Here is a 72,089-nt window from a genome sequence, read left to right on the forward strand (position 1 = left end):
GTTATCTATCACTTCCTACAGTATAAGTGGCAGGTTCCTTCTTGTCACGTACACCAGAATAATTAGAGAAACGTTAGGAGACGGGCTTCCAGAGTGCAGCATATATGTCATTTGTATTACAAAGAAAAGTAAAGCATGCATTAAAATTTGCAGTAGTCATCCCCAGCAATTTTCAAAACTGGAAGAGGCGAATGGAAGCCATTGTGCATTTTTGACCATCTACCATAATCAGTCCTTTAATAAAGATGAGAGCTGAAAAAAGCCACTGAATGCCATTAAACCTCCATTATAAAGGGGCTCAGATCAGTGAATATAGCTGCATAATAATGACACCATTAGGCAACCTTGAGACATAAATAAAAACTGAGCCCAGCTTAGCTCAGATATAGAGATATATTTATATTTTATTCGAGCTAAAAGCAGCATTCACTACAGATATTTCTGATGCACTTTAATATAATTGTGCCTGCTGACAGTATCATCAAAGGTGCACATCCTAGCTATTAGCAGACGTTTGAATGCAAACATACCTTTTGGAACCATCCTAAGAGCACAGTATTCTACTGTATGTGATCCTGTTTTAAGTGGTAATAGAAATGCATCTTGTTTAGTATATTTGGATCAGGGTAGCTGAAATGGAGAACATGTTCTAGATCAGTCCGACTCACCCACTCTTATAGGCACATTTATTAACATTTTTTTTAACTAAAATAACGTGAAAATTGTATTTTCATACCCTTTTCACATTATAATTGTATCACTTGAATGTATTCAAGTGCTGTTGGAGCAGTTTTCGTGAAAAACTGCTCCAAACCCTTTAAATCTCTTTTTTTTTTTTTTTAATAATCAGATTGCATTCCCCATATTTATAATGGTAAATGCAATATGGCTGAATTTACAAACCCAAAACATAGTAAAAAAATACCGCATTGAGCCCTGTGACACTTACGCTAGCTCCAGCTGGCGTAATCACAGGGCTCACTGCGAATTCTGTACCCCTGCACAGCTTTCTCTGCCCCTAGGCAGAGTAAGCCATGCGGGGACCCGGCCAGTGTGATCAGTTATGTGTGTCCGATGGACACACAAGCTAACCACAGTTAAAAAGAAATTAAAAAAATCATACCTACCTAGCAGAGGTGTAACGAGGGCAAGGCGAGCAGGGTGCTTGCCCTGGGTGCCATGGCAGGTTCAACAGAGGGGGGCGCCGCCGAAGGGAACTGCAGTTTGAGACACAATACACATAAAGGGAGGAGGGGCCGCCTATTCCTACCGCTAAATCCCCCGGACCGTTGCATAACGGGTGAACTGGGGACCCGCACTTACCAGTGCGCTGCCAGTGACTACCCCCGACCAGCGCCGGCTCAATAAAGTTTATTTTGTTGTTGTTTGGGCTGGCACGCATGATGTCACAAGGTCACGATGCGCCGCTCAATTAGGCCCTACACACTGGGCGATAATAGTCAAAGATATGAACGATCTCGTTCATTAATGAACGAGATACCGTTCATATCTGTGAGTGTGGAGGCACAAGCGATGAACGATGCGCGGCCCCGCGCTCGTTCATCACTGGTGCCCCGTCACTTGTGCATGTAGGCCAATATGGACGATCTTGTCCATATTTGACTGCACTTCTCTGGAGCCAGGTGATGGGAGGAGTGAAGAAACTTCATACCCCCCCGCCGCCGGGTCACACGTCGGCCGTATCCACCATCGGACAGCTCGGGGGCGGATCGCTAAATGTGTAGGGCCCTGAGTGAGGAGCCAGCCACGCGCATAAGGTGGCATGCAAGCAGACAGAACACCAGGCAGTGCAGACCGCCCGCAGGTCCGTCCGCCCACCCACAGGTCAGTCCGTAGGGCCATCCGTCTGCCTGCCCGCCGGCAGGTCCGTCTTGCCAGAACACAAACAGGAGGAGGTCAGTGCAATCCGCCTGATCTGCAGTAGCTGCGAATACGGGAGCCCATTTTAATGTTTCAGGGTGACAACTACTATAATGGAGAAAATTGTTCCCATCAGTGGGCTTAGAGTATAGTGAAGTAGAAATCTGTCCATTATTCAACCTAATCTTTACATCTAAGAAATTGATGGTGGACTCACTAATTGAATAAGTACATTTTACTGGATGTAACTTTGCGTTATGACCTTCAATCATCGCTGCAAAAGATTCACTGCTGCCACGGCAAAAAATTAGAAAGTCATCTATATATCGATAAAACAGTACAATTTTGTTAGCAATTGCTGGATCTGTAAAGAATATGTCCTCTTCTACTTCGAGCATACTGTATACATGTTGGAGTGCGATGGAGCCACGCTGGACCCCATCGCACATCCCCTTCACTGAAGATAAAATTTACCATCATATAGAAAAAGTTTTTCGTAATCCGGGCCTTGAAAAGATGCATTGTCCTGTAGAAATTGCCTCGTCACTGTTAATCCCATATCGTGGGTAATGATGATGTAGAGGCTTTGCACATTTACACTACATAACAATATATGATCCTGGAATGTAGATAATTCCTCAAGTTTTCTTAGTAGTGTACTAGTGTCCAATAAGTACCTAGGGTGACTCTGGATACATGGCTGGAATAGTGCTTCTAAGTATAGAGCGATAGGTTGGAACAAGGATTGTCTGGCTGATATAATTGGCCGACCTGGCGGTTGGACCAATGACTTCTGTATTTTCAGGGTGGTGTATAAGAGGGGCACCAATGGGTACATTAGTAATAGTGCCTCTTTAAGTTTGTCTGAAATGATTCCTCTTGCCACTGCTCCCTCTAGGTAATCGGTAAGTTCCCTTTTATATATATTAGTAGGGTCCTTAGGAAGCAGATATATATATATACACTAGTTACTAGCCCGATAAAATGATGGAACATTATAACAATCATTTCAGTGCTGGTGGCTGTGTGTGCCCAAACGGAGCCACAATTGAACTGCTCCATCTGCAGCTATATAGTGGCCGCTAGCGCGCAAAACACTTGAATGTAGGTATCCAGTATGCATTATTTCAGATTAAATATGACATGTGGTACATTTTAATTACCCTAAAGAGTTTTATAAATTCATACTGTATCTTCATCAGGTATCCACTTAGATGTTTCATATTTGAGGAGCGGATTGCTACCCATTTTATTATGTTCTAATTTAAACTTTACATGTATTTTAAAGATACATTTCAGGGGAAATGATTTATAAGGACTATGGATAATAGAGACAATTATATTTACATTGCTATTTATGTGAGTTTCCAATTTCTTTAATTCCTTTTAATAAGATCATCAACAATATTTTTGATTTATTTTTCTAAGCAGGGCCCGTGTGTGCTATCTTATTACCAGGATGCATTTATACAATCATCTCACTCTGAGCTGGAGTACAGTATTTAGTGGAATAATGTGCCCCCTCCTGTATAATACCATGGCTATCAGCTTTCCCTGCGGAGCGCAAACCACTCAATATTGCGGTGAAACTTAAAGGGGGCCACCAGAGGCGTCTCCGGGTATGGTGACACCTGGTGCGCGCCCCTGATCTCCTGGATCGCGGCAAAAAGGGGGTGTGGCCTTGTACTTAGGGGCGTGGCTTCACAGGGATCCCGGACTCGTCACTCTGGGGGCGTCCCCAGCATCTCCGGAGATGCTGGGCTTCCCACAGAGCCAGTCTCCGTCCGCTGTCGGCTCCTCTTCTGTGACAGGAGACGGGTGCTGTAGGAGACTTTCTCACTGCAGCACCTGGTTCCTGTCAGTGCGGAGGAGCTGACATTTGGTGTCACCCTCCTCCAGGCGTCACACCCGGGTGCGGGCCGCACCCCCCGCACCCGCCTTGTGACGCCACTGGGGGACACTACTGTTTGTCTGTCTGTCTGTCTATCTATCTATCTATCTATCTATCTATCTATATCATATTTAGAGATGTGCTGCGGACACTTTTCGGGTTTTGTGTTTTGATTTTGGATCTGGATCCTCGCTCATGTTTTGCCAAAACCACCCTTTCGGGTTTTGGTTTTGGATCAGGATGATTTTGGGAAAAAAATATGAAACAGCTAAAATCACAGAATTTGGGGGTAATTTTGATCTTACGGTATTATTAACTTCAGTAACATTCATTTCCACTCATTTCCAGTCTATTCTGAACACCTCACACCACACAATATTGTTTTTAGGCCAAAAGGTTGCACAGAGGTAGCTTGTGAACTAAGCTAAGTGACACAAGTGGGCGGCACAAACATCTAGGTGTGGCACTGCAGTGGCAGACAGGATGACAGTTTTAAAAACGAGGGGGTCATTCCGACATGGTCGCACGCAGGCTATTTTTAGCACTGCTGCGACCAGGTAATCGCCGACTACAGGGGAGGGGGTTTGAGCTGTGCAGGGCTGCGATCGGCTGTGCAGAGAGCTGCACAAGCAAAACACTTTGTGCAGTCTCTGCACAGCTCATGACTTACTTAGAAGCTGTAATGAACCTTCCTGGAGCTGACTTCTGGATCCCTCCCTGCAAACGGCCGGACATGCCTGCGTTTTCCTCGACACTCCCAGAAAACGATGAGTTGACACCCCCAGCTGGCCTCTTCCTGTCAATCTTCTTGCGTTTGCCACGGCTAATGTTTTCTTTATTATTCTCGTTGCTGCCTAGCGATGCAACAATGCACCTGTGCATTGCGACCCATGCGCAGGCGCACTTCAGTCCTGATCGCACCGCTGTGAAAAACAGCAGCGTGCGATCATGTCGGAATGACCCCCTAGGCCCCAAAGAGCACATAATGCAAAGAAAAAAAAGAGGTGCAAGATGGAGTTGTCCTTGGGCCCTCCCACCCACCCTTATGTTGTATAAACAGGACACGCACACTTTAACAAACCAATCATTTCAGCCACAGGGTCTACTGAGGCTGAAATGATTGGTTTGTTTGGGCCCCCACCAAAAAAGAAGCAATAAAGCTCTCCTTGCAAAAACTGGCTCTACAGTGGCAAGATGTCGTCCTCATCCTCAGATTCCCCCCTCCCCCCCACTTCAGTGTTTACTGTTTACATCCTCATCCTCACAGAGAAATAATATTCAAACAGAACCACATCCGACATGAAAACAGGACAAACTCCATATACAGCGGAGCCGGCTGCCGGAAAAAGCAGCAGCAGAGCCCTCACAACCGCCGGTGGGGAGCACAATAAAGTTTATTTCTGTTGCGGGGTACACTGGGCTCCACAAGTCTGGACAATGGGGTATAGAGTAGGATCTTGATCCGAGGCACCAACAGACTCAAAGCTTTGACTGTTCCCAGAATGCACAGCGCCGCCTCCTATATCACCCCGCCTCCCAGCACAGGAGCTCAGTTTTGTAAGTTGGTAAGCAGGCACTTAACAGAGGGGCTGCTCCAAGCAGCCCTGAGAAAAGCTTTTTTTGAAGTAAAAAGTGAAGTCTTCAAGGGCAGCAGCGGTGGTAAATGTCTTGTGACGTTCACTGCTGCAGCTCCAGCTCTCCCCAGCGGTGCTGTACACTCCCGAGCCCTGGTTGCCGGGTACCTACAGCGGAGTCTCCGGTTTTCTTCACGTTAGACACACACGGCTGGGGCTCTCCAGGATTGCGTGGCCGCACTTCGGGAGGTGGCAAGTGGGTCCCGCTCGCGGGACCCGGTCTTTGTCGCGATCCGGCGCGGTCAGTGGGAGGCGAGCCGCACGCGCTGGCGGTGGACACTGCGGCAGTACAGGCGATCCCACTAGATCACCAGGGCATGGGCGCAGGTCGGGTTTTCTCTCTAAACCACTTCTTATATCGCCAACAGTACCCGGTGGTTTTGCAAGCAGAGGGGATAAGGCTTAGACCTGAAGCCCCTCCCCCAGCCCCAGGGCACCATTTCTAGCAAGTGTTCCCGCCCTGGAGCTGCATCTCTGTCTTTTCCTCACTCCCAGTAAGTGTCTGCAGCGCCATTATCCCTCAGCTCACTGTTCCTGGGAATGCTTGGGCAAATCCTCCTATGTAAAGCCGCCTGGTTGTCAGCGCTGTGCCTTTACATGACACTTAAGTATTCTACCTGCCTTTTTAGTCAGTGATAGTTAAGAAATAGTGCATTTAGTCAGGGTTTTATGGTACAATTACCCTGTGATGTACATCCAGTTCTTACTGTGTACTGTTATATATACTGTTATATAGCTGTGTAAACTAGTCCAGTGCAGTATTATTGTCTGTAATAACCTCTGCATTGTACAAACTGTGACTATCTGTGTGTGCATCTGATAGCTGAGTGGTGTCCATCTCGTGTCTTTCACTCAACTTGCTATCCCTATATTCTATAACCTGAGGGGGCTTGGTGCGTCAGGTGTTATCTAATATAGGATTTTCACAAAGATATACTGTATTACGTATTTTTCTCTGTGATTTGGTCACCATATCTCTCCTTTATCTCTGCTAGTGCTGACTACACTGCGCATGGGTTTGGGATATTGTGCTGCTGATAATTGTACTGTGTTACCTCATACTGCAAGTTATATCATGTCTGCTTCTGAGGGTAACGGTTCTGGGGTGGAACACACTGCTGGTGTTGCTGAAGCCACAGGCACATATGAGGAGAATATAGCAGCTGTGGGCTCTGGTTCTTGGGGCTTCTTGCCCCCCAATGGGACTGTGGCAACGGAGACACATACTGACCCCCCGTGGTCTGCTTTTTCCACGCTTCTGCATACGCTAGTTCATAAACTAACACCCCCTATGGGACCCCCAATGCCGGTACAACCTTATGTGGTCCCTGCAGCTAACCCGCCGTGGGCGGACGATTTATCTGCTCAATTAAAGAAGTTGAACCAGTCCTTGACTACTAAAAAGTCTGACCAACGCTCGCCTAAGTCCAAGAGCTCCTCTAAGCGAGCGCCTGTCTCCTCACAATCCACTGCTGTCACTGACACCTCCTCTGATGAGGACGGCACTTACACTGACCCCACAGGTTCTGACTCAGATACGGCTGATGGGGAGGGTAGTTCACATGTGGATGCTCCTGACCTTTTGGAGGCTATTAAGTTAATTCTGCAGATTACGGATGATCCCGAGCCATCCGTCCCTCCTAAGAAACCAGATAGGTTCAAGCGTCAGAAGGTGGTTAAACAAGTTTTACCTCACTCTGATCACCTAGTGGATATACGTCAAGAACCCTGGGAAAACCCGGGTATGAAGTCTGTGCCTCAAAAGAAGATGCTGGCTCGCTATCCCCTCGCGCCAGAGCTGTCTAAGAATTGGGAAACACCTCCTCCAGTGGACTCACATGTGGCTAGGATGGTGGTTTCCTCAGCTCTACCTGTCACTACCGTCACCTCTCTGAAAGAGCCTACGGATAAACGTGTGGAGGGTTGTCTAAAAGCGATTTACACCCTCACGGGTGCTGCACAAAGGCCCACTATTGCAGCTACATGGGCTGCTGAGGCCATTGAAGCATGGGCCTTGGAGTTAGAAGCTGAAATCTCCTCTGACCATGCTAGACAATGCTTTTCATATATTGTCACAGCTTCTCGATATATTAAAGAGGCGGCTTCTGATGCCGGTATCCTAGCAGCCAAGGCCTCTACTACGTCAGTCCTGGCTCGCCGGATATTGTGGCTGAAATCCTGGTCTGTGGATCTGGTCTCTAAAAAAACCCTGGAGGTACTCCCTTTCAAGGGAGATATTCTGTTTGGGGAGGACTTAAATAAGATAGTGGCTGACTTGGCTACTGCCAAAACTGCCTGTCTACCTAATACCGCTCCTTCTGTGTCGAAGGCTAAAGGTACGTCCTTTCGCCCCTTTCGTCCTTCAGGTAAAGCAAAAGGTCAGGCGTACCATAAGCAGGCCCGCACTTCCAAACCTGGTAAGCCGAAACCCAAAAGAGCCTGGGCTGCCCGTCAGCCAGCTGCCAAGACCGATAAGCCTGCCACATGACGGGGCGGGCCTCTCCCTGGGGGATCCCAGGGTGGGGGGCCGGGTTCTAGGGTATACCCAGGAATGGTTGAAGACCACTTCAGATGCCTGGGAACGGGAAGTCGTCACTCGAGGTTACGCCATAGCCTTCAAAAACTGACCCCCTCATCGATTTTGCCAGACAGACGTCCCGTCGGACCAGACAAAGGCAAACACTCTGCATTCGGTGGTACAGACCCTCCTGGATACAGGAGTCGTAGTACAGGTGCCTCTTGCTCAGAGGGGCCGGGGGTACTATGCTCCGCTGTTTCTAGTACCGAAACCGAATGGGTCCTCCCGGCCCATTCTCAACCTCAAGGCGCTGAACAGGTTTGTGCAGGTTTCCAAGTTCCGTATGGAATCCCTTCACTCTATAGTTCTGGCCTTGGAACCTGGGGACTACATGGTCTCCCTGGACATACAGGATGCTTACCTGCATATTCCTATAGCAGTGTCACATCAACAATACCTGAGGTTCGCTATTGGCAACCTACATTACCAGTTTTGGGCGTTACCTTTTGGTTTAACAACGGCTCCGCAAGTCTTCACCAAGGTTATGGTGATGATGACGGTGGTACTCCGCCGTCAAGGGGTCAGGATACTGCCGTATCTGGACGACTTGTTAATCCTGGCAAATTCCCCAGATCTTCTCCTGCGTCATCTGGATATGACGGTCCGGTTTCTACAAGCCCACGGGTGGCTCATCAACTGGAAGAAATCCTCCCTGGTCCCTGCTCAGAGCATGGTGCACCTGGGAGTGCTGTTGGACACTCACAACCAGAGGTTGTTCTTGTCTCAGGAGAAAGTCCTGAAGCTTCAGGACAGGATTCGTTGCTTCCTTTCTCGTCCGCAAGTGTCGATACATTCGGCAATGCAGGTGCTGGGCCTCATGGTGTCAGCATTCGACATGGTGGAGTATGCTCAATTCCATTCTCGCCCCCTCCAGAGGCTGATTCTAGCCAAGTGGGACGGCCTGCCTCACCGGATCAGGTCTCAAATGATCTCTTTGACTCCGGAGGTCCATCTGTCGCTGCTCTGGTGGCTCCAGGACCAACAGTTGTGCAGGGGCCGTCCCTTCTGGATATCCAACTGGGTCCTGTTGACGACAGATGCCAATCTAAGAGGTTGGGGGCATGGTGCTGGAGCAGCACTCCTTGCAGGGTTGGTGGACCATGGAGGAATCTCTCCTCTCGATCAACATTCTGGAATTGCGGGCGGTCTTCAATGCGTTGAACCTAGCCCAGCATTTGATTCAGAACCGTCCTGTTCAAGTACAGTCGGACAACGCCACCACAGTGGCTTACATAAACCATCAAGGCAGCACTCGAAGCCGTTTGTCAAAGAAGGAAGCTCACGGATTCTACGTTGGGCAGAACGCCATCTACAGGCAATATCGGCAATATTTATTCCGGGAGTCCTGAATTGGGAAGCGGACTTTCTCAGTCGTCAGGACGTGCATGCCGGCGAGTGGGGCCTCCATCCAGAAGTGATTCAACTCCTCGTGGAAAGGTGGGGTCCTCCAGATGTGGATCTGATAGCGTCTCGACACAATCACAAGGTTCCGGTCTTCGGAGCAAGAACAAGGGATCCTCAAGCAGCATTCGTGGATGCGCTGGCAGTGCTGTGGCGGTTTCGGCTGCCGTACGTGTTCCCTCCGGTGTCACTCCTGCCCAGGGTACTTTGGAAGTTCAAGTAAGAAAAAGGAAATCTGCTTCTCATAGCTCCGGCGTGACCCAGACGGCACTGGTTCTCAGACCTGCAAGGCCTATCGTCAGAGCGTCCAATTCTACTTCCACAACGCCCAGACCTCATCGATCAGGGCCCCTGTGTCTACCAGAACCTAGCCCGGCTGTCTTTGATGGCGTGGCTCTTGAAGCTTCCGTCTTGAAAGCTAATGGTTTTTCTGAAGAGTTCATTAAAACTATGTTGCGGGCCCGGAAACCGGCCTCTGCCCGGATTTACCATAGGGTCGGGCATTCCTACTTTGTTTGGTGCGCATCTAACAATTATGACGCTTCCAAGTTTAGTACAGCCAAGCTTTTGGCTTTTCTTCAGCAGGGCCTGGATTTAGGCCTGCGTCTGGCCTCCCTCAAGGTTCATATTTCTGCCTTGTTGGTGTGGTTTCAGAGAAAAATTGTGACTTTACCTGATGTTCATACTTTCACTCAGGGTGTGTTGCGTATACAACCTCCCTATGTCTCGCCTGTGGCTCCTTGGGACTTGTCGTTGATTTTGGAGACGTTGCAGGAACCTCCATTTGAACCCCTGGGTTCAGCTGACCTTAAGTGGCTTTCCTTTAAGGTGGTGTTCTTGCTGGCTATTGCCTCTGCTAGAAGAGTGTCGGATCTGGGTGCCTTGTCTTGTAGTTCCCCATATCTGATTTTTCACCGTGACCGGGCGGTTCTTAGGACTCGTCCCAGATATTTGCCAACGGTGGTTTTTTCGTTCCACCTTAATCAGGAGATTGTGGTTCAGGCTTTTTTCTCTCCTGATTTGTCTCCCAAAGAGCGGTCTTTGGATGTGGTACGGGCTCTCCGTATCTATGTGAAGAGAACTGCTTCTATTCGAAAATCTGATTCTCTGTTTGTTTTGTTTGGATTTCACAAACGTGGCTGGCCTGCTCACAAGCAGACCCTGGCCAGATGGATTCGAATGGTGATTGCACAGGCTTATGTGAAGGCTAGTCTCTCTGCTCCGGATCACATTAAGGCCCATTCTACTCGGTCTGTTGGACCTTCTTGGGCGGCCCAACGTGGTGCGACCCTTGAACAATTGTGCAAGGCGGCTACGTGGTCCTCGGGGAACACTTTCATAAGGTTCTATGCCTTCAATACTGCCGCTTCCCAGGATGTTTCCTTTGGACGCCGGGTTCTTGTGCCCGCTACAGTGCGTCCCCTCCCATAAGGAACTGCTTTAGGACATTCCCATTGTCCAGACTTGTGGAGCCCGGTGTACCCCGCAGCAGAAAACTTTTTATGGTAAGAACTTACCCTTGTTAAATCTCTTTCTGCGAGGTACACTGGGCTCCACAAGGCGCCCACCCTGTCGCACTTAGCTTCTTTGGGTTGATATGGCATTAGCCGCTGACACTTCTCTTGTCGTGAGAGTGTGGTGTATGTGGCTACTAACCTTTGCCGTCTCTTTTCCTGCTACTGCATTGGGCTGGTTAACTAAAACTGAGCTCCTGTGCTGGGAGGCGGGGTGATATAGGAGGCGGCGCTGTGCATTCTGGGAACAGTCAAAGCTTTGAGTTTGTTGGTGCCTCGGATCAAGATCCTACTCTACACCCCATTGTCCAGACTTGTGGAGCCCAGTGTACCTCGCAGAAAGAGATTTAACAAAGGTAAGTTCTTACCATAAATCTCGTTTTTGTCCAGGTGCAGCGACGTGACATCATGACGTTGACTCATGCCACTGGACAGTGTGAAGAGGAGCCGAGCCGCCCGCATTTTCATCATGCTGCAGGCTGCTGGAAGTAAGTGTGGGGTGAGCTGGAGCTGAAGACAGAGGTTGCAGACACAGACTGGGAGGCTGTTGAGGCACACAGAGGGGGAGCCTGATAATGGACACGGATGGGGGAGCCTGATGATTAACACAAAGGGGGGAGGCTGATGAGGCACACAGAGGAGAAGGCTGATACTGGACACATAGGGGGAGCCTGATGAATGATGGACACAGAGGGGGAGCATGATGATGGACACAGTGGGGGAGCCTGATGATGGACATGGGGAGGAGGCTGATGAGACACACAGAAGGAGTAGCTGAAGTTGGACACAGAGGGGGAGCATGATGATGGACAGAGGGGGAGCCTGATAATGGACACAGATGGGGGAGCCTGATGATGGACACAAAGGGGGAGGCTGATGAGGCACACAGAGGGGAAGGCTGATATTGGACACAGAGGCGGAGCCTGATGATGGACACAGAGGGGGAGCCTGATAATGGACACAGAGGGGGAGCTTGATGATGGACTCAGGGGGGAGGCTGATGAGGCACACAGAAGGAGTAGCTGAAGTTGGAAACAGAGGGGGAGCCTGATGATAGACAAAGAGGGGGAGCGTAATGATGGAAACAGAGGGGGGAGGCTGATGTTGGACACAGAGGGGGGAAGCTGATGTTGGACACAGAGGGGGGAGGCTGATGCTGGACACAGATGGGGGAGGCTGATGAAGGACACAATGGAGGACTCTAATGATGGACACAGAGGGGAAGGCAGAGAAAGAGCAGGGGGGAGATGACGGTGTGGCTGAGAGATGCAGGGGAGAAGATGATGATGTGGCTGAGAGATGCAGGGGAGAGATGATGGTGTGGTTGAGAGACGCAGTGGGAAAAATGATGGTGTGGCTGAGAGACACAGGGGAAAGATGATAGTGTAGCTGAGAGATGCAGGGGGTAGAAGGTGACACAGGTGGCATGAGTCTGGTTGAACCTCTGTTGTATGACGATGACTTTGGTTATATTCCTACACAAACAGGCATCTTCTGGAGCATGTGATTTCCTACATAAATAGTGAATACTGACTGAAGACATTGTCTGACCATGGAGGATACATTTATTCAGACGTTCCCCATTGTGAGAAACCACCTTATACGTAAGATGCATATAAAATTGAAAGAAATGTTCCCAGAGTGACAAGAAATAGGTGGCGTGTCATGTTGACACCCCCCCATTTTCTGTGGTCATGCCCATTGTTGCAAGTGGTCAGACCCATTTTTGGTGCACGCCTTTGGCGTGCACACAGTACCACTAAGATTTTTTTTACTTGCACCACTGCTTTTAAATTCAGCAGTTTACCTTTATTCTCCCTTTCTTTCCCACATATACTGTATCATGGGATGGTAAGGGCAATAGATTAGAGCTGTGGTGCCGGAATGTACAGTATTATCTCTGAGATCTGCGAGGGCTTTAAAATATTGCCAGTTTATCAGATCCATAGAAATGCTTTTATTCTTTGCTGTGTCTATGCACATTGCTGTAACGAATAGAAGTGTTCGGTATGATTTACTGCCGCACGGGATGCCGAAAGTCAGTATACCGACATCGGTAGAAAGCCGTCAGGGGGTGAGCGCAGTGAAGCCCCTTGCGTGCTTGCTTCGCTCACCACGCTGCGGAATATTCTATTCTCCCTCTATGGGTGTCGTGAACACCCATAGAGGGGGAATCACCTATCTCGCCGGTATACTGGCGACGGTATGGTGCCCCCGTCAGGAACTCAGCATCGGTATTGTGACAGCCGGGATCCGGACGAGTGGTATGCTAACCGCATAATGAATAGAGAATATCTGATGATCATTCACACGTTAACAATAATATTGTAATTTTGTGTCATTACGGATAGAGAAATAGTGAGAGCTACAATCTAGAAACATTTATTGAGCATTTATGGATGTACGGTATAAAGTCTAATAAATGTTACGGCTGTGAAGCAGACAGACGGCAGTGAGGATACAAAGCATATCGTAAACTAGGACTAGGAAAATTATTCTGTTCTTTAAAAGTCATCAAGTTACTAGAGCATAAAGGAAACAAGGAGTTCTTCCGAATTATGTGATAACTTAACGTACCTAATTTTCAGCAGGAACATACTATTCATAAATACGGGCCCTGTACTTCTTGTTGGAATGAAGGATGAAGATTGCCAAGACAGAAAATAAAATAAAATGTTCTTCTGAAAACATTTATGTTGTAGATAAGGCAAATGAATACTTACATGTCAGTTCTTATAATCCAATGTATGCCTCATCCAGTCTGACTCACAAATGCCATAAATTATCCCTCTGCGCCCAGTCAGATCCCTACTGTCCTTATCTCTAAACCAATACCAGCTCCAAAACTTCTGTTTTTATTTACTGCACAGTCGCAAACAAAAGGAAAAGGTACTAAAATATATATTTTTTTAAATTCACAGAGCTCTTCTATCTAATTTGCATCTAATTTGCATCTAGCTCTTCTATCCAATTTATCCACCAATCCCGGCAGTCGGAATCCTGACGCTGGAATCCCGACACTACTTTGATTGCCGACACTGGCATCCCGAATCGGATCACAAGCCCAGCTGCCAGGATCCCGACCCATCTGCCGGCCCAGTATGTGTAGGGGTGGTGTTAGGTTTAGGCTGCAGGGGGAGTGTTAGGGTTAGGCTGTAGGGTGGGAGTGGGGTAGATTTAGGCTGTGGGGTGGGGGGTGGCGTGGTTAGGTTTAGGCACAACTGGGGACAGTTAGGATTAGGATGTGGGGGGGCAAGTTAGGTTCAGATATACAATGAAAGAATCCCAGCACAACTAAGGGTTGTGCCCAATCACGCTGCCTAAACCTGCCCAACACAGGTAGAATATACACAAAATACAAAAGAAGACAATTTGATCAAAGGTGACCCAAATTAGAAGAGGAGGTGACCATGTAGTCTTCTTTTTTTTCTTCCTAAAGGTGTCTCTTCCACGGACCATACATGTGACTAAAAAATAGAAAACCAAAATGTGTAGTACTTTCTTAAAACCAAGGTTTTGCACAATTCATATAGCAGAAAGGGGAGGGAATCAAGTAGAATCAAATGACATCTGACATACCAAAACTCAGTTGTCAAGTGTAGTCGCCAAATATATATGGGTTGCCTTTGATCAAATTGTCTTCTTTTGTATTTTGGGGAAGTTAGGTTTAGGCTGCTAGAAGGGAGGGTTCGGGGAGAGAAGGGGAGGGTAAGTATATTTACCTTCTACTGTCTGGACTTTGAACATCGGGATGCCTCGGTTTGTATTCTGACCGCAGGCAGCCTGAATGCCGGCATTTCAATCCCAACTCTATCCACCTAGCACATTCACAGACATGCTCAGGGCCACCACTTGGGGGAAAACGGGGAGCCACATAGGGAGCATAAGGGATCAACAGTACGTGGGTCAGACTGTTTACAGCTTTTAGCTTTGCGGTTCTGACTCTCTGGAACTCGCTGCCTTGCACAGATAATGAGGCCTCCATTTATCATGCCACAATAGCTCTTTCAGCTTAGCCTTTTATCGAGGCAAAAAGCTGGCAGCAATAACGATGACATGTATTAACATCTCGATTGCTGGAGTGGAGAGAGAATATTTCCCCCTGCAGATATCCCTGGCAGAGCCACAGCCTAATGCTGACGTGCTTTATCTTAGCTCCTGGCTGAACTCACTGCACATGCGCGAGATCTCGCAACCATCGCAACATTTCATGCGCAGCCAGGAATCCCACAGAAGCCTCCACAGGTATGTACACATACTGCTAGGTAATCATGCAGTTATGTGAAACAATGATAAGCAAAGTGGCTTTCATACATAGGGCAGGAAGTATTAACATACATCGCCGCCCTCACCGCCTATCGCAGCGATGTTGATCGCATATGTACTAACATATGCGATCAATATCGCAATGCGGTGACGGAGGCCCCCCGCGATACCTGTGAGGTGGTGTGCGGGGGGGGGGGGGGGTCTCCGTCACCTCTCTGGGCTCTTCACCTGCTCCCCTGCCGGGAAGCAGGCAGCAGGCTGTCCCCGGCGCCTCCTCCTCCCCCCTGCAGCTGGAAGGACCTCAGGCTGCGTTGCTAGGGGGAGGAGGAGATTACCTTCCGGGTTCAGGCTTCCTGGAGGAAGGTATGCCGGGGGGAAGGGGGGGAGGCATCTACGGAGGGGGTCAGTGGAGGCTGAGAGTTGCGGCCACCGGCGATAAGAAGCTCATGGGCTTCTATAGGGTATTGCCATCCATACCCTGTGCGGCGAAAACGCGTCGTCGGGTGTTTGTACATATGAAAATGCGATAAAACCCCTGAAAACGAGTGTTTTATCGCATTTTCCCTCTAGCACATCCCGCCAATACTGAGGATCATTTGTCAGTGTCATATAGTGCTGGTTATAGCATACTGTATGTGTCGCTTATCACCTTGTCTTACATCTTCCCCTATATACTTTCTAAAACAGACTCAAGACTTTCCTGTTTGCTCCCACTTTTCATTAATGCTCCTTAACCACTGGCCAGGAATGGTCACATCAGATGTGACCACACCAGTCTGGGCATTCTCATCTGATGCGACCAGTCAGAAACGACCACTTAGTAGTGGGACCTGCCATCCCTCCTGCACTTGCCACGGCTCTGCCCTTAATCAGGGTATTCCGGTCACTGCTGCATACAGTAATCGGGCAGCCTTGCAGCAATCCTCCCGGTGGAAACCCTCCCTCCTGCCCTCTCTCTGTCCCGATCACTATGTGCAGTGATTGGGCATCAGTGGCCGCGATCTCTGCACTCACTCTCCTCCCCCTCCCTCTGTCCCGATAACTCCTCCTTCTGTCCGGGTGCTCTGTCTGCTGTATCTGAAAGGGGTGCTCTGCTTTATCTGAAAGAGGTGCTCTGTCTGCTGAATCTGAAAAGGGGTGATCTGTCCGTCCATCCAGGGGCTTCGTCCCAGTGTAAAATTAAAATAATACAAGCTAAAAACAAAAAAACTAAAAACATAATTATTTTAAAAAAGGGGCTTTTTTTCTTGTGCTGTACCCCAGTGTACTATACAATTTTTATTTTATTTTCATAAGTACTATGACACTGCCGGTCTGACTGCAATATATTATTTCCTACTCATACAGTATACAGTTGTGCTCATAAGTTTACATACCCTAGCAGAATTTGTTATTTTCTGGCCATTTGTCAGAGAATATGAATGATAACTCACAAACTTTTCTTTCACTCATGGTTAGGGGTTGGGTGAAGCCATTTATTGTCAAACAACTGTGTTTACTCTTTTTAAATCATAATGACAACAGAAACTACCCAAATGACCCTGATCAAAATTTTACATATCCTGGAGATTTTGGCCTGATAACATGCACACAAGTTGACACAAATGGGTTTGAATGGCTACTAAAGGTAACCATCCTCACCTATGATCTGTTTGCTTGTAATCAGTGTCTGTGTATAAAAGCTCAGTTACTTTCTGGACTCCTGAAAGACCCTTGCATCTTTCATCCAGTGCTGCACTGACGTGTCTGGATTCTGAGTCATGGGGAAAGCAAAAGAATTGTCAAAGGATCTTCGGGAAAAGGTAATTGAACTGTATAAAACAGGAAAGGGATATAAAGAGATATCCAAGCAATTGAGAATGCCAATCAGCAGTGTTCAAACTCTAATTAAGAAGTGGGAAATGAGGGATTCTGTGGAAACCAAATCACGGTCAGGTAGACCAACAAAAATTTCAGCCACAACTGCCAGGAAAATTGTTCGGGATGCAAAGAAAAATCCACAAATAACTTCAGCTGAAATACAAGACTCTCTGAAAAAAAGTGGTGTGGTTGTTTCAAGATGCACAATAAGGAGGCATTTGAAGAAAAATGGGCTGCATGGTCGAGTTGCCAGAAGAAAGCCATTACTATGCAAATGCCACAAAGCATCCCGCTTACAATACTCCAAACAGCACAGAGACAAGCCTCAAACCTTCTGGAACAAAGTAATTTGGAGTGATGAGACCAAAATGTAACTTTTTGGCCACAACCATAAACGTTACATTTGGAGAGGAGTCAACAAGCCCTATGATGAAAGGTACACCATTCCTACTGTGATACATGGAGGTGGATCGCTGATGTTTTGGGGATGTGTGAGCTACAAAGGCACTGGAAACTTTGTCAAAATTGATGGCAAGATGAATGCAGCATGTTATCAGAAAATACTGGAGGAAAATTTGCACTCATCAGCCCGGAAGCTGCTCATGGGACGTACTTGGACGATCCAACATGACAATGATCCAAAACACAAGGCCAAGTCGACCTGTCATTGGCTACAGCAGAATAAAGTGAAGGTTCTGGAGTGGCCATCTCAGTCTCCTGACCTCAATATCATTGAGCCACTCTGGGGAGATCTCAAACGTGCAGTTCATGCAAGACAGCCCAAGAATTTACAGGAACTGGAGGCTTTATGCCAAGAAGAAAGGGCAGCTTTACCATCTGAGAAAATAAAGAGCCTCATCCACAACTACCACAAAAGACTTCAAGCTGTCATTGATGTTAAGGGGGCAATGCACGGTATTAAGAACTGGGGTATGTAAACTTTTGATCAGGGTCATTTGGGTAGTTTCTGTTGTCATTATGATTTAATAAGAGTAAACACAGTTGTTTGACAATAAATGGCTTCACCCAACCACTAACCATGAGTGAAAGAAAAGTTTGTGAGTTATCATTCATATTCTCTGACAAATGGCCAGAAAATCACAAATTCTGCTAGGGTATGTAAACTTATGAGCACAACTGTACGTATTGTGCGACACTGTTGGTGAAGGTCAACCGCAGTGTTCGACCATTATTTCTGATGCACATACTTATTGTGTGACGCTGTGGGGGAAGGTGGTACCACAGTAATATATTCTATTTCCTACTCATACATGTATTGTGCAGCACTGTTGGTGAAGGTCAACCACAGTGTTCGATCACTATTTCGCACTCATACATGTACGGTGTGGTTCTGTCGGTGAACGTGGTACCACAGTAATATATTTTATTTCCTACTCATACACGTATTGTGCAACACTGTTGGTGAAATTAAATCGCAGTGTTTGATTACTACTTCTGACTCATACTTGGACACTGAAGGGGGTACATTTTTTGTTGAAATCGTGGTGTGTGATGTACCCCACTTCATTCTTGTTTGTGGATAGATATGTGGGATGAACAGTTTAGAGGGGAGCAGGAAGCACATACTAGTGGTGCAGGTGCTGCCACCAGTCATGATGATACAAGTCCGTCAGCGTCATCTACTAAAGCAGATGCCAAGGACCATAGAGGGCTTAAGTCAGGGCATGTAAAATAATTTAATTTTACAGTGGTATAGAAAAAAAATCAAAAGGAAAGTGTTAGCTGCAGAGGCAGCAAGACTGTGCATTCTGAATCAGAACAATCAGACATTCTTGAGGAACATTTAGGGGTGTCCACGTCAGCTATGTGTGAGTCTGACATTTCTCACACTGTCCTCATAGAGAAGCCTCTTTCACCTCCTTCAGCTATTTCTAAACCATCTGCACATGTGGGGAGCAGTACAAGTAAAGACGGTGATGAATCTGATGAGGAGGACATAATGGAAATTGAGGATTCGTGTGTGGAAGTGGAACAGGATGAGGGGAATATGTGTGTACTACTACTGTGTGACACTGAGGATGTTGATGATGTTGATGATGATGTTTGTGTAAGTCAGCCATCGGTAACTGCAGTTGTTGACTGTGATAAAAAGAAAGCCATTGCAATGCCTGGGAATAAGACCAAAAAAGCCACCTGTTGGGTGTTGGATTATTTTTACCCCAATCCCTGACAATGTGAGGCCAAAGTTAGTAGAGGTAGGAATCTAGGCACCTCCTCCATGTTACGTAATTTGCAGCCAGTTCATGAAATTTATTGTACAAGATTATAATGTAATTAACACATCATCATCAACATCCTAAGCAGTGATGAGCGGGTTCGGTTCCTCGAGATCCGAACCCCCCCGAACTTCACCCATTTTACACGGTTCCGAGGCAGCCTCCGATCCTCCCGCCTTGCTCGGTTAACCCGAGCGCGCCCGAACGTCATCATCCCGCTGTCGGATTCTCGCGAGATTCATATTCTATATAAGGAGCCGCGCGTCGCCGCCATTTTCACTCGTACATTGGAGATGATAGCGAGAGGACGTGCAGCGTTCTCTCAGTTTCAGTGTTCAGTGTGCTGCAAATATCTGTACTCAGTGTGCTGCAAATATCTGCTCAGTGTGCTTGCAAATATCTGTGCTCAGTGTGCTGAAAATATCTACGTTCTCTGCCTGAAAAACGCTCCATATCTGTGCTGCATTGTAGAGTAGTATATAGTAGGAGGACAGTGCAGAATTTTGCTGACCACCAGTATTATATAGCAGTACGGTACAGTAGTCCACTGCTCTACCTACAGTACCTCTGTGTCGTCAAGTATACTATCCATCCATACCTGTGCTGCATTTTAGTTGTGCGCAGTATAGTAGGAGGACAGTGCAGAATTTTGCTGACCACCAGTATATATATATAGCAGTACGGTACAGTAGTCCACTGCTCTATCTACCTCTGTGTCGTCAAGTATACTATCCATCCATACCTGTGCTGCATTTTAGTTGTGCGCAGTATAGTAGGAGGACAGTGCAGAATTTTGCTGTGACCACCAGTATATATATGGCAGTACGGTACAGTAGTCCACTGCTCTACCTACCTCTGTGTCGTCAAGTATACTATCCATCCATACCTGTGCTGCATTTTAGTTGTGCGCAGTATAGTAGGAGGACAGTGCAGAATTTTGCTGACCACCAGTATATATATATATAGCAGTACGGTACAGTAGTCCACTACTCTACCTACCTCTGTGTCGTCAAGTATACTATCCATCCATACCTGTGCTGCATTTTAGTTGTGCGCAGTATAGTAGAAGGACAGTGCAGAATTTTGCTGACCACCAGTATATAGAGAGCTGACACTTGTGAGAGATAAAATTAAATTTATGGAGGAGGCTTGTCGGGCAGTGCTGGTATCTGATGATACGTGTGATTGAATTACAAAATTGAATGGGCAGGTTGAAAAATATAAAAAGGACTTGCTAAAATTCAAGACCGATAAATACGAAGTGGTGAGCCGTGACTATGAGGAGAATAGGGTGTACGCCTGGGTCAACTCTACTAAAGCCGAGATCAGGCAGAGACGACAAAGATATAGGAGAGGACCCAGAAGAAACCCTATGGATACGGAGACTACTAATGGAGCTGGTTCTTCCACTAGTGAAGCAGAGGTGGCTGGACCAAGTCAAGCTAAAGGTACCGGGCGTCCCCCTTTAGGGGTTCGTACAAGAGCCCAAAAAAAGCCCAAAAAAGGGCAAGAACCAGAAGGGGTAAGCAATGCCAAAGGGAAAACCGGGCCTCAATCAAAGAAGAAATGAACATTTACAATTTGTCCTCCAGGATATTAAAACCGATGGAGATTACGGTGCTGCAAAAGGGATTGAATTTTGTCCCAACAAAGCCTTATTCTACTTTCAATTCTATTGTTGATATTAATAAATTTAGCAGACAATTGCGTCTTCGGGAGTTTTTTGATGCTAAAAAACAGCTGGTGGTACAAAGGGAAAGTTGTCCAGTACGAGCTAAAAGTACATTTGACCCTGTATCTAACAATTCCTCAATTAAGGCGTATACTAATGCACTAATTTCCAACGCTAAAGGCACACCATGGTAATTTATCTAAAGCTGAGTGGGATGCTCTAAAGGATCTTGAGACCTACTTAGATATAGTAGTGTGCCCCGCAGATAAAGGGGGTGCACTGGTCATACAAGATCTGAGTGATTATAAGAATGAGGCGTTTAGGCAGCTTCTGGATACGTCAGTTTACTGTAAGTTGGAAGGTGATCCTACACTGCAGTACATGCGAGAACTTTCTGATTTATTGGAAGAAGCACGGTCTGATGGTTACATCACAGAGTATGTCGTTACAGCACTACAGAAGAAATATCTGAAAGTACCCATTTTTTATACGATACCAAAGTTGCATAAGAACAGTAAAAATCCGCCTGGCAGACCACTTGTGTCTGCCAGAGACTCATTGTTTTATGAAGTATCTAAGTACCTTGATCACTATATTCAACCAGTGGTACAAGCGCAAGACACCTTTCTGAAGCACAATAACACCTTTTTGTCCAAATTAAGAGCATTGGGACAAATTCCCTCCCCCTGTTGGTTATGTACGGCTGATATAATCAGCTTATATACAAATATTCCACTAGATAGGGGAGTGGAAGCTGTAAAGAAATTGTTGGAGAATAGACCTTTATATGAAGGTCCAAATTTGTCTTTCTTTTTGAAATTGTTGCACTTAGCCTTAAGTAGTAACTATTTCCTATTTGATGATGTCTTCTTTCTGCAGACACTGGGCTGCGCAATGGGCAGTTGCGTAGCTCCAGTGTTTGCGAACGCATTTATGTTTGAGGTTGAGAGATTTATGTTTTTCGGGAGGTATTTTCTGATAACATACATTTCTTTACGCGCTACATCGATGATATTTTCATGTTATGGTTGGGTACAAGAGAACAGTTCATTAAGATGATGGATGTGGTCAATACATTAGATCCAAATATTAAATTTATGTATGACATTCAAGCGATCGGCATCCATTATCTCGATGTAGAGGTTTCTCTGGTTAACAACAATTTGAGAACTTCACTATATTCAAAACCAACTGACTGTAATACGATGTTAGAGGCTAGTAGTTTTCATCCAGCCACACTCAAAAAAGGCTTGCCTTACTCGCAATTCCTGAGAGTACGCAGGATTTGCAGTGAGACTGATGATGAGAATAGACATCTCCAGAAAATGAGAAAGAGATTCCTACAGCGTGGATACGATAGTGGGGAACTAAATAGGGCTATGTTGAAGGCGAGGTCAGCTCCAAAGATTCCGGTACCACAAGATCATAAGTCTAATACCACTGATTCTATGGTCTGGATAAGCGATTACACTGACACTAATCTAGAATTAACAAAGGAAGCAAAACGTTTATGGCCTGTTGTTCAGCAAGACGGGCATTTACCCTCAGTGAAAAACAAGAGGCTGATGCCTTGTTATAGCAGAGGTAGAAATTTAAGGGATAGATTGGTGTGTACGGATGTATCAAGACTCATTTATTTTATTAGATGTCCCTGTGGCAGTTACTATGTTGGGAAATCTATTAGAGCATCTAAAGAGAGGATGGCCCAACATAGAAGTGCCATACATCAAGCATTAGAGGGCAAAACAATCGACCAGCCCATTGCCAGGCATTTCAAACAATGTAGACACACTTTGGCACAGCTGCGTTATAAGATCATAGATCGTGTACCAGACAACAAGAGAGGAGGTGATCGAGATAGGTTACTATTGCAAAAAGAGTTGAGATGGATTTTTGAGTTGAATACAGTACAGCACTTTGGGCTTAATGAGTATCTTACATTTAGTAGTTTTTTATAAGTACGTTTCCATTATGTGCATATATAAGTTTATTGCTTAACTCTAACTGTTAACCGCTCTCTATTCTAAGAATGGACCTTTTTGTTGTGATATGTATTTTAACGGCAATGCCGTCTGTTGTTTATACTCAGTAACCTTGGTGATGGGGAGCACTGAGGGGAAGCTGGCACTGGTTGTCAGAGCGACGGCGGGGCCACTGCTGATGACGTCAGTTCAAGCCGGGAAATGGCGGGGAAGCACGCGGGGCACTGGTGGTGTTTAGAGCACATATAAGGTAAGCTTGTTTGTAATGTACATGTTTCTGATGACGATTTTGCACTAAAATCGAAACGTAGAAAGTTTCACTTGGTCTTTGACTATTTATTTGACTGGGAGTGCCGCCGATTCTATGCTGTATTTATCTATTCTACACGGAGGGCACCCGACCTGCTGAACTGTGTATATGGAAGCAATGAGTGCCGAACACGATTTACTGTATATATATATATATATATATATATATATATATATATGTATGTATATAGCAGTACGGTACAGTAGGCCATTGCTATTGATATATTACTGGCATATAATTCCACACATTAAAAAATGGAGAACAAAAATGTGGAGGATAATATAGGGAAAGATCAAGATCCACTTCCACCTCGTGCTGAAGCTGCTGCCACTAGTCATGGCCGAGACGATGAAATGCCATCAACGTCTTCTGCCAAGGTGGATGCCCAATGTCATTGTAGAGAGCATGTAAAATCCAAAAAACAAAAGTTCAGTAAAATGACCCAAAAATCAAAATTAAAAGCATTGATGAGAAGCGTAAACTTGCCAATATGTCATTTACGACACGGCGTGGCAAGGAACGGCTGAGGCCCTGGCCTATGTTCATGGCTAGTGGTTCAGCTTCACATGAGGATGGAAGCACTCATCCTCTCGCTAGAAAAATGAAAAGACTTAAGCTGGCAAAAGCACAACAAAGAACTGTGCATTCTTCTAAATCACAAATCCCCAAGGAGAGTCCAATTGTGTCGGTTGCGATGCCTGACTTTCCCAACACTAGACGGGAAGAGGTGGCGCCTTCCACCATTTGCACGCCCCCGGCAAGTGCTGGAAGGAGCACCCGCAGTCCAGTTCCTGATAGTCAAATTGAAGATGCCACTGTTGAAGTGCACCAGGATGAGGAATATGGGTGTTGCTAGCGCTGAGGAGGAAATTGACAAGGAGGATTCTGATGGTGAGGTGGTTTGTTTAAGTCAGGCACCCGGGGAGACACCTGTTGTCCGTGGGATGAATATGGCCATTGACATGCCTGGTCAAATTACAAAAAAAAAATCACCTCGTAGGTGTGGAATTATTTTAACAGAAATGCGGACAACATTTGTCAAGCCGTGTGTTGCCTTTGTCAAGCTGTAATAAGTAGGGGTAAGGACGTTAACCACCTAGGAACATCCTCCCTTATACGTCACCTGGGGCGCATTCATCAGAAGTCATTGACAAGTTCAAAAACTTTGGGTGACAGCGGAAGCAGTCCACTGACAACTAAATCCCTTCCTCTTGTAACCAAGCTCCTGCAAACCACACCACCAACTCCCTCAGTGTCAATTTCCTCCTTAGACAGGAAAGCCAATAGTCCTGCAGGCCATGTCACTGGCAATTCTGACGAGTCCTCTCCTGCCTGGGATTCCTCCGATGCATCCTTGAGTGTAACGCCTACTGCTGCTGTTGTTACTGCTGGCGCTGCTGTTGTTGCTGCTGGGAGTCGATCGTCATCCCAGAGGGGAAGTCGGAAGATCACTTGTACTACTTCCAGTAAGCAACTGACTGTCCAACAGTCCTTTGCGAGGAAGATGAAATATCACAGCAGTCATCCTGCTGCAAAGCAGATAACTCAGGCCTTGGCAGCCTGGGTGGTGTTAAATGTGTGTCCGGTATCCACCGTTAATTCACAGGGAATTAGACAATTTATTGAGTTAGTGTGTCCCCGGTACCAAATACCATCTAGGTTCCACTTCTCTAGGCAGGCGATACCGAGAATGTACACAGACCTCAGAAAAAGAGTCACCAGTGTCCTAAAAAATGCAGTTGTACCCAATGTCCACTTAACCACGGACATGTGGACAAGTGGAGCAGGGCAGACTCAGGACTATATGACTGTGACAGCCCACTGGGTAGATGAATTGCCTCCCGCAGCAAGAACAGCAGCGGCGGCACCAGTAGCAGCATCTCCCAAACGCCAACTCATTCCTATGCAGGCTACGCTTTGTATCACCGCTTTCCATAAGAGTCACACAGCTGACAACCTCTTACGGAAACTGAGGAACATCATCGCAGATTGGCTTACCCCAATTGGACTCTCCTGGGTATTTGTGACATCGGACAACGCCACCAATATTGTGCGTGCATTACATGTGGGCAAATTCCAGCACGTCCCATGTTTTGCACATACATTGAATTTGGTGGTGCAGAATTATTTAAAAAACGACAGGGGCGTGCAAGAGATGCTGTCGGTGGCCCGAAGAATTGCGGGCCACTTTCGGCATTCAGCCACCGCGTGCCGAAGACTGGAGCACCAGCAAACACTCCTGAACCTGCCCTGCCATCATCTGGAGCAAGAGGTTGTAACGAGGTGGAATTCAACCCTCTATATGCTTCAGAGGATGGAGGAGCAGCAAAAGGCCATTCAAGCCTATACAGCTAGCTACGATATAGGCAAAGGAGGGGGAATGCACCTGACTCAAGCGCAGTGGAGAATGATTTCAACGTTGTGCAAGGTTCTGCAACCCTATGAACTTGCCACACATGAAGTCATTTCAGACACTGCTAGCCTAAGTCAGGTCATTCCCCTCATCATGCTTTTGCAGAAGAAGCTGGAGAGATTGAAGGAGGAGCTAAAACAGAGCGATTCCGCTAGGCATGTGGGACTTGTGGATGGAGCCCTTAATTCGCTTAACCAGGATTCACGGGTGGTCAATCTGTTGGAATCAGAGCACTACATTTTGGCCACCGTGCTCGATCCTAGGTTTAAAGCCTACGTTGTATCTCTCTTTCCGGCAGACACAAGTCTGCAGAGGTGCCAAGACCTGCTGGTGAGACACTTGTCAATTCAAGCGGAACGTGACCCGTCAACAGCTCCTCCTTCACATTCTCCCGCAACTGGGGCTGCGAGGAAAAGGCTAAGAATTCCAAGCCCACCCGCTGGCGGTGATGCAGGGCAGTCTGGAGCGATTGCTGACATCTGGTCCAGACTGAAGGACCTGCCAATGATTACTGACATGTCTACTGTCACTGCATATGATTCTGTCACCATTGAAAGAATGGTGGAGGATTATATGAGTGACCGCATCCAAGTAGGCACTTCAGACAGTCCGTACGTATACTGGCAGGAAAAAGAGGCAATTTGGAGGCCCTTGCAGAAACAGGCTTTATTTTACCTAAGTTGCCCCCCCCTCCATTGTGTTCTCCGAAAGAGTGTTTAGTGCAGCCGCTCACCTTGTCAGCCATCGGCGTACGAGGTTACTTCCAGAAAATGTGGAGAAGATGATATTCATCAAAATGAATTATAATCAATTCCTCCATGGAGACATTCACCAGCAATTGCCTCCAGAAAGTACACAGGGACCTGAGATGGTGGATTCCAGTGGGGACGAATTAATAATCTGTGAGGAGGTGGATGTACACAGTGAAAGGGGTGAGGAATCGGACGATGAGGAGGAGGTGGACATCTTGCCTCTGTAGAGCCAGTTTGTGCTAGGAGAGATTGATTGCTTCTTTTTTGGTGGGGGCCCAAACCAACCAGTCATTTCAGTCACAGTCATGTGGCAGACCCTGTCGCTGAAAGGATGGGTTTGTTAAAGTGTGCATGTCCTGTTTATACAACATAAGGGTGGGTGGTAGGGCCCAAGGACAATTCCATCTTGCACCTCTTTTTTCTTTCATTTTTCTTTGCATCATGTGCTGTTTGGGGACTATTTTTTGAAGTGCCAACCTGTCTGACACTGCAGTGCACTCCTAGATGGGCCAGGTGTTTGTGTCGGCCACTTGGGTCGCTTAGCTTAGTCACACAGCTACCTCATTGCACCTCTTTTTTTCTTTGCATCATGTGCTGTTTGGGGACTATTTTTTAAATCTGCCATCCTGTCTGACACTGCAGTGCCACTCCTAGATGGGCCAGGTGTTTGTGTCGGCCACTTTGGTCGCTTAGCTTAGCCATCCAGCGACCTCGGTGCAAATTTTAGGACTAAAAATAATATTGTGCAGTGTGAGGTGTTCAGAATAGACTGAAAATGAGTGGAAATTATGGTTATTGAGGTTAATAATACTATGGGATCAAAATGGCCCCCAAATTCTATGATTTAAGCTGTTTTTGAGGCTTTTTTTGTAAAAAAAAACACCCGGATCCAAAACACACCCGAATCCGACAAAAAATTTCCAGGGAGGTTTTGCCAAAACGCATCCGAATCCAAAACACGGCCGCGGAACCGAATCCAAAACCGAAACACAAAACCCGAAAAATTTCCGGTGCACATCACTAATCCTCAGTCATTACTTATTAGTCGTTCTAAAAAATTATTTATTTATTTTTGGCCCAAACAAACCAATCATTTCAGCCACAAGTGACAGTCCCTGTTGCTGAAATGATTAGTTTGTTAAACTGTGCATGTCCTGTTTAATACACACAACATAAGGGTGGGTGGGAGGGCCCAAGGACAATTCCATCTTGCACCTCTTTTCTTTGCATTATGCGCTGTTTGGAGCGTTGCTTACTGTCTTCTTCTGTAGACTTGTTATGCACACCAGTGCCTGCAGGAAAGTACTGGTGTCAGAACTGTTATGCACTCCAGTGCCTGCAGGAATGTACTGGTGTTTGAACTGTTATGCAAAACAAATGGACTCACAGACAGACTGGGGAATATGACATATTGTACACAGAAGGTGATAGGGTAACAAAATACACACAAAGTGAACAGAGAAGCCCAGAGGCTAAGGAACTGGGTATCTCCCTTGTATTAGAAATGCTCAGATGGGAAAAGCAAGATGTTGTGTTTTAATACGTAGAGAACCCGAAATGCTGTTGCTAAGGGCAACAGCAAAACCCTAAAAGGTTACCAACGGGTGTGGCAGTAAACTCCTTGGTCAGAGATGGAATGATAGACACAAGGAGAGTCTCCACAATCCTAATTCTCACTTGCAGTGCACAGGTTCAGCTTACTGCCACTAAACTGACCCCTGACACCTAGCACAGTGAGACAGGATTAGACAGGCAAGTCTTAGAATACAGCCGCAAACTTGCTAAGTTCACAGAGTAGTAACAGAACCCCAGCAAGCTAAACGACTGACTCCAGTCTTACTGCTAGGTCTGGATTGGCAGAGTGTAATACCAAATCCCCAGGCCTATTTGCAGTAAGCAACAAACAAATACAAAGCTACACAGTACTGGCTAACTTTCAGGAACTGACTAACCAACAAAGATTCAGCAGCATCTACTTACCCTGAGAAGAGGCCTTATAAAGCAGGTGCTGTCCACGCCCCACTCAGACCTCACAGACTGTGAGCACAAAAACCAGCACCGGATCCCCTGCCGTGCACAGAGCCTATAACCACTGCACAGCAAAAGACCCGAACCGGAGTATCAGCTGCGCTCAGGTTACTCCGCTAGCACTTGTCTCCCGGTTGCCATGACGACGTGGCAGCACAGGGCAGGAGACCCTAACAGTACCCCCCCTCTGACGAGGGGTCAAAGAACCCCTACCACCGGGTTTATCGGGGAACTGCGAGAAGAAAGAGCGTATCAGTCTGGGGGCATGAAGATCACAACTGCGCACCCACGACCGCTCCTCCGGGCCATACCCCTTCCAGTGCACCAAAAATGACAGCCGACCCCGAACCACCTTGGAGTCAAGAATCCTTTCAACAACAAACTCCCTCTGGCCACGTATCAGAAGAGGGGAAGGTCTTCCACTGGAAGAAGGATTACTAATCGCCCGTTTTAAAAGGGAACAATGAAATGTTTTATTGATACCCAAAGAACGGGGCAGATCTAACTGAAATGCCACCAGATTGATAACCCTGGTAATCTTATAAGGGCCGATGAACCGGGGGCCTAACTTATGAGATGGCTGTCTCAACTTCAAATTCTTGGTAGACAACCAGACGAAGTCTCCTAATTTGAAGCTGCAGGGTCTTTTCCGCTTATCAAAAACAATTTTGGTCACTAATGACACAGACACAAGGGCTTTCTTCACTTTCCGCCAAATACCTCTAAGGACCGAAACCACAGAGGAACCACCAGGCGTGGAGTCCAGGGGGTCAAAAGAATTGGCCTTAGGATGATGCCCATACACACAAAGGAAGGGAGAGATCCCTGTAGCAGAGTGAGCCGCGTTGTTATAGGCAAACTCCGCCATGGACAGATGAGCAACCCAGTCAGTCTGACACTTGGAGACATAACACCTGAGGAACTGCTCCAAGGACTGGTTCACCCTTTCAGTCTGCCCATTAGACTGCGGATGGTAGCCTGACGACAAGCTGACAGAAATCTGGAGATCGGAACAAAATGCCCTCCAGAATTTGGCCACAAACTGGGATCCGCGGTCAGAGACCACATCAAGTGGCAACCCGTGGAGACGCACAACATGCAGCATAAATAATTCAGACAGGCGTCTGGCCGATGGCAGCCCAACCAGTGGAACGAAGTGCGCCATCTTCGAAAACCTGTCAACGACAACCCAGATGGCTGTCATCCCCGAGGATTTGGGTAAGTCCACCACAAAATCCATTGAAATGTGGGTCCATGGCTTAGATGGGATAGAGAGTGGATGTAATGGGCCAACAGGAACCCCTCTAGGAGTCTTATTTCGGGCACAGATGTCACATGCCCGAACCCACTGATCCACATCCTTAGCCACCGAGGGCCACCACACCGCCCTAGATAGCAACTCCCGAGTTCTGGCAATACCCGGGTGACCTGCCGACTTCTTGGCATGGAATTCCAGGAACACTCGCTGTCTTAACCTAGGAGGCACAAACAAAAGACCTACCGGAAGGTCTGGAGGAGCCTGCTCCTGTGCTCTAAGGACTAATGATAAGAGGTCCTGGGTAATGCCCACTTTAATACATGATGGGGAAACAATGGGCAACGGCTCCTCGGTGGTCTCCTGGATTGGAGCAAAACTCCGCGAGAGCGCATCAGCCTTGATGTTTTTTGACCCAGGGCGATATGTTATCAAAAAATTAAAGCGAGCAAAAAACAAAGCCCATCGTGCCTGCCTGGCATTGAGACGCTTCGCTGACTCTAAATATGCCAGATTCTTATGGTCAGTGAGAATTGAGACCACAAACTTAGCCCCCTCAAGCCAGTGTCTCCACTCCTCGAGTGCATCCTTAATAGCCAACAATTCCCGGTTACCCACGTCATAATTCATCTCGGCAGGCGAAAATTTACGGGAAAAGTAAGCACAGGGATGAAGGCGATTATCAGACACTCCCATCTGAGAAAGCACTGCCCCAATACCCATCTCAGAGGCATCCACCTCCACCACAAAAGGACGCTCTGGATCTGGGTGTCGCAGCACCTTGGCCGAAACAAATGCCCTTTTGAGACGGGCAAAAGCCGCTTTAGCCTCACAAGACCAGTGAGCAACATCCGCCCCTTTCTTAGTGAGTGCCACCAAGGGCGCCACTATAGACGAAAATCTAGCGATAAATCGTCTATAAAAATTTGCAAAGCCCAGGAAACGCTGAAGCGCCTTCAAACTAGTGGGCTGCACCCAATCCAGGACTGCCTGTACCTTGGAACCCTCCATTTGGAAACCTTCTGAGGAGATAATATATCCTAGAAATGCGATTTGCTGAACTTCAAATTCGCACTTCTCCAGCTTCGCCCCAAGCCGGTGGTCTCTGAGTTTCTGGAGGACTAAGCGTACATGCTTCCGATGTTCCTCCAGGGAATGGGAGAAGATTAGGATGTCATCTAAGTATACAACTAAGAATCTATCCAAATATTCCCTGAGCACATCATTCATGAAATCCTGGAAGACTGCCGGGGCATTACAGAGCCCAAAAGGCATCACCAAATATTCATAATGCCCTGAGTGGGTATTAAAGGCAGTCTTCCATTCATCCCCCTCTCTTATTCGGATTAGATTGTACGCACCGCGTAGGTCAATCTTAGAAAAAATGGTGGCAGTACGAAGCTGGTCAAACAAGACCGAAATGAGAGGCAGTGGGTATGAGTTTTTAATCGTGATACGGTTCAATTCCCTGAAGTCGATGCAGGGTCGCAACGAACCGTCCTTTTTACCCACGAAGAAGAACCACGACCCAACTGGAGACTGTGAAGGTCTGATAAATCCCTTAGCCAAGTTCTCCTGAATGTACTCTGCCATAGCCTGAGTCTCAGGACGTGACAGGGAGTACAACCTGCTCTTGGGAAGCTTAGCATTTGGCAACAAATCAATGGCACAGTCATAGGGGCGATGGGGAGGTAGTACCTCTGCAACTTTTTTGGAGAACACGTCCGCAAAATCTGCATAACACCCTGGCAATCCTGGCAAACTTAGCTGCGAGAGCCTGACTGGAAGGCTCAAGCAACTCCTGAAACAATCAGTACCCCAACTAAGAATCTCCCCAGAGACCCAGTCAAATTGAGGATTGTGGGCCCTTAACCAGGGTAACCCCAACACCAATGGGGCAAAAGTACAGACAGTCACATAAAAGGACAATTTTTCAGAGTGTGTGGCTACAATAAACAAAGAAATCTGGCTAGTGCAAGAGGTAATTTTACCTTGGGATAATGGTTCCCCGTTTAACCCACAAATCACAATTTCCGATGCCAAGGGTACTAAGGGAACAGAGTGTTTCAGGGCGAATTGGCGGTCCATAAAAACCCCGTCGGCCCCACTGTCCACAAAGGCCTCAGTCTTGACAGTTTGACCGAGGATCTTCAAGGTCACCGGAATGATAAAAGTCTTCTTGGGAAATTCTGACTTCTGGCCTGACAGGATATTTCCCATCACCCTCAGGCCCTGAAGTTTTCCGGCTTTTCTGGGCATGATACTACCACATGACCTTTATTCCCACAGTACAAACACAACCCCTGCTGTCTCCTCCGTGTCTTCTCACGCGAGGAGAGGCGGGTAGCCCCAATCTGCATAGGCTCCTCGGAAAATTCCTCAGAGTCTGAGGTTCCCTTGGGAAGGAAGGAAATCTCAGTCTCCCTTTCAAGCCTACGCTCTCTCAGCCGTCTATCCACCCGGATGGATAACTGCATGAGCTGATCCAAGCTATCAGGCAAGGGATATTGTACCAGTTGGTCCTTTATCTGGTTAGAAAGACCTCTTCGGTACTGGTGTCTCAGGGCTGGGTCATTCCACTGGGTATCATGGGCCAACCTCCGAAACTCCGTACAGTAAACCTCAACTGGCCTTCGCCCTTGCTTAAGGATCGAAATCTGAGCCTCGGCTGAGGCCGTCTTGTCAGGGTCATCATACAACATGCCCAGTGCCGTAAAAAAAGCATCAACACTTTTAAGCGACGGACAGTCAGGCTGCAACCCATATGCCCAGACCTGTGGGTCTCCTTGTAACAAGGAAATCACTATGCCCACCCGCTGAATCTCCGACCCAGAAGACTGAGGCCTAAGCCGGAAGTATAGCTTGCAGCTCTCCTTGAAACAAAAGAACTGCGAGCGATCTCCAGAAAAACGATCCGGGAGATTTACTTTCGGCTCCTTAACCCCTGCAGGTGCTGCTGCTGCGGGAGCTCCGCCAGCAGCCTGGGAGGTGTGCATTTTAATGGACAAATCATTAAATTGTCGAGTCAGGACCTGCACCTGATCGACCACCTGTTGCAACGTATTTTGAGGGGTATGCTCCATATTCCCACAAAATTTCAACAGGAGTATTAGGCTGCTGAATATGTTATGCACACCAGTGCCTGCAGGAAAGTACTGGTGTCAGAACTGTTATGCACTCCAGTGCCTGCAGGAATGTACTGGTGTTTGAACTGTTATGCAAAACAAATGGACTCACAGACAGACTGGGGAATATGACATAACGTACACAGAAGGTGATAGGGTAACAAAATACACACAAAGTGAACAGAGAAGCCCAGAGGCTAAGGAACTGGGTATCTCCCTTGTATTAGAAATGCTCAGATGGGAAAAGCAAGATGTTGTGTTTTAATACGTAGAGAACCCGAAATGCTGTTGCTAAGGGCAACAGCAAAACCCTAAAAGGTTACCAACGGGTGTGGCAGTAAACTCCTTGGTCAGAGATGGAATGATAGACACAAGGAGAGTCTCCACAATCCTAATTCTCACTTGCAGTGCACAGGTTCAGCTTACTGCCACTAAACTGACCCCTGACACCTAGCACAGTGAGACAGGATTAGACAGGCAAGTCTTAGAATACAGCCGCAAACTTGCTAAGTTCACAGAGTAGTAACAGAACCCCAGCAAGCTAAACGACTGACTCCAGTCTTACTGCTAGGTCTGGATTGGCAGAGTGTAATACCAAATCCCCAGGCCTATTTGCAGTAAGCAACAAACAAATACAAAGCTACACAGTACTGGCTAACTTTCAGGAACTGACTAACCAACAAAGATTCAGCAGCATCTGCTTACCCTGAGAAGATGCCTTATAAAGCAGGTGCTGTCCACGCCCCACTCAGACCTCACAGACTGTGAGCACAAAAACCAGCACCGGATCCCCTGCCGTGCACAGAGCCTATAACCACTGCACAGCAAAAGACCCGAACCGGAGTATCAGCTGCGCTCAGGTTACTCCGCTAGCACTTGTCTCCCGGTTGCCATGACGACGTGGCAGCACAGGGCAGGAGACCCTAACAAGACTACAAACATTTTCATAGTTTATTAAACTACCACCCTGTCTGCCACTGCAGTGCCATTCTGTTTCCTAGATGAGCCACGTTGGAAATGTAAGTACCACATGTTTGTGCCACCCACTGCTGTCGCTTAGCTTAGTCATCCAGCTACTGTGGTGCAACCTTTTGGCCTAAACTGGATTAAAACAATATTGTGAGCTATGAGGTGATCAAAATTGACTGGAAATTAGTGAAAATTAATGTTATTGAGGTTAATAATACTGTAGGAACAAAAACAGGCCCAAATTCTCTGAATTTAGATGTTTTATGATTTAAAAATAAAAATACAGATCCAAAACAAATACAGATCCAGAACTCGCAAGGGAGGTTTTGGCAAAACAAATACTGGGGGTAATTCAGAGTCAGACATGATCGCTAGGGTGCGTTTTTTTCATCCCTGTGATCAGGTAGTCGCCGCCTACAGGGGGAGGGGGAAATCACTGTGCAGGTGTGTGATCACATGTGCAGCAGAGCTGTTTGTGCAGTCTCTGCACAGCCCAGGACTTAGCCGCTGCGATGATCGGGGCCGGAGCTGACGTCACGAATCCTCCCACAAAACGCCGGGTCCCTCCTGCCTTTTTCCGGACATACCCTAGAAACGGTCAGTTGCCACCCACAAACGACCTCTTCCTGTCAATCTTCTTGCGATCGCTGGTGCGATCAGATTTTTCGCACCACCCCGTCGCTGTCCGGCGCTCCCCGTCGCGCCTGCGCATTGCAGTGTATACGCATGCGCAGTTCAGACCTGATTACCAGCTGTGCGAAAACGCACAGCAGCGATCAGGTCTGAATTAGCCCCACAGATCCAAAACACGAAGGAGATACAGGGCCTAATTCAGACCTGATCGTAGTTGTGCGAAAAAACGAAACATCTACGATCAAAGTCTTTGAGATGTGGGGAGAGGCTCAGCACAGTGCAAATCCGCCCCGCATGCCGGGTCCTGCCCCCCCATCCCCTTGCAGCTTTCGCACCTGCCTAGTAGCTCCCTGCCTATGTAGCCTAGCTGCAAAGGCAGATGGCAACCCACCATGTTTTTGGCCACAGCAACTGCATGTGATGAAACGCAGCCACCGCAGCCCACACTGCAAATGGTCCGGACACGCCTGCCTCGAAAATTCTGCCGCAATGCCGCCAACATGCCACGCGACCGCTTCTGCCTGTCAATCAGGCAGAGGCGATCACACAAATGAGATGCCTTCACATGTGCACACCTCATCGGGCTTCAGCCTGCGACCACTGTTGAATTAGGCCCACAGATCCAAAACAAGAACCCAAAACCCAAGACTTGGGCCGGTGTACATCTCTAGTTGTATACTCTCATTTAAGATAATTTTTATTCATAGTGCACTAAGTGCAGCAACACAGTGGGCAGGTTGTACTAACGGGAAAATGCAGTAAAAACTCACTATTCAGGGTTGTACCGCATTTTCCATATGTACTAAATTCCCGCTGCCAGGTTTACGATGTAGTGGGTAACGGCAGCTATAGATTGTGTTATCCTATAGAAGCCTTTGGGCTTCTTTCTGCATCAGTGCTGTCAAAGGGATCCGATCAGATCCCTCCCAGCATACCCTGCAGCCGCTGTGTCAGCCCCGTGTTCCCCCTCCCACTGCTATCTCACTGCCCCCTTCCCATCCTGCCCAGTGCATCCCCATTCACAAAGTGTCCCTCCCATCCAGCTCAGTGGTGTTCCCCCACATCTCACTGACCCCCTATCTCAGTGTCTACCACCCTGCCAGCCTAGTGTCTCCCCCTACACTACTCCAACCAGCCCACTGCCCTCATCTAGCTGCCCCTTAGTAAGAACCCTCCAACCAGTCCAGTCACACTGATGCCCCCCCCCCCCCTTAATTCAGCCCAGGTACACCCTTCTCCAGCCTAGTGTCCCCCACCATCTCACTGCCCCCTTCCCATCCTGCCCAGTGCCTATAATATCGCCCACTGCCTCTCCCCGTCACCCTCTCCCTGTCACCCACTACTTATCACCATCTACCTGGCATCACTCACTGCCCCTCCCTGTCATTCACTGCCTGTCATCCTCTCCCTGGCATCACTCACTGCCTCTCCCTGTCACCCTCTCTCTGTCACCCACTGCCTCTCCCTATCATTCTCTGCCTGTCATCCTCTACCTGGCATCACCCACTGTCTCTCCCTGTCACCCTCACTCTGTCACCCACTGCCCCTCCCTGTCATTCTCTGCCTGTCATCCTCTACCTGGCATCACCCACTGCCTCTCCTGGTCACTCTCTCCCTGTCACCCACTGCCTTTCCCTGTCATTCACTCCGTTACCCACTACCTCTCTCCGGCATCCTCTCCCTGTCACTGCCTCTCCCATCACCTTCTTCATGTCACCCATTGCCTCTCCCTGGCATCATCCCATGCCTCTCCCTGTTGTCACGATCCGGGTAGCTAGACGCCGGTTCCTACCTGTTAGGTGCCTCCTAAAATTGTCTCAGTGAGCCAGGGGCAGGCTATAGCTATGTTATTGTTATTGCCTGCAGCACTGGTTTTAGCGTCCTTCTCAGTATATGCACTTACGGTGGTGCGGCGTTCTCAGCCCCGTTGCGGCCGTCACTGCCGCGTCTGTGGTCTTCTGCTGGATGTGCATAATCTGTGTGCCCCGGCCGCCGCTTCCATCCTCGTGGCCGCTGTGCACGTCTGGGCGCGTGGAGTTTCTGCTGTTGCGTCCTCCGCCACCATTGTTGTTAACACATGGTTTCCGAGTGCTTCTTTCCCTTTCAATCTCCGTCAATGGGCGGAGCCATTTTGGACTTGGATCACATGTCACCATTCTCACCTATCCATAGTGCTGCTGGAGCCAGGGCATAACTGTCAGCCAATCCCTGCTATCCAGCAGGTATAAATATCCTGTCCCAGCACCCAGAAGGTTGTCAGTGCTTCAATGGTCTTTCCAGCGTTTCCAGTGTGCAGTTCACTGTGGACTCTCCTGTGGATGTTTCCTGCAGCATAGCCTGACTCCCTTGTGATTTCCCTCTGCGGTGCAGTTCCAGCTCTCCCATGCTAATGCTCTGTGGTGCAACCTGCTTCCCTTGTTCTCGCACCCAGCGCTAGCAGAGTGTATTACTCTGGCTTTCCAGCAGCCACTCTCCAGCAGTCCTCTATTTACCTTCCTGCAGTTCTCACCATTTCCGTGGAGTATAAATCCTGTGATCCCCAACATTATTCACAGCTTACCTGCGAACCCCAGCTTCATTCACAGCTTTACATGCGAACCCCAGCCTCACTCTCAGCCTCACCTGTGAACCCCAGTTTCACTCTCAGCTTTACCTATGAACCCCAGTTTCATTTAAAGCTTCACCTGCGATCCCTAGCATTACTTTATACCTCACCTGGGTTCCCAAGCATTATACAGCACTTCCACTCATACTCCGGATTACTGGTGGTAACCAGTTGTGTTCTTAACATTCACTTGTGACATTTATTGTTTGGTTGCACATTATTTGACTCTTATGATTTAATAAAAACCCTCAAAGACATCTTCTGTTGTTGTGGTCACGCCTTCGGGCATCTGGTACTACTGCCTAGCGCCTGTCTAGGAGTCCTCTCTCACCTCCTACATTCTGGTACCCGTTAGCCCCTACAACTGAGGCTTCCAGTTACCGACACTAGCCCTCAGTTGTGACACCTGTCACCCTCTGCCTCTTCCTTCAAATTTTCCCTGACACCCATTGCCTCTCTTTGGCATCATCCACTGCCTCTCCCTGTCACCCTCTGCCTCTTCCTTCACATTTTCCCTGACACCCATTGCCTCTCTCTGGCATCATCCACTGCCTCTTCGTCACCCTTTCCTGTCACTCTCTGCCTCTCCCTCTCCCACTGTCTCTCCACGTCACCCACAATGAGAGTGTAGCTCATGGATATCGCATCCACTTTCCCAGGAGCGCACATGCAAAAAAAAAGCCCCGCTTCCCCTATCATGTTGCCCCCCCCCCCCCCCCCCAGTCATTTTGATCTATATCCACCCCTGCTGTCACTATTTTATTTATTAGGTTTGTTGAATCTTGCCCAAGCTACAGTATAAGCAGCTATGAAGTCTGGACTGCTAGCTGCTTACTGAACTGTGAATGAATCCGAAAGAAGCCATGCAATTCCTACTACTCACATTGGTACACCCTTGATCAGGGCCATGGAATATATTTATTGTGGCCCCATAGCACAATCACACACACCCGCACCGCACCACCCCAATCTACTCATAGTGGGCAGACACTGATCTTCAGAGCCCCATTGGCTGCTGTTTATTATTAATAAGAATAATAATTTTATTTACTGTATATAGTGCTATTTATCCAATAGGACTCAAGATGCTTAACAGATACATAGCATAATATAGTACAGAAACAATGAAGTACAGAAACGCTTTTCATAAAATACAGAGATCATGTAGATACTAAAGGGACACTATAGAAATGCTTGAGTAAACAGGAAGTCTTGAGTCTGTTTTTCAAAGATGCTATAATTGGGGCCTCTCACACTGTGCGGGGAAGGGAGTTCCATAGAGTCGGCGCCGCATTAGCAGTATCCTGCTGCACTGCAGGCACACCTGCTCTCCCGGTCGGCTTGGTCGCTTCTCACTGATGCTGGGAGGAGCGACAGCCTCAGCAATGCCACACCTCCTTCCCGCATCAGTTAGGAGAGACGGAGCAGGCCTGCAGTGCAGCAGTTCACTGCTAACAAAATAAAAAGCAGCCCACAGGGCTCAGGAGGTGAGCGCCCGTTGTGGCAGCACAACTAGGAGCATAGAGAGGGCTGGGTCCAGAGGTGGCCTGGGTCCCATTGCACCTGCACCTAACGTAGCTATGCCCTTGCCCCTGCTAATGTCTGACTGGAGCCCATCCTGGCAATCAGTGAGAGGTAATATGCTTACATTATGATCACATTAGTGTTATACCTCCCTTGCTGCACTAGTGCGCATGTGCCGACATCCATCTGCTCTTGCGCAAGCTGGAGCCACAAGAAAGGCATCCCTCGGCTTCTATAGGCTACGGCCATCTGAAGATGGGGATTCCTGTGCTTGGTAATTCCGGCACCACAGCAGCCCCCATAGAAATCTATGCCAACATGTGGCAAAGTGGAGACTTGATCCCAGGGAGGAAAACAATTGGATTAATCATGAATGTGTAAAGATCTGAAATTATAGATTGTATTCAGTCTTCATTGTTTGCTCATCCATCATTGTCTTCCGTTTAGAAATTGATTGGGAAAAGAATGCTTTGTAGCCAATCGGACGGTGTTTACAAACAGGTCACATTTCATGGTTTGATTTATAAAGTCTGCTATGCAGTGTCTGTAGGCAAAAGGAACAACTATTAATATTATTCTGAACTCTTGCTTGATGAACTTTCATTTCAGACTATGAACTTGAAGAATTATTATCCAATAAGGCAGCTTCCAGTGTGTGCCAATATTTAGTGTATTTTTGGAAACGTTATTATTAGGCTCATAATGTAGCAATTTGCAATTAATCCTCTTACCAAAATGCCCAAATTCTGCAGAGTTGCATTGCAGGTCATCTGTGCCATCAGTTGGCTTCTGTTCCAAATAAAACTTTTCCAGTAACAAATGCCAATACATTTGAAACTAAAAGACAGTTAATATTTCCTGCACTTGTCATTTTAGTTAGTGAACAGCATGGCTGATTCATTGTGTGACTGCCAAGAGCCAAGATACTTAATCAAACCTCAATTATCTATATATTTAATCAGCTAAGCAATTCTTTTGTGCGACCAACTACTTCCGCAATGACAACACCGATTTTGATGGCTCAGGTGTCATTCAATAGGGTGTGTAATGTAGATGTGCAGTAAGGTCGCAGAATTTTGATAAGTGGTCAGGTTGTTGAGGCATAACACGTCAAAGTAAAAATAAAATTCCCATAGGAAAAGCATTGAATGGGGGCACAAGCTGTTTTCCTTTGGGTTGTAAATTGTTACAAAGCCCTTGCCAATTTTTTTCTGCCCTAAATTCAGTTGATATAATGAAATCTTTTGCATACCTCCAAACTTTAAACGCTCCTGAAGAGGGACATATTAGGGGGTGTGGCCTCATGGCTCGGGGGTGTGGTCTGGATGGAAGATCTGTGATCGTGATCCCTGTCCCCAATTTCATCAATGAGGGGGCATGCCCAGTGCTCTGTGAGCTGCTGGCCGTGACCCCTGTCCCTCTATCCCATGGAATGTACGAATACAGTAAATTTCAGGATACAGTAAACTTTAAATGGGTGTGGTATTGACGGTCTAGAAGCCTAAGGTCTACAGTCATTAGGTCGACCCCCTATGGTCGACAGACACTAGGTCGCCACGGACAAAAGGTCGACATATGAAAGGTCGACTTTGGAAAAGGTCAAAAAGTACAAAAGGTTGACAGGGTCCAAAGGTCAACATGACAATGGTCGACACAAAATTTTTCAGCATTTTTGGGGTTAGCATGGATAGTTTTGGCATCTGGGAGCACCAATTGTTGAAACTCGCCCCCTTGTGGGCTTGCTTCACTCACCACGTTTCGGGCACGGTGTCTAGCTTCGTTCTCCACAAGGTTACTAAAGGTTATGGGGTTGCCCTAATGACTGTCGACCTAATGTATGTCGACCAATAGTCCGTATTCCACTTTAAATGAACATATTGTAGAACACACAAAAATTATTTTATTTTTGATAGTGTCAAATAAATAGGTGAAAAACAAATTATTGGGTATGTACTCATTATGCCGACATCCAGAATGTCAGCCAGATCTGAATGTCAACATGGACATGCCACCTGGTCATAGTATTGACACTGTGAATGTCGACAGTCAATTTTAGTGTTAGGGCCATGGCTAGGTTGCAGTAAAGGCTAAAATTAGGGTAGCTCTACAATATTCTGAAAATTAAAGTTGACATGCTGGCTATCGACATGGCCAATGTCATCATTCTGGTTATGTCATTATTACTGTATGTCGACATTCTGAATCTCTACATTTTGTGCCATACCCCATTCATGTGCCTGCATCAGTTACTAAGAGACTGTGGGGGTTATTCAGAGTTGTTAGCAAACCAAAAAAGTTAGCAATTGGGCAAAACAAAAACTGCACTGCAGGTGAAGCAGATGTAACATGTACAGAGAGAGAGTTAGGTTTGGGTGGGTTGTATTGTTTCTGTGCAGGGTAAATACTGGCTGCTTTATTTTTACACTGCAATTTAGATTTCAGTTTGAACACACCCCACCCAAATCTAACACTCTCTGCACATGTTACATCTGCCCCTTCTGCAGTGCAGCATGGTTTTTCCCATTAAGGTGCCCATACACCTAAAGATTTATCATTTGCTCCCATCCATGTCATTTGCCCCCATCCATTACCAGATTTTCGTTCCAACCAGCCAGATCGGAAGATAAATCTTTAGGTGTATGGGCACTCTTTAGGGAGGGTACTCAATTGTTTGAAAAGTGTGTCTGTTTTTTCCTATCTAATAGACAGGAAAAAACAGACACCCAACCGACTTTTCAAATAATTGAATTCCACCCTTAGTGTGCTTTTTTGGTTCTTGGTAAGAACTCTGAAAATCCTAGTGTATTTGCAAACAAGTTTTTTATGAAGCACGAAACGGACGACATGCTTTGCAAATTGGATCCACACAGTACCGTGCACTTTGATTTGCAGTGCAGTGCGGGAATGAGATTTGTTTTATGAAAATGGAAGTGGAACATAGAGGGGACACTTTTTAAGGAACAGTTACAGTAATTACCATGCAGAGTGGTACAGTAACATTAACACATCCCGAAAAGAATAGCTTTCTGCCTTAGCTATGAGCCTCATCCTATACAGTAGTTTTAAGTTTTAATAGCACCCATTTTGTGCCTAACTATAGGGTTGATGTACATTCAGGGGCGTATCTACGCCTTGGCCAGGATGGCACTCGCCAGGGGCGCCGGCAGGGGAGGGGCGCCACCCGGTGGTGCCACCCGCAGCCAGGGTGTAGAATCAATTACTAGAGGCAGTACCTGTGTAGCTCAGCAGATAGCAGCCACTGGAATTTGAGTCGGTGTCTGGCGCCGCGGCCGCACTACAGTGAAGAAACTCGATTTAAACTACAGTTCCCAGCAGCCCTTCCTGCCGGGACATCCTGGCAGCAATGACGGCTGGGAACTGTAGTTTATTTAGAGTTTCCATTCCTCACTGTAGTGCGGTCGCTGTGCTGGACTCCGGCTCAAGTTCCAGTGGCTGCTATCTGCTGAGCTACACAGGTACTGCCTATGGGCATGGGCGAATTAAGGCAGGGGCGGCAGTCCCGGGGCCCCACACTGTCCGTTGTCTATTGGAGAACTCTCCCTCCAGCGGCTCAGCTGTTCAGTAACAGCTGCCGCGAGGAGCTCCTCCAATCACAGGTAGTCTCGTGGGACAGTGAAGGGGGATCCCATGAGCCAGTGACGTGCTGTACCTGCTGGCCGCTCAAGTGAAGTCCTTGCTACAGCAGGAGATCCGTGAGTGACGCCGATTGACCACCCCAGTGTGTCTATTACGGGGGAAGGATGTCTCTTGCGGGCAGCCGCCGAGGGGAGTTAATGACTCTTGCGGGCGGATAGGGGTGTACCTTTCGGGTAGCCGACGGGGAAGTTAGTGTTTTGTGTGGGTGGGCAGCCGCAGAGGGATAAAGTTAGTCTCTCTCGCGGGCGCAGGGGCGGGTGGCCAGCTGCGGGGGGGGGATTAATGTCTCTTGCAGGCAGACAGTGGTGTCCCTACTGTATGGTTAGGGGTAATGTGTACAAGTGGTAACACTGTGCAGTGTAATGTGAATTGGAACTACATTGTTTTTCCCTCCCCTACCCCCACGCCCCTTTATCTTTCGCACGTGCCTGTAGTGCTTGCTATCCCTGCTACAAGTATGGGGGGGGGGGGGGGGGGAGGAGGCTACCAACTCTTTCTTGTACAGGGCACCAAAATGTATAGTTTATACAGCACTGAATGAACGCTACGGTGTGGTGTGGTGTAATGTGAGTTAGGGGTACTACTGTGCGATGTAATGTGAGTGAGGGGTACTACTGTGTGGTGCAATTTGAATTGGGGGTACTAGTGTGTGGCCACGCACATTTTTAGGCCTTCCGAACATCAAGTCTTAGGGTGGTGGGCACCAGTATCTTACTTTGCCAGGGGCGCTCTGACCCCTAGATACACCCCTGTGTACATTATCAAGCAATGAAAAGAGCGGAGAGGTGGACCAATGGAGAATTTGCTTATAGAAACCAATCAGCATTTACCTACCATTTTAGAGTGTATTTCCTCAAAGCTTATTGGTTGCTATGGGCAACTTCTCCACTAGTCTCTGTCTCCACTCTTTTCACTGGTTTATATATCAATGTCTACATCACTTCCGATTGAGATTAAGAAGTAAACTTCAAAAACTTAGTTTGCTCAGAACTTTTGTAATTTGGTCCACTTACTCCTCTATTCAGTTGGCATTCATCATATGCGCAGGTAATATTGGTGGTGCTATGCAGTCGTCAAACATCCATCGTCATGTCATCAGAACAATAGAACGTATCTAAAGATAATGGAATGAGATTGATATATTACCGCCTTCCTCATCAATGCCTTACAATTCACAGTGAACCATAATGAATTCATGTTTGATGCGTTGTGTTATAAACAATAGACTAAGACAGTGATGGGGACAGTCGTGCTGGGGACAGCAGTGACACCTACATATTCCAATCTATTTTGGTTAAAATATGAAGAATATGTGATTTATTTCCGTAAAGCTACAATCCCACCCTCACAATTTTAACCCCATTGCTGCTTTTGTCACCCCTGTGCTGAGGCCATTTTTAGACGTTTGTGCTCAACAAATTCTAACATCAACATCTTTTTATGGAGTATAGACATAATACCTTGTTGTTTTTTTTTTAAAAAAAGGTTTGTTAAATATTTTTATCCCAAATATATATTATATCATTGCTAGGGAAGTGAATACCGGGCCATTTTTTCAATCCCGGGTATCGGGATTGAAAAATGGCGCTTTTAACTCTGTGGCCGCTCCCTCGCCCCACCCTGCACACATAACTCACTATATACCAGGGGCAGGCGGGTGGGGAACATCCTCCGCTCTCTCCTGGCGGCTCTCAGAGGCGTGTAACGCTGATCCCGGGAGCTTCCAATCCCGGGATTGAATCCCGGACGCTTTTGGCCCTAAATCCCGGGATCCCGCCGATCCCGATCCCGGGATTGGCCACCATAATAATTGCACATTGCTCATTGTATCATTGCTCATTCTTCAAGACAATTAAAATCAAAATGGCAGAAAAAAATGTTTTTTTGTTTTTTTTATTGAGATTTCAATAAAGTGAACCAAAGGAAAAATTTTTGTTACCTAAACACCACAAATAATTTAAATTTTTTGCTTCTGCATTAATTCACTATTGCAAAGTTGCAACCAGTACGATTCTACGTGCACTTGTGCAAGTAAAAATAATATTTTTTTTTGCCAATTTTTGCCATGTCAATTTATATGCTAATTGTGTGTAGGGGTAATATCCCAGGCCAACTAGGCTACCACTTTTTTTTAACTAAAAAACCCTACCACAAAAAGGGTACACCTTTTTCATTGTCTTGGAAAATGTGGCTCAAATTTCAAAATCCACAGCCACCATACTTCGTAATATACAACCGTGTTCCAAAGCTGATTATAACGGTATGGTATTTATATTACGAAAAAATAATAAAAAGATTTTACAATGACATCATTCAAGGTTAGTCATTAATTACTACATCTCATTTTGGATGAAGATGTATCGTTAAGATAGAAGATCTGCTATAAGATTCATTAATTGTGTAACTAAAATAAAAGGTAAGTAAGTATAACCATATGGCTGTACTTTTATTGCCGGTGCTTGTGTTTCTTGGCGAGATCATCTAATGGACTGACAAATAAACTAATCAAAACTTGCACTGTGTACTGTACGTCTTCATACCCCATCTGGATGTGATCAAATCATCCAAAGGCCAGCAGGACTGCTATCATTTTCTCCTTGTTCATTTGTAGGCTCTATATTATACAGACAGACACTTTATGAGGTTGGTTCAAATAGCCGCGAGCTGACTTGACCCAGAAGTACAGTAAGCACATTGCATATGTTCGTCTTTCTGCATCCCAGAGAACGGAGGATTTTCTTTGCAAACTCATAGGGGTGCGTGCAAGTATCGGCGATTCTGGGGCAAGATTAGTGCGTCGCGGTGGAAACCTGATGTGCCGATGCCAGCGATTCAGAGCTGTTGCAATGGCACGTAGCGGGGCTTGCGGCTAATTGAATCAATGTGTGTACACCAGACACTAAGATCATGCAGTGGCGGCTCCAGAGTTGGGGCGGCAGCGTAGTCCAAAATTGAAATCGGGGATCCACACCAACTGCCACCCCAAACAGGGCTGTCTTAACAGCAGTGTAGGCCCTTGGGCAAAGCAATGCACTGGGGCCCCTACCCATCCTGCAGCTTTGATGTCCCGCGGGCGGTAGGGGGTGTTCTTTCTTCTGCTCAGCATGTAGGACCTGGAGCAGTAATTTCTGCTTATTACTCCTTGACTGCACCGATGGTGGGCGATGAGGTAGGAGGGAGAACACTAAACTGTGGAAGGGGACATTGGGCTGAATGAAGGGGCCCCGCTACTTGACTTACAGAGGGGTAGGGCAGGGTTTAATACACAGGGGAGGGGTGGATAGTGGAGTGGGCTTAAAGTTAATATTCATTATTTTCTGGTGGGAAGGATGCTTAGTTGACTGCAGATATCTCCAGTTTCTGAAAATAGATTTCTTAGCTTTCAATTAGGTAAAACACTAGAGAGTACCACCTTTCAGGAAGTACTGGGGACACCTTTCATGAGGTACTGGGGACTTGGGGATCAGAGTTCAGGAGCCAGAGCAATCCACCAATGAAAATATAAAACTGCATATTAGGCGTGTGGAGCTGCAGCAGGGACCAGCTGCTGGAAGGCTGATATCTCTGGTTCTGGGCATAGTATAGTTCTGACCTGATTGCAGCGCAGTGAATAATCCTAGCGTGAGATCAGGTCTGAATGACCCCATTAGAGAGAGGGGTATCCACAGCATGAAGCATTAAGAATGGGACAAAAAAATAATAATGCCCAAAGGATGTATATTGCCCCCATTAGCTTCTGCTAACAATATTTGTTACTTTTAATTCATGCTACAATATAAAACCAACATTTTCCCCAAATTTTCAGGTGTTAACGTTAGACTCTTGTCGCTTAATATGAGTTTGTAAGCAGAAACATTTTGTTCCACATCACAGGAACTCAAAGGTGCAAACTTAAACTTTGCCACTTGTTTCACGGTTCTGGGAATTGCTTCCCTCGTAACACATCAATCAGTGTCAGAATGTCCCCAAGATCTGGATGTTTTGATAACAATATCCATCACATTTTCTCTGCTGACTCACCCACTTTATCACTTCCATGGATGTGTTGGAGGCGCTGGTCCAAGACAGTTTACTCATCAAGGAGTTCCACACGGAGAAGCAATGATAGTCTTGCAAGACTTACTTGTATCAGTCCTTAATATGTCTCTATCACAGAGGTTCCCAACCTCCATCCTCAAGGATAGCTATGCCGGGCTTGCCAGTGATGACAGCGCTGGGCTGTTAGGGTGCTGTGGGTACCGAGCCTGGGAACCACTGGTCTATGGGGTTCAGTATGATTTACCGATGGACACAATACCGACAGTCATAATCCCGACAGCCGTTGACCTACAGTCAAAATACCGACATGGTCAAAATACTAACAAAATGCTGTGATAGTCAGAATACCAACATTTGAAATCCCGACATGTCAAAATACAGACATGAGTTTTTCTTTTCTTTTTTGTGTAAATGTTGACATAGGTCGACATGGACACTGTCTAAGTGTACCGCGTCCCCCTGCATGGTTCGCTGCGCTCGGCACACTATTATATTCCTCCTCCAGGTCCACTGGGATGGTAAAGTATGAACAAGTCTGTTTTGAGGCAAAAATACTGCAACAATGCATGTCGACATTTTGACATGTCGACATTTCAAATGCCGGTATTCTGGCTATGTCGGCATTTTGAACATGTCGGCATAATGAATGTCGGTATTTTGGCTGTCGGTCAATGGCTGTCGGGATTATGACCGTCGGTATTGTGTCCGTCGGCAAAATCAACTGCTACCAGGTGTCAGTGGCAAACGCAGGATTTGCATGGGGGGGGGTTCCAGAACTGGCTGGAGCCAATCACGGGGGTGGGGACTGAGATGACCCAGTATATGCTGGGTCCGTAAAACTAGTGTGTGTGTGTGTGTGTGTGTGTGTGTGTGTGTGTGTATATATATATATATATATATATAATACATATCTACACATATATATACCGTGTATATGAATGATGAAAATGTTTTACTGGAATCATTGAAACGTCGATATGAATTAGACAGTGTCCTGTCTTACTTTCTTTGGAGCCGTGAGTGCCGCCTACCACATACATTGTTATATATATATATATATACACATACAGTATATATATATATATATATATATATACACACACATATACATAAACACATATACATAGCATATTAAACATACATATATATACATATATATATATATATATACACATACAGTACACGTATATATACATATGTATATATATCATATGTATGTGTTTATATGTATGTATATACATGTGTATATATGTATGCACATGGATATATATGTACTATAATTAAAATAAAGTAAACTTTTACTGCACTTGCAAATGCCACCAGGAAGACAGCAGGCTGCAGAGGACGCTAGACAGCCATTAATAATACTCATGCAGCTAAAAAAACACACAAAAAAAACACACTTTTTTTGTTTTTTTAGTGGAGGGGGGTTTCTGGGTGCTCGGAAACCCCTCCTGGGTGCGCCACTGGGTGTATGACCTTCCAAAATAAAAACCATCTTGAACTTTCTAGGTTTGGCTGTTAGGCTCTATAAGACCTCTATAATATAGCAGATGAAAGCTTCCTTCTAATGTCTGAATGAAAGCAGCAAAACATTATTTCTCCTTTTTTTGAGTAACATTTTTTTATTCACCGTGACAGCACAAAAATACATGCTACTGAATTCATACAGGACCAGGGGCATGAGTAGGAGGGCATGAAAATAGAGGGTTTGGTTCAATAGATCTACAGTAAAAAGAGAGGCAGTCAATAGGCTGGCCGCAAAAGATTGACATGGTCAAAAGGTTGGGGGGGGGACCAATTTGTGCCACACTGCGTTGAGTCAGACCGCTTTATCACACGGTACTAAATACAAGTAACTATGGTGTACTAGTGTGCATTTATTTTGCACACAACAAACAATGTAAAGAGCAAAGAATTGTTTTTTATTTTTGGGGGGACGCCAGACATAGCCCTGATTGGCCCTGACAGACCCTTATAATAATAATAATAATAATAATACTTTATTGTCATCAATAGTTCAATGAACAATCAACGAAACTAAAAAGCAAGCATATACAGAGACCATAAGAACAGAACGAAGAGAGCACTCCTAAACCCAAGACATTCCCAATTGTCAGTTTATCTCGGTCCTATCTGGTTTAACATGTTTATTGCTTTTGGGAAAAAACTACCCCTTAACCGGTTTGTCCGACAAAGAATAGAACGGTAACGCCTATTAGATGGCAACACAGAAAACATCCCCCCATTTGGATGAGATAGATCACTGGCCACTGACTGACAGCACCGTGATGGACGTCCACTTCTGACACAGCCCTGATTGACCCTGACAGACCCTGATGGCCAGTGATAGCAGAGACTCTGACAGCCTTCCCTGTAAAGGACAGACTGACAGCACCTCACAGCAGAGCTCCTCGCAATGTGGAAGCGTGCAGGAAAATGGCACCGACCCGCGTCACGTCAAGCCTTTATAGACTCGAAGTCTTGCAAGAAATCGGACACGGGATGATGACGTTCGGCCACTTGCGCGCTCCCAAGCTTGTCGTGGCGTTCGCGGGCTGGGCTTGCGAAATTTCGAGCCGGGCATGTCCGGAGCTGTTCTGATTCCTCGGAATCAGAACCACTCATCTCTAGTATATACATAAAAGAGGAAAAAAAAGGTTCCTGAGGTTGGAAGCAAATAATTTGTCACTTGTAGATAAGGGAAAAGCGGGCTATTTAACTATGAATATTTGCTTTTAGCTGGGTGAGCGTGTAAGGCTTCAGTGATCTGACATCTACGAACTGATATAAAAATTTCAACCGATGTGAGACCAAGAATTAATAATACTCGAAGAACGACCACTTGTGAAAGCTGGATTTCTGAAATACCTCACAATGGGCGGGATGTACTAATGTACATCGCCGCCCATCGCCACCATGCGCCACGATGCTGATCGCATATGTACTAACATATGCAATCAGCATTGCAGAGGACAGCTCTTCCGATAAGAGCTGTCCTCCGCGATGCGCAGCGTCAGCCTGACTTTCAGGATTCGGCCCCAGGAGTCAGTCTGCGCATGCGCGGGGTGACAGGGGCGGCCGCAGGGCATGCTGGGAGGGATCCTATCGGATCCCTCACACAGCGCCGCGGAGAGATGCCCATAGGCTTCTATGGACTATCGCCAGCTAAAACTGGCGAACCCCGCCGCGGCGCTGTCTTGCCGGCCGGGGGTTAGTACATCAGGAAAATGCAGTAAACAGTGAGTTTACCGCTTTTTCCGCTTAGTACATCCCGTCCAATGTGAAGTATTATGTCAGATAGCGCAGGTCTATGTCATTATACAACTGACAGGCCACAACTACCAGCAACCACGGCAACTGCACAAGAGCTTAGGAGCATATAGTGATCCATATCTCCCAACTTTCCTACAGATGTGCTTCTACGAATCACATCAGAAAAGGGTGTGTCACCTTGCTGAAAGAGGTGTGGCCTCACACAAAATGCCATACACATGAACCATGCACCCCATTTTTGGCACAAGGGGGCATGCCAGGCACTCCAGGAGCTGATGAGCATGCCCCCAGCCCCTCTCTCTGGTGAATAGAGTACCCCACCCATGGAACACTACAGCCTGCATGTGGGATGGCTGGACAGTGCCCAAAAATCGGAATGGTTAGGAGGAATGTTGAGCAGATACTGCAGTGGCAAACCCAGAATTTCTGAAGAGGGTTTCCAAAAACTTGATTTTAGAACAGGCGTGACCAGTACAGGTCCAGTCCTAAGTACATCGGAATGACATGATTCAGGCCCACTGTTTTCCTATGTAACACAACAAATACAGCAAATGCACCTTTTTTCTTTACTGGGGAAAATGGGGATTTGCAGGGCAAGATGGTGACGTCTGCAGTGCTACCAGGAGTTACTTGCCGAGTCTGGATCCACATAAAAAAAGACAAATTAAGTTTTGTGGGGTAAGTTTATTAAACCCTTTCACTGGCAATGGTGTAGTTTCTATGTTATGGCCTATCCCACACTTGGGGGCAAATTCAGTTAGCCACAGTGCTTACCGCAGCCCCTCAAAACCACGTAGAGATAGATTTTCCTGGGATAGATCCAGGGTCTGGAAAAAAAGAGTACTTGTGCCAATAATAAAGTCCAAGTTCAGCGGCCATGCAGAATGCTGGCCGTATTCGGCTGTTTCTTAAAGGGGCAATCCTGTACAATGCATAGTTTAGCCTTGTACAGGATTGCCCCTTTAAAAAACCTCCAAGTTTTGGCTGGCATGGCCACTGAACTCGGACTTCATTACATCCCTGTCCATATTTTTCACATAAATGAGCCTTATTGTCTCCCCTTCCCTTTGCCTTCCAGCAGTCCCATTTGTTCATGTTCTAAACGAGTAATTTATCGTCAGGAATTTTTCTGCGAGTTGCCACCAATGGCTCCCATCTGTACAGCTGTAATCTGGATCTCTGCACTATAAATAAACAACTTAGAAACAGATGGAGATAAAACAATTCTAGATAAAGAACTATAGAGTACCTGAAGGCATATTTAAAAGTATTTGTTAAATGACTGTGGTATGTCTGCACACCGGTATTGCAGACAGGTTATGGCAAATTACTTTTGAAAACATGGATACCGAATGTTTAGTGCAGTTTTGTGGCTTTCAGGAACAAGTCGCTTTCTTGTTTTGTAGAATCATTTCTTAAACCGGTCACCGATGCCCTTCAGCAGCCTCAAATGAAGGAGTTGTATTATTTAGTTACAATTTACTATCATCCTATAAAACATCTCCTTGAAGAGCACTGTTGAAAGCACATTGATAATGGCCCTCATTCCGAGTTGTTCGCTCGGTATTTTTCATCGCATCGCAGTGAAAATCCGCTTAGTACGCATGCGCAATGTTCGCACTGCGACTGCGCCAAGTAACTTTACTATGAAGAAAGTATTTTTACTCACGGCTTTTTCTTCGCTCCGGCGATCGTAATGTGATTGACAGGAAATGGGTGTTACTGGGCGGAAACACGGCGTTTCAGGGGCGTGTGGCTGAAAACGCTACCGTTTCCGGAAAAAACGCAGGAGTGGCCGGAGAAACGGTGGGAGTGCCTGGGCGAACGCTGGGTGTGTTTGTGACGTCAACCAGGAACGACAAGCACTGAAATGATCGCACAGGCAGAGTAAGTCTGGAGCTACTCTGAAACTGCTAAGTAGTTAGTAATCGCATTATTGCGAATATATCGGTCGCAATTTTAAGAAGCTAAGATTCACTCCCAGTAGGCGGCGGCTTAGCGTGTGTAACTCTGCTAAATTCGCCTTGCGACCGATCAACTCGGAATGAGGGCCAATATCCGCAGTGCGACTGCACCAAGTAATTTTGCTATGCAGTTAGGTATTTTACTCATAGCATTACGAGGTTTTTTCTTCGTTCTGGTGATCGTAATGTGATTGACAGGAAGTAGGTGTTTCTGGGCGGAAACTGACCGTTTTATGGGTGTGTGTGAAAAAACGCTGCCGTTTCTGGGAAAAATGCGGGAGTGGCTGGAGAAACGGGGGAGTGTCTGGGCGAACGCTGAGTGTGTTTGTGGATTCATTGGCTGGCACTGTCTATTTGAAAAGATTTGTGATGTAATGTATAACATTTTCAGCATTTTGGCGGCGTGTTTGCGAGTTCTCGCTGCCATATTTCTAGGTACTTACTGCCAGGACAGCTCTTGTGAAAGATGGGATGCAGTCACTATGCCGGTATTCACAGTGTTGACAATTACATTTTCGTCATCACAATGTCAATGTCAAGTTATGATATTGTTGAAACATTGACATAGAACATGTCAACATCTGCAGAATGCTGACGTGTTCAACAAGTCAATGGGGCATATTTATTAACATTATTTTCATACCCTTTTCACATTATTTTAGTATCACTCAATGTATTGAAGGGTATTTGGAGCAGTCTTCGTGAAGCACTGCTCCAAACCCTTTAATTGTCATTCTTTTAAGTAACCTGCATCGCATTTCCCATACGTATAACGGGAAATGCGATGTGGCCTAATTTACTAAAAAAAAAAATTTGAAAAAACACAGACACACAAGCTGATCACCTTTAAAATAGAATTAAAAAGTTTTGAAAAAAAATTAATACCAGGAGCCGGGGATCGGTGCTCCGGTGAGTGCTGCCAGGCACTGGGTCCTCCATGTTCTGTGCTGTGACCCCTTTGCAGTAAAGTGATGCTGCAAAGCGGCAGCTCACTTTACAGCACTGGAGGTCACAGCACAGGAGCTGGATCCGTCGCCCAGCAGCCTCCTGGAAGCAGCGGACAGCGGCTCCTGGGACTGGTGAGTAAATCCTCGGGGCGAGGGTTGTTTGCGTCGGGGGGTAGTCTCGATGGGGGGTAGGGGATCCCGGCGGCAACTGTAGCGATGGATGGCAGTGCATGCGCAGCAGGACAGCAGGGTGCCACTGAGAGGAAAGGGGCCCTTATGGAGACTGCACACAGACCCCCTTCTCTCTTACCCTCTTAATAAGGTACAGTATTTGATGTGACTGCAGCCAGGAGTGCGTCACCTGGCTAGGACACATCACGTATGTCTGGCTGGCCCGTTGCTTCTCCATCTTTAATGGACTTCCTCTTGCTGCTGCTGCCCCTTGGTAGTGGTGCAGTGGTCTCTGACTGTGACATCACTCCCGAAATTGTGCCCCAGAATGCCTTGTATTATGGGATGCATACGCCGGAACTAAAGTTCTAGGAGGGGAACATAGTTGCGATGTCTGCAATAAGCTAATCACGGAGGGAGCTGATATTATGTATGGGGGTGTGCTGTGAGTCAGGGGGTGTGGACTCGTGGCACCCCCCCATTTCCATGTAGACGCTTGCTGGGGGCGGGGGGGGGGGGGGCGTCGCGAGTCCGGGGGCATGGACTCGCGGCACGCCCCCATTTCCATGGAGAACGGTGGGGGGGGGGGCGGACAAAGCAGAGAGCCAGAGGCTGCGCTGCCTTCCCAGCTCTATGTGGGACCGGACCTGCCCATCGGCCCTTCTGGCATTTGCCAGAAGTGCCAGATGGGCAGTCCGGTCCTGCCTGTGTGTGAATTCTGTGATAAGCGGCTAAATGTAATTGCCTCCGAGTTCCGGAGGTGCAGGAATTTTGTGCGAGTCTGCCTGTTTTTTTAAAGCAGCAATCATTTACAGGACAAAACAACCTGGTTTTGCCTTGTAATCGATTGCTTTTTTTTGTAAAAAACAGGTAGACTTGCACAAAATTCCCGCACCTCCGGAACTCGGAGGCTATTACATTTAGCCGCTGGTGTTACAAAAAAAACAAAACACTTGCATATTACTCTTTCAGTGATGGCCCTGGCGATGAGTAAATTTACTGACTGGATCTCCTTGAAAAAGACCTCAGTTTAGAGGTGGAAACGCGTTGGAAGCGGGGACATTGAAATTTGGCCGCCAGCGTGACAGTGATGAGGTGAAAGCCAGACAAGCTGATTCAGCGTTGGTATAAGATCTGTGGGAGCCCGGGACTCACATTACACATGCTGTTACTGAACTGCTTTGCCAGTTCTTTGCTTCTGGTAATTTCATTTAATCACAGTCATTACGTCTACCATCTGTTACATGTTACATGTGTGTGGAGCTTTTATGTGATTTTTTTATGTGCTATTGGTTTTAGATGCAGATTAAAAAATTGTACTTCACTTTATGCAATTCTGTTTTACTTTTGGGTGGATACGAGTTTTTACTGCTGATATATATTGGAGGATTACTTGTATGGGACATCAATCTATCAGTAGCGCCAGATAAGTTTACCCTTCTCTTTGTTTTGAAATTTACTGACCAGTGTGTGTGAAATAAATTAAATTACCACCTGTCGGTAATAATAATACCATATATACCCGAGTATAAGCCGACCCGAATATAAGCCGAGGCACCTAATTTTACCACAAAAAAACTGGGAAAACTTAGTATAAGCCTAGGGTGGGAAATGCAGCAGCTACTGGTAAATGTGATGACATGACTATGTTTGCATAGAGAATCCTGTGTTAGGGCTTATACTATACACGCTGTGTTACTGCATGCGCTGTGTTACTGCATGCGCTGCGTTACTGCATGCGCTGCGTTACTGCATGCGCTGCGTTACTGCATGCGCTGTGTTACCGCATATGTATGGGAAGTGCTAACGCAACACATGCAGTAACACAGAGGCTGCCGGCATGCAGGAGAAAAGAAGAGCGGTGATATCAGCAGTCATCGGACCACCCACGGAGCCTGCAGGCGCCCGCAGATGAGCGGGAGAGACCGGAGAACAGGTAAGTGGGACTCTCACTTGAGTATAAGCCGAGGGGTGGCTTTTTCAGCATAAAAAATGTGCTAAAAAAGTCAGCTTATACACGAGTATATACGGTAATTTAAAAAAAATAGATGTTAGTAAAAAATCTGTATTGCTCCTGGCATAAGAAAAGTCTAAACAGAAATGTTACACCAAAAGATTTTGAATTTAGTGTTCTGAACGCTTCTTTTATATTTCCCCAAGCCCCTCCTGTAGATGTAGCTACATTGTGATATACTGTAGCATAATAACGGATCAGTAAATATGTAAGGCGGCTATCGGCACATTTTACAATATTGTCAGCATAAATATCTTCATGGGTTAGCAGCACTGGTGATTATGGTAAAGAGTTAGAGATGATTTGTTCTACAGAGATTACAGAGCTGCATAAACTGATAATAAACATGCCGGAACATTATTGAGCATGGATAAAAATAAGCTGTTTTCATAGAGTGCGTTTTTCTGTTATACCGGGAGATTTTATAGTTTCTTTAAAACTACAGAAACATTAATTGTTACGCAGCAATAATAGTGGATCTCAGTCAAAATGCTAAAAATTGCCTTAGAAGAAAGTTTCCACATTTTGTTGACTTGTTTCTAATGTAGTAGGGTGCGAGAAGCCGGAGGCAGAGCTGTAACTAAACATTTTGGTGCCCTGTGCCAGAAGAGCATTGATGCCCCCATCGCATTTGTTAAATAGGGATAGCACGCAGCTAAAAATAAGAATTTACTTACCGATAATTCTATTTCTCGTAGTCCGTAGTGGATGCTGGGGACTCCGTCAGGACCATGGGGATTAGCGGCTCCGCAGGAGACAGGGCACAAAAGTAAAAGCTTTAGGATCAGATGGTGTGCACTGGCTCCTCCCCCTATGACCCTCCTCCAAGCCTCAGTTAGGATACTGTGCCCGGACGAGCGTACACAATAAGGAAGGATTTTGAATCCCGGGTAAGACTCATACCAGCCACACCAATCACACTGTACAACCTGTGATCTGAACCCAGTTAACAGCATGATAACAGCGGAGCCTCTGAAAAGATGGCTCACAACAATAATAACCCGATTTTTGTAACAATAACTATGTACAAGTATTGCAGACAATCCGCACTTGGGATGGGCGCCCAGCATCCACTACGGACTACGAGAAATAGAATTATCGGTAAGTAAATTCTTATTTTCTCTGACGTCCTAAGTGGATGCTGGGGACTCCGTCAGGACCATGGGGATTATACCAAAGCTCCCAAACGGGCGGGAGAGTGCGGATGACTCTGCAGCACCGAATGAGAGAACTCCAGGTCCTCCTCAGTCAGGGTGTGCCCCTGACCAAGTATCAGCTCGGCAAAGTTGTAAAGCCGAGACCCCTCGGCAGCCGCCCAAGATGAGCCCACCTTCCTTGTGGAATGGGCATTTACATATTTTGGCTGTGGCAGGCCTGCCACAGAATGTGCAAGCTGAATTGTACTACACATCCAACTAGCAATCGTCTGCTTAGAAGCAAGAGCACCCAGTTTGTTGGGTGCATACAGGATAACAGCAAGTCAGTCTTCCTGACTCCAGCCGTCCTGGAAACTATATTTTCAGGGCCCTGACAACATCTAGCAACTTGGAGTCCTCCAAGTCCCTAGTATCCGCAGGTACCACAATAAGCTGGTTCGGGTGAAACACTGACACCACCTTAGGGAGAAACTGGGGATGAGTCCGCAGCTCTGCCCTGTCCGAATGGACAATCAGATATGGGCTTTTTTGAGACAAACGCCGCCAATTCTGACACTCGCCTGGCCGAGGCCAGGGCCAACCGCATGGTCACTTTCCCTGTGAGATATTTCAAATCCACAGATTTGAGCGGTTTAAACCAATGTGATTTTAGGAATCCCAGAACTACGTTGAGATCCCACAGTGCCACTGGAGGCACAAAATGGGGTTGTATATGCAGTACTCCCTTGACAAACTTCTGGACTTCAGGAACTGAAGCCAATTCTTTCTGGAAGAAAATCGACAGGGCCGAAATTTGAACCTTAATGGACCCCAATTTGAGGCCCATAGACACTCCTGTTTGCAGGAAATGCAGGAAACGACCGAGTTGAAATTTCTTCATGGGGCCTTCCTGGCCTCACACCACGCAACATATTTTCGCCACATGTGGTGATAATGTTGTGCGGTCACCTCCTTCCTGGCTTTGACCAGGGTAGGAATGACCTCTTCCGGAATGCCTTTTTCCCTTAGGATCCGGCGTTCAACCGCCATGCCGTCAAACGCAGCCGCGGTAAGTCTTGGAACAGACATGGTACTTGCTGAAGCAAGTCCCTTCTTAGCGGCAGAGGCCATGAGTCCTCTGTGAGCATCTCTTGAAGTTCCGGGTACCAAGTCCTTCTTGGCTAATCCGGAGCCACGAGTATAGTTCTTACTCCTCTACGTCTTATAATTCTCAATACCTTGGGTATGAGAAGCAGAGGAGGGAAGACATACATCGACTGGTACACCCACGGTGTTACCAGAACGTCCACAGCTATTGCCTGAGGGTCTTTTGACCTGGCGCAATACTTGTCCAGTTTTTTGTTCAGGCGGGACGCCATCATGTCCACCTTTGGTCTTTTCCAACGGTTCACAATCATGTGGAAGACTTCCCAATGAAGTCCCCACTCTCCCGGGTGGAGGTTGTGCCTGCTGAGGAAGTCTGCTTCCCAGTTGTCCACTCCCGGAATGAACACTGCTGACAGTGCTATCACATGATTTTCCGCCCAGCGAAAAATCCTTGCAGTCTCTGCCATTGCCCTCCTGCTTCTTGTGCCGCCCTGTCTGTTTACGTGGGCGACTGCCGTGATGTTGTCCCACTGGATCAATACCGGCTGACCTTGAAGCAGAGGTCTTGCTAAGCTTAGAGCATTGTAAATTGCCCTTAGCTCCAGTATATTTATGTGGAGAAAAATCTCCAGACTTGATCCCACTCCCTGGAAATTTTTTCCCTGTGTGACTGCTCCCCAGCCTCTCAGGCTGGCCTCCGTGGTCACCAGCCTCCAATCCTGAATGCCGAATCTGCGGCCCTCTAGAAGATGAGCACTCTGTAACCACCACAGGAGAGACACCCTTGTCCTTGGAGATAGGGTTATCCGCTGATGCATCTGAAAATGCGATCCGGACCATTTGTCCAGCAGATCCCACTGAAAAGTTCTTGCGTGGAATCTGCCGAATGGAATCGCTTCGTAATAAGCCACCATTTTTCCCAGGACTCTTGTGCAATGATGCACTGACACTTTTCCTGGTTTTAGGAGGTTCCTGACTAGCTCGGATAACTCCCTGGCTTTCTCCTCCGGGAGAAACACCTTTTTCTGGACTGTGTCCAGAACCATCCCTAGGAACAGTAGACGTGTCGTCGGAAACGGCTGCGATTTTGGATATTTAGAATCCACCCGTGCTGTCGTAGAACTACTTGAGATAGTGCTACTCCGACTTCCAACTGTTCTCTGGACCTTGCCCTTATCAGGAGATCGTCCAAGTAAGGGATAATTAAGACGCCTTTTCTTTGAAGAAGAATCATCATTTCGGCCATTACTTTGGTAAAGACCCGGGGTGCCGTGGACAATCCAAACGGCAGCGTCTGAAACTGATAGTGACAGTTCCGTACCACGAACCTGAGGTACCCTTGGTGAGAAGGGCAATTTGGGACATGGAGGTAAGCATCCTTGATGTCCAGGGACACCATATAGTCCCCTTCTTCCTGGTTCGCTATCACTGCTCTGAGTGACTCCATCTTGATTTGAACCTTTGTATGTAAGTGTTCAAAGATTTCCCATTTAGAATAGGTCTCACCGAGCCGTCTGGCTTCAGTACCACAATATAGTGTGGAATAATACCCCTTTCCTTGTTGTAGGAGGGGTACTTTGATTATCACCTGCTGGGAATACAGCTTGTGAATTGTTTCCAATACTGCCTCCCTGTCGGAGGAAGACGTTGGTAAAGCAGACATCAGGAGCCTGCGAGGGGGAGACGTCTCGAATTTCCAGTCTGTACCCCTGGGATACTACTTGTAGGATCCAGGGGTCCACTAGCGAGTGAGCCCACTACGCGCTGAAACTCTTGAGACGACCCCCCACCGCACTTGAGTCCGCTTGTACGGCCCCAGCGTCATGCTGAGGACTTGGCAGAAGCTGTGGAGGGCTTCTGTTCCTGGGAATGGGCTGCCTGCTGCAGTCTTCTTCCCTTTCCTCTATCCCTGGGCAGATATGACTGGCCTTTTGCCCGCTTGCCCTTATGGGGACGAAAGGACTGAGGCTGAAAAGACGGTGTCTTTTTCTGCTGAGATGTGATTTGGGGTAAAAAAGGTGGATTTTCCAGCTGTTGCCGAGGCCACCAGGTCCGATGGACCGACCCCAAATAACTCCTCCCCTTTATACGGCAATACTTCCATGTGCCGTTTGGAATCTGCATCACCTGACCACTGTCGTGTCCATAAACATCTTCTGGCAGATATGGACATCGCACTTACTCTTGATGCCAGAGTGCAAATATCCCTCTGTGCATCTCGCATATATAGAAATGCATCTTTAGTCAATAAAATACTGTCCCTGTCAAGGGTATCAATATTTTCAGTCAGGGAATCCGACCAAGCCACCCCAGCGCTGCACATCCAGGCTGAGGCGATCGCTGGTCGCAGTATAACACCAGTATGTGTGTATATACCTTTTTAGGATATTTTCCAGCCTCTCAGCTGGCTCCTTGAGGGCGGCCCTATCTGGAGACGGTACCGCCACTTGTTTTGATAAGCGTGTGAGCGCCTTATCCACCCTAAAGGGTGTTTCCCAACGCGCCCTAACTTCTGGCGGGAAAGGGTATACCGCCAATAATTTTCTATCGGGGGAAACCCACGCATCATCACACACTTCATTTAATTTATCTGATTCAGGAAAAACTACAGGTAGTTTTTTCACACCCCACATAATACCCTTCTTGTGGTACTTGTAGTATCAGAAATATGTAACACCTCCTTCATTGCCCTTAACATGTAACGTGTGGCCCTAAAGGAAAATACGTTTGTTTCTTCACCGTCGACACTGGAGTCAGTGTCCGTGTCTGTGTCGACCGACTGAGGTAAATGAGCGTTTTACAGCCCCTGACGATGTTTGAGACGCCTGGACAGGTACTAATTTGTTTGCCGGTCGTCTCATGTCGTCAACCGACCTTGCAGCGTGTTGACATTATCACGTAATTCCTTAAATAAGCCATCCATTCCGGTGTCGACTCCCTAGAGAGTGACATCACCATTTCAGGCAATTGCTCCGCCTCCTCACCAACATCGTCCTCATACATGTCGACACACACGTACCGACACACAGCACACACACAGGGAATGCTCTGATAGAGGACAGGACCCCACTAGCCCTTTGGGGAGACAGAGGGAGAGTTTGCCAGCACACACCAAAAACGCTATAATTATACAGGGACAACCTTTATATAAGTGTTTTTCCCTTATAGCATTTTAATATATATATACATATCGCCAAATAAGTGCCCCCCTCTCTGTTTTAACCCTGTTTCTGTAGTGCAGTGCAGGGGAGAGCCTGGGAGCCTTCCCACCAGCATTTCTGTGAGGGAAAATGGCGCTGTGTGCTGAGGAGAATAGGCCCCGCCCCCTTTTCGGCGGGCTTCTTCTTCCGTTTTTCTGAGACCTGGCAGGGGTTAAATACATCCATATAGCCCCCAGGGGCTATATGTGATGTATTTTTAGCCAGAATAAGGTACTATCATTGCTGCCCAGGGCGCCCCCCCCCCAGCGCCCTGCACCCTCAGTGACCGCTGCTATGAAGTGTGCTGACAACAATGGCGCACAGCTGCAGTGCTGTGCGCTACCTTATGAAGACTGAAGAGTCTTCTGCCGCCGTTTCTGGACCTTCACTTTTCAGCATCTGCAAGGGGGGTCGGCGGCGCGGCTCCGGGACGAACCCCAGGGTGAGACCTGTGTTCCGACTCCCTCTGGAGCTAATGGTGTCCAGTAGCCTAAGAAGCCAATCCATCCTGCACGCAGGTGAGTTCACTTCTCTCCCCTAAGTCCCTCGTAGCAGTGAGCCTGTTGCCAGCAGGACTCACTGAAAATAAAAAACCTAACAAACTTTTACTCTAAGCAGCTCTTTACGAGAGCCACCTAGATTGCACCCTTCTCGGCCGGGCACAAAAATCTAACTGAGGCTTGGAGGAGGGTCATAGGGGGAGGAGCCAGTGCACACCACCTGATCCTAAAGCTTTTACTTTTGTGCCCTGTCTCCTGCGGAGCCGCTAATCCCCATGGTCCTGACGGAGTCCCCAGCATCCACTTAGGACGTCAGAGAAAATGGGGAGATATTTTGCAGGGAAGGGACTAGGTCACACAATAGTAGCCCCAATTAAAATTACGCCACACAGTAATGCAACCTTATTTCTATTATAGCACACAGTAGTACCCCTTATTCACATTATGCCACAAAGTATTGCCCCTTATACACAGTACACCACACCACACAGTAGTGCCCCTTATACACAGTACACCACACAGTAGTGCCCCATATACACTGTACGCCACACAGTAGAGCAGTGATTTTCAACCTTTTTCAACTCACGGCACACCAATAAGATTTTAAAATTGCCAAGGCACACCATCAGTGCGCCACGGGGAAAAAAACATATTGGCCCCCACAGTAATTAAACAGACGGGATGCCGCTGTCGGTATACTGACAGCAGTGCCAGATTAAGGTCCTCATGGGCCTGGAGCTGAAATTCATGAAGGGCCTATTGTGTGCCGACACAGGGGGTGTGTCCAGCATGGTAGGGGCTCCAGCCTCCCCCTGCTCACACCGCAACCTACCTCCCCCACTGCCAGCCGGCCAGAGTCCAGTCCAGGCGTGGGGTTCAAATGCCAGCATCGCGTAAGACTGTTACTTATGATGGCGCAGAAGGCATCATTAGTCCTCACTGCACCGCACAGTTTCGCAGCACTTCCTCCTCCACTTCCTTTACCACCATGCTAGGTGCAGTCAAACTCAGCCTCAGCTTTGAGAAGGCTGCCCGTGTGATTGTGACAGGGCTGTCCTGCAGATGTCTTATGCTGCTTGTTGGAGATCCAGCTGGCTACTTCTGCTAATCAAAGATGGGCAGTTCGTGTCCTGCAGTCTAAGTCTCACTGCAGTGCCAAAAACAAAGTATGTTGCACCTGCCACCACCTACTAAAAACTGTAATAATTATATTGTGCTGAGGTGCCTTCCAGGCTCCCATTACTAATGGAACATTTCAAGGCCCAATCAGCCTTTTCATCAGGGTGAAACATTGGCAATAAACCAGGATGCGCTCCTACAGCCAATCATTACCTGATGGCGTATTCTGTGAGGCCACGCCCCCTGTGACACCACACTCCTCATCTGGGAGAACACGTGCCTGAGGTGCATGTAAATATAACTATTACCATTCCCCTATCATGGTGTCCCCCCTTTCATTTTCTTCTGGATCCGCCCCTGCTTGGGCATCATGAGATCTTAATCTGGCTCTTCCTCAGAGGAAACCTGTCCTTTGCCTTGTCTTTCAATGTGAGACCTATTGCACCTGCCACATACCCTTTATACTGTATGGGTGCATTTCTTCTCATGTTTCCACCAATGAAGAGATGCATGATAGAGATAGACCACTCTCATTATTTATAAGAGAGACTAGCTGATAGGCCCGGTTTCAACCAGGCAACGGTTTTCTGGATGGAACAATTTACCCCCTTCACCCTCATAGGAGTCGATAAACCGTGGTATCCCTGCTTAGTGGGTGGCTGCACATAACTGTCACAGTTTCCAGACCACCCAGAAGGTCACATGTTCCAGGTCACCCAGCAGGTGCACAGGGAGAGTTCCGCAACTGTCACATTTTTAAAGAGCACAATAGTGATGCATTGTGATTGGCTGGTGGACATTTTGCCACATAACTCTGAAATGAAACAACCAATCACAATGCTAATAATAACAGAGAAAAGCCCTGTTTTGTGTCAAACAGGGATTTTCTCTGCTTACCTCAAATTACAAAGCGGGTTACCATGGAGAAGTTCCTCACTTCTCCAAAGGCCTCCCAAGACCTCAGGCAATGGCGCGTGCACAGAGCCTGCAGGCTTAATCCAACACCGCAGAGGGGACTGCAGGAGAAGACAGAGCTGCTGGACCCTGGGATGCTGCATTGCCAGAGAGTTGAATATACATTAATTGCTACTTATCACAGCTATATATCGCATCAAACTGATGCGATGTATAGTGATAAGTAACAATTCAGTTTTCATATTTTACATGAATAGACCCCCAAGAGCTTTAAGTTGGTATATAATGTGTCCTTCTCAGGTAATGGCTTCATATAAATGTGTCACTTATGAAAATCACCCTTACGCTATTAATATATAGATAATTGAGGTTAAACAGCAGAGAAAAACTGCATCATGGAACTTAATAAATGGGTGTCCTAAATTAGTAACAGGATAGTGATTGAAGTGACCAACCTTCCCCACAATGTTCTATTCGAAGCCAGACCCAACAATAAGGGCGGTGCTATGGTGTCCACCGGAATAGCTATACTTTAACCTAACCCTGGCTGCCACTCTGCTCCAGCCAAGTGATGTCTGATTGGGTGATTCCACTGAGTTTGGTTGTCCCAAAGGCAAGTTATTTTTGCTATCACAAAAATATTACTGTCTGTTTTACATGGACAAACACTGGTATAGGGACAGTATGGACAGTGTAACGGTTAGCATTACAGCCTCACAGCACTAAAGTCATGGGCAGAGCCGTAACTAGGTGTGTGCCAGCGGGGCATTGCACACAGCGCATTTGCGCTGAGGGCGCATCCGCTGGCACAAACACAGGGCCGCCAGCGCCAGTAGCTGATTTAGTGCCAGGCGCTGCTGTTTGCTGCTGCCTGCGCCTAAGTGCGGCAATCATGGTCCCTGCAACCCTCTCCCTTCCCCAGTCTGAGTCAGACACCTGCGCGGATTGCCGCTTGGAAAACCTGCTGACCGTACAGACGGCGGGCCAGACGTACTATACCCCCTGCAGCTCAGCGCTATGTCACAGCCAGGGCCGTATTTACTGCTCAACTGGCCCTGCTCAGGAGGTCACCTGGCTCCTAGCGGCTATAGAGGATCGAGAGATCTCCGGACTGCTAGCTGCAGGGGAGATTCATGTGATCATTGGGAAAGGAACATGATGGTCAGCCCTGGCAGGAGAGAAGTCTGCGCGGGATCGCTTAGCTGGGGGGTGAAGTGAATTGTGGACTGCAACAACTCTCAGCCACGTCTCCTTTCTGCATGGAGCCAGAAGTGTGATGTGGGAGCTCCCGGCCACAGTAACATACACTACACTACAGCGCAGCAGAGTATATGCTGGAGGAAGCAAAGAGTGCTAAAACCACCAGAGGCGGAACTACCGCCAGTGCAACCAGTGCTATGCACTGGGGCCCGCCACTGTCCAGGGGCCCAAAGCATGTAATGAGTCAAACTGACTCATTACATGCTGCTGTGTGCTGCGGGCAACCACTGTCTGCCGTTATGTGTAAAAAGGGGACACTGTCTGCCGTTATGTGTAAAAAGGGGACGCTGTCTGCCGTAATGTGTAACAAGGGCACGCTGTCTGCCGTAATGTGTAACAAGGACACGCTGTCTGCCGTTATGTGTAAAATGGGGACGCTGTCTGCCGTTATGTGTAAAAAGGGACGCTGTCTGCCGTTATGTGTAACAAGGGTACGCTGTCTGCTGTAATGTGTAAAAAGGGCACGCTGTCTCCCGTAATGTGTAACAAGGGCACGCTGTCTGCCGTAATGTGTAAAAAGGGGACGCTGTCTGCCGCTATGTGTAAAAAGGGGACGCTGTCTGCCGTAATGTGTAACAAGGACACGCTGTCTGCCGTAATGTGTAACAAGGGCACGCTGTCTGCCGTTATGTGTAAAAAGGGGACGCTGTCTGCCGTTATGTGTAAAAAGGGGACGCTGTCTGCCGTTATGTGTAAAAAGGGGACGCTGTCTGCCGTAATGTGTAACAAGGGCACGCTGTCTGCCGTAATGTGTAACAAGGGCATGCTGTCTGCCGTAATGTGTAACAAGGGCACGCTGTCTGCCGTTATGTGTAAAAAGGGGGATGTGGTCTGCCTTAATGTGTAAAAAGGGGACGCAGTCCGCCGTAAGGTGTAAAAGGGTCTCTACCTGGTGTAGTGGTGCTACTGTGCGGCGTAATTTGAATAATGGAGTCTACTGTGCACCGTTTTATGAATTGTTATTATTTTGTGGCCACACCCCTTCCCCACGAAGCCAAGCTCCTATGTCTTTTTGGACACGCACATACGCCGAGCACTGCTACTGGTTTGCATGCAGGGGTGGGGCTCCGATGTCGTTTCTTGCACACAGTGCTAAAATGTCTAGTTACGGCACTGTTGCTAGGTATCCATTTCTCTGGCCCTGAGCAGGTCCCCTTCACCAGATCCTCTCCAGGGGTGAAGGGGTGGACTTGGATGGGATGGGGGGGCAAAGCATTTTGTCGCACCAGGGCCCACCGCTCGCTTGTTCCGCCACTGAAAACCATCATGATCAGTCAGCAGTGGCCAGGGATTGGAGATGTAATCCAGAAACTGCTGTGGCAGCCAGGCCACAATCCAGTCAGTGCAGGAAGTGGGGGGAGCTGTAACAAAGAGCACCCAGCCTGGTAAGTATGAGGCTGCCATGTCTCTCAACATTCTGTCTGCCGTAATGTGTAAAAAGGGGACGCTGTCTGCCGTACTGTGTAAAAAAGGGGAACGCTGTCTGCTGTAATGTGTAAAAAGGGGACGCTGTCTGCCGTAATGTGTAAAAAAGAGACGCTGTCTGCCGTAATGTGTAAAAAGTGGTGATGAGCACCGGAAATTTTTCGGGTTTTGTGTTTTGGTTTTGGGTTCGGTTCCGCGGCCGTGTTTTGGGTTCGAACGCGTTTTGGCAAAACCTCACCGAATTTTTTTTGTCGGATTCGGGTGTGTTTTGGATTCGGGTGTTTTTTTCAAAAAACCCTAAAAAACAGCTTAAATCATAGAATTTGGGGGTCATTTTGATCCCAAAGTATTATTAACCTCAATAACCATAATTTCCACTCATTTTCAGTCTATTCTGAACACCTCACACCTCACAATATTATTTTTAGTCCTAAAATTTGCACCGAGGTCGCTGGATGACTAAGCTCAGCGACCCAAGTGGCCGACACAAACACCTGGCCCATCTAGGAGTGGCACTGCAGTGTCACGCAGGATGGCCCTTCAAAAAACTACTCCCCAAACAGCACATGACGCAAAGAAGAAAAAAAAGAGGCGCAATGAGGTAGCTGTGTGAGTAAGCTAAGCGACCCAAGTGGCCGACACAAACACCTGGCCCATCTAGGAGTGGCACTGCAGTGTCACGCAGGATGGCCCTTCAAAAAACTACTCCCCAAACAGCACATAACGCAAAGAAGAAAAAAAAGATGCGCAATGAGGTTGCTGTGTGACTAAGATAAGCGACCCTAGTGGCCGACACAAACACCTGGCCCATCTAGGAGTGGCACTGCAGTGTCACGCAGGATGGCCCTTCCAAAAAACACCCCCCAAACAGCACATGATGCAAAGAAAAAAAGAGGCGCAATGAGGTAGCTGTGTGACTAAGATAAGCGACCCTAGTGGCCGACACAAACACCTGGCCCATCTAGGAGTGGCACTGCAGTGTCACGCAGGATGGCCCTTCCAAAAAACACCCCCCAAATAGCACATGACGCAAAGAAAAAAAGAGGCGCAATGAGGTAGCTGTGTGACTAAGATAAGCGACCCAAGTGGCCGACACAAACACCTGGCCCATCTAGGAGTGTCACTGCAGTGTCACGCAGGATGGCCCTTCCAGAAAACACCCCCCAAACAGCACATGACGCAAAGAAAAAAAGAGGCGCAATGAGGTAGCTGTGTGACTAAGATAAGCGACCCAAGTGGCCGACACAAACACCTGGCCCATCTAGGAGTGGCACTGCAGTGTCACGCAGGATGGCCCTTCCAAAAAACACCCCCCAAACAGCACATGACACAAAGAAAAAAAGAGGCGCAATGAGGTAGCTATGTGACTAAGATAAGCGACCCAAGTGGCCGACACAAACACCTGGCCCATCTAGGAGTGGCACTGCAGTGTCACGCAGGATGGCCCTTCCAAAAACTACTCCCCAAACAGCACATGACGCAAAGAAAAATGAAAGAAAAAAGAGGTGCAAGATGGAATTGTCCTTGGGCCCTCCCACCCACCCTTATGTTGTATAAACAGGACATGCACACTTTAACCAACCCATCATTTCAGTGACAGGGTCTGCCACACGACTGTGACTGAAATGACGGGTTGGTTTGGACCCCCACCAAAAAAGAAGCAATTAATCTCTCCTTGCACAAACTGGCTCTACAGAGGCAAGATGTCCACCTCATCATCATCCTCCGATATATTAGAGATGAGCGCCTGAAATTTTTCGGGTTTTGTGTTTTGGTTTTGGGTTCGGTTCCGCGGCCGTGTTTTGGGTTCGAACGCGTTTTGGCAAAACCTCACCGAATTATTTTTGTCGGATTCGGGTGTGTTTTGGATTCGGGTGTTTTTTTCCAAAAACACTAAAAAACAGCTTAAATCATAGAATTTGGGGGTCATTTTGATCCCAAAGTATTATTAACCTCAAAAACCATAATTTACACTCATTTTCAGTCTATTCTGAATACCTCACACCTCACAATATTATTTTTAGTCCTAAAATTTGCACCGAGGTCGCTGTGTGAGTAAGATAAGCGACCCTAGTGGCCGACACAAACACCGGGCCCATCTAGGAGTGGCACTGCAGTGTCACGCAGGATGTCCCTTCCAAAAAACCCTCCCCAAACAGCACATGACGCAAAGAAAAAAAGAGGCGCAATGAGGTAGCTGTGTGAGTAAGATTAGCGACCCTAGTGGCCGACACAAACACCGGGCCCATCTAGGAGTGGCACTGCAGTGTCACGCAGGATGGCCCTTCCAAAAAACCCTCCCCAAACAGCACATGACGCAAAGAAAAAAAGAGGCGCAATGAGGTAGCTGACTGTGTGAGTAAGATTAGCGACCCTAGTGGCCGACACAAACACCGGGCCCATCTAGGAGTGGCACTGCAGTATGTATGTATAAAGAAAGAAAAAAAAACCACGGTTAGGTGGTATATACAATTATGGACGGGCTGCCGAGTGCCGACACAGAGGTAGCCACAGCCGTGAACTACCGCACTGTACTGTGTCTGCTGCTAATATATAGACTGGTTGATAAAGAGATAGTATACTCGTAACTAGTATGTATGTATAAAGAAAGAAAAAAAAACCACGGTTAGGTCACTGGTATATACAATTATGGACGGGCTGCCGAGTGCCGACACAGAGGTAGCCACAGCCGTGAACTACCGCACTGTACACTGGTTGATAAAGAGATAGTAGTATACTCGTAACAACTAGTATGACGACGGTATAAAGAATGAAAAAAAAACCACGGTTAGGTGGTATATAATACAATTATGGTTGGACGGACTGCCTGCCGAGTGCCGACACAGAGGTAGCCACAGCCGTGAACTACCGCACTGTACACTGGTTGATAAAGAGATAGTAGTATACTCGTAACAACTAGTATGACGACGGTATAAAGAATGAAAAAAAAACCACGGTTAGGTGGTATATAATACAATTATGGTTGGACGGACTGCCTGCCGAGTGCCGACACAGAGGTAGCCACAGCCGTGAACTACCGCACTGTACACTGGTTGATAAAGAGATAGTAGTATACTCGTAACAACTAGTATGACGACGGTATAAAGAACGAAAAAAAAACCACGGTTAGGTGGTATATATTATAATACAATTATGGATGGACGGACTGCCTGCCGAGTTCCGACACAGAGGTAGCCACAGCCGTGAACTACCGCACTGTACACTGGTTGATAAAGAGATAGTAGTATACTCGTAACAACTAGTATGACGACGGTATAAAGAACGAAAAAAAAACCACGGTTAGGTGGTATATATTATAATACAATTATGGATGGACGGACTGCCTGCCGAGTTCCGACACAGAGGTAGCCACAGCCGTGAACTACCGCACTGTACACTGGTTGATAAAGAGATAGTAGTATACTCGTAACAACTAGTATGACTGACTATGACGGTATAAAGAATGAAAAAAAAACCACGGTTAGGTGGTATATATTATAATAATACAATTATGGATGGACGGACTGCCTGCCGAGTTCCGACACAGAGGTAGCCACAGCCGTGAACTACCGCACTGTACACTGGTTGATAAAGAGATAGTAGTATACTCGTAACAACTAGTATGACTGACTATGACGGTATAAAGAATGAAAAAAAAACCACGGTTAGGTGGTATATATTATAATACAATTATGGATGGACGGACTGCCTGCCGACTGCCGACACAGAGGTAGCCACAGCCGTGAACTACCGCACTGTACACTGGTTGATAAAGAGATAGTAGTATACTCGTAACAACTAGTATGACACTATGACGGTATAAAGAATGAAAAAAAAACCACGGTTAGGTGGTATATATTATAATACAATTATGGATGGACGGACTGCCTGCCGACTGCCGACACAGAGGTAGCCACAGCCGTGAACTACCGCACTGTACACTGGTTGATAAAGAGATAGTAGTATACTCGTAACAACTAGTATGACTGACTATGACGGTATAAAGAATGAAAAAAAAACCACGGTTAGGTGGTATATATTATAATAATACAATTATGGATGGACGGACTGCCTGCCGAGTTCCGACACAGAGGTAGCCACAGCCGTGAACTACCGCACTGTACACTGGTTGATAAAGAGATAGTAGTATACTCGTAACAACTAGTATGACTATGACGACGGTATAAAGAAAGAAAAAAAAATACCACGGTTAGGTGGTATATAATTATACAATTATGGATGGACGGACTGCCTGCCGAGTGCCGACTGCCGACACAGAGGTAGCCACAGCCGTGAACTACCGCACTGTACTGTGTCTGCTGCTAATATAGACTGGTTGATAAAGAGATAGTATACAACAATATACTACTATACTGGTGGTCAGGCACTGGTCACCACTAGTCACACTGGCAGTGGCACTCCTGCAGCAAAAGTGTGCACTGTTTAATTTTAAATTAATATAATATTATGTACTCCTGGCTCCTGCTATAACAACCTGCAGTGCTCCCCAGTCTCCCCCACAATTATTATAAGCTTTTATACATTGATGTGCAGCACACTGGGCTGAGCTGAGTGCACACAGACTGAGTCACACTGTGTGACTGCTGTGTATCGTTTTTTTCAGGCAGAGAACGGATATAGCAGAGAACGGATATATTAAATAAAAGTTAACTTAACAACAACTGCACTGGTCACTGTGGTAAACTCTGTCTGCACAATCTCTCTCTCTCTCTCTCTCTTCTAATCTATTCTAATGGAGAGGACGCCAGCCACGTCCTCTCCCTATCAATCTCAATGCACGTGTGAAAATGGCGGCGACGCGCGGCTCCTTATATAGAATCCGAGTCTCGCGAGAATCCGACAGCGTCATGATGACGTTCGGGCGCGCTCGGGTTAACCGAGCAAGGCGGGAAGATCCGAGTCGCTCGGACCCGTGAAAAAAAAAGTGAAGTTCGTGCGGGTTCGGATTCAAAGAAACCGAACCCGCTCATCTCTACGATATATCACCGTGTACATCCCCCTCCTCACAGATTATCAATTCGTACCCACTGGAATCCACCATCTCAGCTCCCTGTGTACTTTGTGGAGGCAATTGCTGCTGGTGAATGTCTCCACGGAGGAATTGATTATAATTCATTTTAATGAACATCATCTTCTCCACATTTTCTGGATGTAACCTCGTACGCCGATTGCTGACAAGGTGAGCGGCGGCACTAAACACTCTTTCGGAGTACACACTTGTGGGAGGGCAACTTAGGTAGAATAAAGCCAGTTTGTGCAAGGGCCTCCAAATTGCCTCTTTTTCCTGCCAGTATAAGTACGGACTGTCTGACGTGCCTACTTGGATGCGGTCACTCATATAATCCTCCACCATTCTTTCAATGGGGAGAGAATCATATGCAGTGACAGTAGACGACATGTCCGTAATCGTTGGCAGGTCCTTCAGTCCGGACCAGATGTCAGCATCAGCAGTCGCTCCAGACTGCCCTGCATCACCGCCAGCGGGTGGGCTCAGAATTCTGAGCCTTTTCCTCGCACCCCCAGTTGCGGGAGAATGTGAAGGAGGAGATGTTGACAGGTCGCGTTCCGCTTGACTTGACAATTTTCTCACCAGCAGTTCTTTGAACCCCTGCAGACTTGTGTCTGCCGGAAAGAGAGATCCAAGGTAGGTTTTAAATCTAGGATCGAGCACGGTGGCCAAAATGTAGTGCTCTGATTTCAACAGATTGACCACCCGTGAATCCTTGTTAAGCGAATTAAGGGCTCCATCCACAAGTCCCACATGCTTAGCGGAATCGCTCTGTGTTAGCTCCTCCTTCAATGTCTCCAGCTTCTTCTGCAAAAGCCTGATGAGGGGAATGACCTGACTCAGGCTGGCAGTGTCTGAACTGACTTCACGTGTGGCAAGTTCAAAAGGTTGCAGAACCTTGCACAACGTTGAAATCATTCTGCACTGCGCTTGAGACAGGTGCATTCCACCTCCTATATCGTGCTCAGTTGTATAGGCTTGAATGGCCTTTTGCTGCTCCTCCAACCTCTGAAGCATATAGAGGGTTGAATTCCACCTCGTTACCACTTCTTGCTTCAGATGATGGCAGGGCAGGTTCAGGCGTTTTTGGTGGTGCTCCAGTCTTCTGTACGTGGTGCCTGTACGCCGAAAGTGTCCCGCAATTCTTCTGGCCACCGACAGCATCTCTTGCACGCCCCTGTCGTTTTTTAAATAATTCTGCACCACCAAATTCAAGGTATGTGCAAAACATGGGACGTGCTGGAATTTGCCCAGATTTAATGCACACACAATATTGCTGGCGTTGTCCGATGCCACAAATCCACAGGAGAGTCCAATTGGGGTAAGCCATTCCGCGATGATCTTCCTCAGTTGCCGTAAGAGGTTTTCAGCTGTGTGCGTATTCTGGAAAGCGGTGATACAAAGCGTAGCCTGCCTAGGAAAGAGTTGGCGTTTGCGAGATGCTGCTACTGGTGCCGCCGCTGCTGTTCTTGCGGCGGGAGTCCATACATCTACCCAGTGGGCTGTCACAGTCATATAGTCCTGAGCCTTCCCTGCTCCACTTGTCCACATGTCCGTGGTTAAGTGGACATTGGGTACAACTGCATTTTTTAGGACACTGGTGAGTCTTTTTCTGAGGTCTGTGTACATTTTCGGTATCGCCTGCCTAGAGAAATGGAACCTAGATGGTATTTGGTACCGGGGACACAGTACCTCCAACAAGTCTCTAGTTGGCTCTGCAGTAATGATGGATACCGGAACCACGTTTCTCACCGCCCAGGATGCCAAGGCCTCAGTTATCCGCTTTGCAGCAGGATGACTG

The sequence above is a fragment of the Pseudophryne corroboree genome, chromosome 1 (genome assembly GCF_028390025.1).
Source record: "Pseudophryne corroboree isolate aPseCor3 chromosome 1, aPseCor3.hap2, whole genome shotgun sequence".
Lineage (NCBI taxonomy): Eukaryota > Metazoa > Chordata > Amphibia > Anura > Myobatrachidae > Pseudophryne > Pseudophryne corroboree.